This window comes from Cupressus sempervirens, chromosome 1 (genome assembly GCF_028749045.1).
Source record: "Cupressus sempervirens isolate cs-2001-9-10 chromosome 1, ASM2874904v1, whole genome shotgun sequence".
Classification (NCBI taxonomy): Eukaryota; Viridiplantae; Streptophyta; class Pinopsida; order Cupressales; family Cupressaceae; genus Cupressus; species Cupressus sempervirens.
This window is the reverse complement of record NC_143118.1, coordinates 886,433,863-886,505,951: the sequence shown is the minus strand read 5'-3', so window position 1 is coordinate 886,505,951 and position 72,089 is coordinate 886,433,863. Positions and strand designations below refer to the sequence as shown.

Here is a 72,089-nt window from a genome sequence, read left to right as displayed (position 1 = left end):
CATCCGCTAAATCCATTTTGGGTCCCTATGTCCCAAAATCTACCATCCTCCATCCTCCTATCAGCCATCATAAAAATCCTATTCCATCCATTTCTATGCAAGATCAACAAAGGCACATATCAACGCGCATCATCCATCATCATCCCCCTACATGCTCTTTCATATCCTCTCCATCTCACAAAGCTTCTCCTAACCATCTTCCCAAAGCTTACCACAGCAATGTGAATGCCAACTTCAAAATGCATAAAGCTAAAAATCCACATCCTAGGCAATCATATGTCTATTCTAAAAGACATACTCCAAAAAGGCAAAATCCAATCAAAGAATGCAAAACAATGCAAAAGCCTATGAAAAGAAAATCCAAAACCATGTGGATCCCCAAAAAAAAATTTGAAACCCAATGCATAATGGCATCCACCATTGCTAATCCCCCATCTAGTGACTCATGTCCCCCATCTCCTAACTCCATCTTGGGTGCCTATATCCCCAAGCACGCTTCCACAAATCCTCCATCACACTCGCATCTACCATCTATCCCCCATATGCTCTTTTCACGCCCGTTCCAACATGTGCCAATGTTGCTCTTGCAAGCATCCCCATCTCATGCTCCTTTCCAGCATTTTCATCCCTCCATCTCCTACCATCAATCCCATCTAATCCGATCTATTGCATAAATCACACATCCGGTGTACCAACAACTAGCAACAAAATTGAACATTCCAACAGCTAGTGAAAAATCCCAAAAAAGCCAAAATAGCTAAAGAAGGCCAAAATCATTCCAGCTAAGTCCAAAGTCAAAAAGTCAAAAAAAGAAAAGAAAAATAAAGCGTCCACTGGTGAAAACTTGGCAATTCAAGCACCTTGGACAAGTACCATGATGAAAACTTGGCAAACAAGCGTCATGTGTAATCCCGCCATCCCCAACTTAGCCTATCACCCTCATGCTTTTGGTCATCTCTTGACATCCAACTCCATCTTCCAATCTATCCACCTATCCTCCATCCTCCAGCTTCCATCTCACACCATCCACTAATCTTATGCAGCTTCAGCCAATCATCTCAGCTATCATCCATCTCCCTAGCCCCTTCAGCTTTTTCCATCCTAGCTTCAATCCTATCACATCCATCATAAGACCTCCTTCTGCATGTTATCTTCTGATTGGGGGCACTATATTCCTTGGAGATCTTTTCTTGTCCATCCTCCCTTGTCATTGGTATCTAGCTCTAGGCTATCCTCATGCAAACCCAATGTCATCTCTTTATATCCATCATAATCCTAGCTATCTACCATCCTATCCAACCATCTCATCCTGCTCCTCTAGCTATCCTTGGTCACAAAATCTCTCATCATCATTGGATGCATCCTACCAAATCCATATCTTTCGCTATCACCCCACCCTTAGCTTTCGCATCTTGCACAACATCGAACCATCTCGCTATCCTATCATCCTGAGCTTTTGCCTGCTTGTAACTATCTTGGTCCGCTTCAGCTTGTAAATATCTTGGTCCATCAACTTGTACATCCTCTTTAGCTTAGTACCATTGTATCTATCCAACGTTCGTGTCAGTTCGTCCTTGATCAGCATCTTGCACCCATCACACATCTTGGTTAGCTATTCCAATGTATCCTTTAGCTAGATTTCCTGTCACCAAAGTGTTATCTTTCTTAGTTCAGCTTGCCAGACGCATCACTCATCCAAATCCACCAGCTTCGGTGCTCTCCGATAGGTCCTTGCAGGATATAGCTTTCCTCATGTCTGATCTTGGTCTGTTAGTACCTTGTCCTACCCATCTCGTTGGCAAACGGCTCTCTTTTGGATTTTCACTTTCTTTTGATTTGGGATCTTCCCTTTTGGGTCTTGAAGTATCTTTTCCAAGCAATCTCCTTGTTCCCTCCTCAAGGTTGCCATGATCTTCCATATCATGGTATGCTGCAAATGGGGCAATTAGAGCGTAAGGTCTTGATCAAGTCTTTTGTTTATTTTTCTTTTCTGCTTGTGGGTTACCCAGTGTCGGTTCCACACTGCTTCCTCTGGGATTCATTTGTGATACTGGGGAAATCCTTGTGTGTTTGTTTTGAGTTAGTCTGTCAGTCCTCTGGATAGTTGGTGAAAAGGCCTTGATGTTCTTGGTAACCTTGGCAATTAACCAATAGTCCTATAGCAAATCTAGTGCTCAACTACATGGTGGTACTTCTCTTTGAAGTATCCCCCCGCTCAAAAAGCTTCAATGGTTTTCCTTCATCTCCATTATCCCCCACCCATATCCAGCATCTGTCTCTCCTACCCTAGCTGATGCATCAATATCTCTTTGAATCACTCATCACTCTTAGCTTTCGGGATCCACAATCCTAGTCTTAGGGATCCACCAATCCAAATCAACCCACCAAGCCTCATCTTTCGAGATCCACAATCCTAGTCCTAGGGATCTCCGAAACCCATCTTCCGCCAATCTAACTCTTTGAAATCCTGTTCCATCAGCTTTATAATCCCCTCATCCATCTCCCTATCCTGGATTCCTTTTTATAGCGCTCTGCTCCTTCATCCTCCACCTTCCCTAAGGTCTTAAGCTTGCTTCCTCTTGTGCATCTGATTCTCCTTTATCATTCTCCCATAGTGAGAGTTTGAGCTAATTCAGCCCCTTCTCTTTGCCAATCTGAGTCTCCTTGCTCATCCCAGATTCTTGTGTTTTTCAAGAAGCCACCGAGCCTCGCTTTCTCTCCCCGCTGCCTTCTTGAGGGGGGCATCTCACAGTCCATTCTCTCCTCTTCTGCTCTAGCCTTGGGCATCTTATTTTCTTATCTTTGATGCCATGCCACTTGCGGCATCACATCAAAGAGGGGCAAAATGTAGACACCTAAAAATCCTTTAGAAAATAAAGTATTTTTATTTTCTGAAAAATTCCCGATGACATCATCATTTATTAATTAATTAATTATTTAATTAATTAATTAATTAATTTTTATGCCATTAAATCCTTTTATCTTAATTAAAAATATTTAATTAAGGAATCCCTCCCAAAAATGTTTAAATCTTATTTAAACATTATTTCCTTATTTATTAATTATTTAATTAATAAATTGACCAAAAATCCTAAAATAAATAAAAAATTTATTTTTTTCCCAAAAGTTGGCCAATTTTCTTATGACCAATAACCTCTTCCAAAATCTTCTAATCCTTCTTTAATTTTGATTAAAGGCTAATCCCATCATTTCCTACCCCTAATCCCAACTCAAAATATTTAATTAAGATTAAATATTAATCCTCATGTTTATTAAAAAAGTTTTAATAAATATCTCCTCAACCCAAACCCTTGAAATAAATAAAACTTTATTTATTTCCTAAAAATCTAATTTATCCTCATCCTAAGAAGTTCTAGACTCTTCTAGAAAGTCTTCATCCTCATCCTAGGAAATTCTAGACTATTCTAGAAAGTCTTTATCCTCATCCAAAATCTAGACTCTTCTAGAAGATGTCTTTAAACCTAATCCTAATCCCCTCCTAACCTTGTCACATTCCCTAAACATGGGTTAAAACTTACTAACCCAAGCCAAAGTTAACAAATATCTCCTCCTTCACCCACCCTCATTAAATGCCATCCACTTGCCTATCCCTAAGCTAATCCTAAACCATCCTAATCCATCCTCTAATCATTTGCACAAGCCTAAGCAAGCTTAGAACCTTCCTAATCAAGTCCAAGTCAAATTTGCTCTCATCACCCTCAAAATATCTCAACCATAAAACTTTATGAAGTCCACTAGGTCATAAATGACTCTTACAAGCCCTTTTATTGCTCTTACAAGTCATTATGAGGGTCTTTATGAAGATTTTATCTCTTGAGCCTCCTTTGTTGACTCATCCTTGCCCTTTCCTCCATCCTCTCACCATGTGACATGTGTCACTCCTTGATTGGTTGTAAGGAAGCACAATCCATGTGCTCTCCTCTCATGCAATCTAAGCCCTCCATGAGATTTTTCCCATCCTTGCATCCTAGCCCTTGATCCCTCAAGCCCTTTGCCTATTTAAGGAATCCTCTCCCAAGCCATTTTAACACAATCCATGAAGTAAAGTTATAATGCTATTTTGAGAGCCAAATCCATACTAAAGCCATCTATCCACACCAAAAATCCACAATCATCCATTGAAGCCCTTTTTGAAGCATAAAGCTTGAGCATACATCCTATCTATTTAGACAAAGCTACTCAACAAGAGAGCTTCTTATTGAGAGAGCCCATTAATGGCTCATATTCTCAATTAAGAGATCATCTTAGTCTATCTTGAAGTTTATGAATTTTGTTTAGTTTGTAGAAGCTTTATTTAAATTTGGTTTCTATTAGCATACTAACATTGCTCATATACAATACCTGGAGCTAAGATATGGCAGGTGTAGATGGTAAATCTGGTGTAGATGAACCTGCTGAAGCTGACTCCAACCTTGATGATGTCACAGGTTTAGCTGGAGAGTGAGGAAGGGATGCAATAACTGCTGCTGCAATTTTTACTGTATCATCCTCCTTATCTTCCTCTTCAGCTTCTTCCTCTTTGTCTTCTTCCTCTTTCTCTTCCATCATTGCATGCAACTCTCCTGGTGTAACTGTGATGGATGGAGTGCTATCTGATTCATCACTGTTGCTACTTTTGTCATCATCCTTTATTTCTATTGGGTCTACACTAGGCTTATGTAGATGATAGATGTTTTTCCACATGTTTGTAGCATCATTTACAACATGCTCTATATCTTTGATCAAAATCAAACAAGTGTGGAATCTGATCATCATTTTACCTTCATAGGTTTTCAATTCAGATTTTACCTCTGCTCCAGTGAGACTAGGCCGAAGATTCTTCAGGGATTGCTCATATATATCTTTTACCGTCTTGGTGGCTAACTCCCATCTTGGCTGTACTCTCTCCAGTAGTTCTTTAGAGATATGAGGAGCGATCTGGTCTGGGGAGTATTTCCATTTTCCCATTTTGTTAAGTACCAGTTCCTCAATTTGCATTTTCTCTGCATCAGTCCTTGTCTCAAATCTCAATGCCTTGAAATTTGTGATGCCAGCTCCTTCTTCCAATGATTTGAGCCTTTGCTCGAATGTAGGTGCAGGTTTGACCAATACAGGTTCCTGAATACCTTTTCTCGTCCTCCGAGCGAATACTGCAGTAGGCTGCTTCTTGGGCTTGGTAATGATTACCTTGCCTTTCTTCTTTGCCGGTTGCTCCTTTTTTGATTCTTTTTCTCCTTCTTCTTCTTCTTCACTTTCTTTATCTTCACCTTTTCCCTCGGTGACCATAAGAGGACTCATTTCAGTTTTCAGTTTGGCCACTTTCCTCTTACCTTTGCTGATGGCCTGTGGAATTTTGATTTCCAGTTCAATTCTGGCCTTTGCTTCATCATAAGTACCAAAAATTTGTTGCCTTGGGTCTACTGGCTCATTTACCAGTGCTTCAATGATATCCCTTGTTTCATCAATATTTACCTCATATGGAAGAGGTTTCACCCATGCAACTCGGGGTCTAACTGCCTGTATGTACACTTTGTCACAGTCAACCATGAAACAGACATCATCCTTATACTCTTCAACAAGTTTTGGAGGTATTCTGAATCTGTTGTTCATCCTTTCCTTGAAATCTTCAAAATAATTATCCATTACTTTGTCAAAATTCATACCCATTTTTACTATGAATTCATTTATTTGATACAAAATTGGAGTATCTTTCCTCCATACAACTGTACCCTTAGATGGAAAGAATTTCTGTACATAGAAAAATAAACAAACTAGCAAAGAACCAAATTTACAAGGGTTTGTCTTTGTAGTCCTTATGCTTTCCATGTTTTTATTGAATTGTTTTAATAGCACATCAGCTAGGTCAAACTCCATATTTTTCTTTACAATTTTATATGCCAAATCTATAGCCTCGCAAGGTACACTATTCAGCCTGCTGGAACTATACAGTTTGTATGCAATAACATAAATACCAAATTTTAGTTCTATATCTGAAACATTGTTGAGCTTTAAATCTCTGCCATCCCATTCAGCTTGGGTTTTCCTCTGTAACTCATCCCGTCCTAGGGTTTTGGTGGTTTTGGCTTTGCTGAGCATCGGGAGACCCGTGATTTTGTGAATCATCTTCTTGGTTATCAAAACTGGTTGTTCCAACCACAACTGACCATTATGCACTCGGCTCAAGATATACCTCACCCATTTCACTTGGAAACTTCTTGGCAAATGTGGGATATGGGTTAAGCCTTTGGTTTCCAAATGTTTGAACTCAGGTTTTAGGGTTCCATCCACGCATAACTCGGCTAGGGTGCTATCCATATCTAGTGTCCCTATTTCTTGCACAATACACTTGAAATGAGTAGGAATATCATTGATTAGAAGTACCTTTGGAGGGATCTGTGATTGAGCTCCATGCGGGTTGAGTGATTCAGCGATGGCAGGAACAAGCTTGAACGTAGGTGCCTTCCATTTCGTTCCCTTCACAAGCATTTCGGATCCTATCTTCGCCTTGCTGTTGCTGGTGCTTGCGGAAGCCATTGCTGCTCGGTGAGTGAAAAGATTTCGTAAGAATACTTCGCTGGAAAATCTCTTCAACTCACTTGAACTCGCTTGAAAGCCCTCTTTTTGTAAATCTTGAATTCGCGGTGAAAAATGAGGTTGAAATCTGCCCTTTTGATGAAAAATTCGACATTAATGTTCAGTACGGAGGTAGCTGCGATCGATAGACTATTATCCACTAGCTCGGCTTAAACTTCGCAACTCGGTGACCAAAAGAAAATAGGTTAAACCGCCCTTAACTCGGTAAGAGAAGAACCAACCATGCTCGGTAAGTGCAACTTGGTGAAAGAGGCCTTATTGCACCCGACTGAGCTCGGTAAGGTCATGTACCGACCATGATCCTGATGTATCTGAAATACTGATTTGATCATATTTTCATTCTAGGACTGCTTAGGATATTGCTTTGTAGATACAGTCCTGGTCTTATCCTGATGAGTCTTAATTGGAAATGGGAGAGTCACTCACTTCTTGAGTGACCATTCCATTACTTGAATTATCTGGCTCGGTAGACTTTGGAATCCATTGCTGCTTCATTTGTTTCCGAATATTGTCTACTTTGATTTTCTTCTCATCCTCGACTTTCTTTATGTTCATGCAGTTTTTAGATATATGACCAAGTTCTGTACATGTATAACATCTTACAGTGGTATCCCTTTTTCTTAGGTGATGCCTTGCACAGTTTATGCCAGTATGACCATATTCTCCACAATAATGACATCTGCACCAAGTGTTATAGTCCCAACCAAATATTGCTTTGACAAGTTGGTCAGCTGGATTAAATGATTTGGATTTGCATTGTGATGCCTTATGACCTTGCTTTTGGCATTTGTGACATTTACCTTCAAATTTCGGTTTCTTTTTGCATTCATTGGCTTTGTGTCCATGCTGATTGCAATTGTAGCACTTTCCATTAAATTTGCCTTTTCCATTGCTCCAACATCCGTTAGATGTATGACCTAACTTACCACAGTGGCTGCAAGTAGGTTTTTAATTCTTTTGAGTACCCTGTTTGGAGGATTCACCTTCTTCCTTGTATCCAAGGCCTGCTTTACCATTTTGTTTATGAAAGTTTTCTTAATTTTGCAGATTCAATTGATCCATGTCCTTTTGAGATTTTACCATTCTCTCATTGACTTGTTTTTCAGATATTAGATCACTTTGTAAGCTTGCATTGATTTGTCTTTCAGTAATTAAGTCATTTCTCAAATTCTCATTCTCAGATCTCAGATTCATAATTTCTTCATTTGCATTAGATAATTGAGTTACAAGATTTTCAAGCTGAGAGGATTGATTATTCCTTACCTCTAAGTCTTCGGCTGCCTTGTTCCTTTGCTCCAAGATTTCGCATAGCCTGATGGACTGGATTCCTTGTTCCCTTTTGAGCTTTCTTACTTCTTCCTGTAGAGATCCATTCTTTTCTAAAAGTTCTTTGATTGCTTTGTCAGCTTCATCTAAACTATTTGATGGTGAGAGATCTTCAATCTTTTTTTCAACATACTGATGGTCATTCATTTGCTTTGCAAGTTCTTTTCTTCTTTTCAAGGATTGTGAAAGATGCTCTTTTGCTTCATTGAGTTGAGTCATGGCCATTTTCAGATCTAGCTTTTCATTCTCAATAGTTTTGTCAAGTTTGAATATCTCCATTGTCTTTGATCTTTGCTCAAGCTGTGAAACTTTTATCTTGAGAACCTTAATGCTCTAATACCAATTGTTGGAAATATTCAAGATATGACAAGTTACTGAGAGGGGAGGGGTGAATCAGTAACTTCTAAAAATTCAACAATAAAACTGCATACTGATATATTCATCATTCATCCAAGTAACCTACTGTAAGCATGAAACAAAATCATTTGCAACACTTGAACACATAGATTTGGTGACCCAGAAACCTTCCAAATAGAAAGTAAAATTGGGGTGGGGATGAAACCCACAAGCTTCGTTACTACAGTATGAAGTTGGTCGGTTAAGGCTTACAATGACCACTTCTGGTGATCTACCCTGTTAGGAGCACAAAGGATTGCTAGATCCACCTTGTTAGAGGATTTCCAAACATACAATAAAGTATGCACTCTGTTAGGAGATTTACAAAAGACTGTTAAGTCTACCTTGTTAAAGGATTTACAAAAACTGATTCACCTGTTAGAATGAAACAGTGGATCTGATTGCAACTGATTGCTGATAAGATCCGCTATGCTCTGATTCACCTTGATGTGATAGATAAAACTTTTCTGCTCCAAAATTTGACCTTGCTGAATACCTTCACAACTCAGCACACATACTTTCACACGCATGTATTTCTTTCACACTTTCGCAGTTTTATTCATTACAATTCTTATTCCCATTGCAATTGCTTTTCATCTAGTTTCCCTGCTTCCTTACATCTGAATGATACAATACATTACATATATATACCATCCAAATAAACAATGCATGCAAGGTTGGCCAAAACAACAAGTGCAAATCTCTATACAAAGTCGGCCCAAGGTAAAAACTCGGGTTCACTGAACTGACTCGGTGTCCTTCTGATACTCGGCATCCACTGCATTACTCGGCATTGTCATGTTGAAGGCATGGTTCATACTAAACACTTCGAGTAGTTTTGAACTCGGTAACCACTGGAGACTCAGTAGAAGAGATGTCACTCGGTGAATACTTCTATCCAAACTGTAGCTCGGTGATCAAAGGAAACACTTGATAGAACCTTGTGACTCGATGATAGTTAGTTTCCTTGATATCCGTCTGAGCTCGGTAAAAAATAATTTCCTTGATAACCTCAGGAGCTCGGTTATCACGAAGTTCTCGGTTACATCTTAGTACATCTTCACTCGGTCAAAACTGATTCCTTTCTTTACCTCGAACACTCGGTAAACACTGGCTGCTTTGTTCACCTTGATCACTCGGTAAACACTGACTTCTTTGTTCACCTTGATTACTCGGTAAACACTGAGAACTAGGTAAAGCTTGGCTTCTGGTGAGAGCTCGGTAAGCATTCAGAATCCAATAAGTGTTGTAACTAATGACAAAAATGTATCATAATGCCAACACATATACATATATATACATATATATATATACATATACATATATATATATACATATACATATACATATATACATATACATATATATATACATATACATATATACATATATATACATATATATATACATATACATATATATATATGTATATATATGTATATGTATATGTATATATATATATATGTATATATGTATATGTATATATACACACACACACATAAGTACGTAATAACTTATAATATTAGCTCTATTTGCCCTTTAAATTTTGGCACTTATCTTTATATTATTCATGATTCATAATCCATATGCTGGCAATTATTTCAGATTTTTCCTTTAAAGAATTAATATATTCATTTTTTGTTATTATCCATTATAATAATTTTATATTTATATATATATACACTATCTATAGTAGTATATTGATTTGATCTTCCTCATCTTAAGTTACTGTATAAAATAAAATGGAATACCAAGACCTACTTGCTTTCTTGGGCTAGCATGGAATTGGGCTTAAGTTTGTGAAAGATGAAAGCTTCCAACCTCTATTTAGATCTACGTATTTTCATCCTTTCCAATCTTATTCCTAGTATCCTCTAGTTTTGTGCAGGTGATGATCTTCAAATCATAAATTTGACTATAGTTTTTGCCAATAGCTTTCCCTATCTTGCTTCTTGTGTGTTTTTAACTATAGTTTTTCCTTCCCAATTCTATTTGTAGGAAGCCCCTTATTTATGGGGATAAAGTTTAGTTTATGGATGGTTGCATCTATTTTAGTTGGCTTGCTAAGGTTTGATTAAATAAATCAAACCTTTAATTAATAATTTTATTTAATTTTTAAATTCCTAAAATTGACTAGGTTATCTAGACTATTGAGGATTCCCTTCTCAAAGGCATCCTATAACACAATGGTCAAGTCTCTACAATTTCACTTAAGGGATCAAGCATTCAATTCTAGAGACCCTTTTTCTATATCATGGTGTTAATATAACATGGTTTAAAATCCACTTTCCATTTTATGCTTCATGAAGAGCTACATGGGTTGGTTGGTTAAGGGTGAGATTGAAAGGTGGAAGGTTCTAGGTTCTAATCTCTAAAATATTTTAATAATTCTCTTCATAATTTTATTTATTTCCTCTTTCATTTTTAGTTATAAGATATTGTAATATAATTATGCAAGAAATTACATCCAACCACAACTATACACACACACACATATTTATTCGAGTATTTATGTGTGCACCCATATACTTAGATAAACATATATTGAGAATTCCAATCACAAAACTAAAATCACAATAAGGATATAAGTGAAATATCATTAAACCATACAAGAATAAAAATCCCCAATGTCCTAATTAGGATAGTTGAATCCCCTAATAGGACTTCTAGGTTCAAAGTTCTTATTTAGATCATGATTCAATCTTCAAATCAATAGATAATTTTGAGGCTTTCAATACCTATTCCTATAAATGCCTACATCACCAACCAACACAAAATGCATATAAAAATATATCAACAATAATATATTTTTTAGATGGGTTAGGATCCAAAAAACCAATATCACATTAAGTAAATCCTATCTATGTGTCTACATATAAGAAAGTATCTCTAATGTAAAGTAACATCGCATCTCCAAACTTTAACATAGAATGTAAATTTAATATATAATAAATCAATTCACTAGGTGGGCACTATAATTAGGTTCACAATGTACCCCCAAGCTATTAAATAAATACCTACCACCTCTACCATGAGACTCTAGAAAATCAAAATAATTAGGCACCTCCCCAAGGATGAACTCACTATAGAGTTTTATTAAGAAATAAATAGGAAACTCATTATTTTTATAGGGAGGAGCATGAAATACCATCTATCATCCATCCCAATAGTTGTTTTTTATGTTATCATTGATGCACCAATGAACAGGGAACCTTCTAGTGGCAATTTAAACTGAGTCAATTTCACTTGGTTTCTTTAAAAAATTGTAAATGTCATCTTTTGCAATATTTTTCTTTCTAAAATCCCCATATAAAAATGTATTTTCATAATTAAAAAAAAATTCTTCTCTTTTATTATTCTAAATAATAAGTTGCCCACTAACTGAACCTACATGGGTAAAAAAAATCTGAAATATTATGCAAGTTTTGCCCTTTCAAGATTTGATTGAACTGAAGTTTTTAACATCCTAACCAACTCTTCTAATTTAATTTTCTGATTTTTAATTTTATCCAATAAAATTTTAGATGTACCAAGAGGAGGTCTTTTAATTAGTGGGGGTGTTTGGGTTTCATTCTCTTCATTCAGAGGGATTTATGGATCATTTTGAGGAGGATTTTATTAATTGCTTGAGGAGGGTTTTGTGGATCATTAAGAAGTTTTTGTGAAGAGATTTCTAGTGGATTATTTACTTCCACATCATTCCTTCCCTATAATTAAAAGCAACTTTTTAAAACTATAATACAATCCAAATTAAACTTTGTAGAAAAAAATTTGATCCAAAAATTATTAAAAAAACTTAAATTTAAACAAAGAAAATGCTTCAATTACTTTCCTCTTCCACCAGATTAGGATCTTTGATGCATTTTGACTTGATTTGGTGCTTAAATACACAATACAAAGTATTTGTGCATTTTGGAGGGCAAGTAGAGCTCTCAAGCATAACAAAAAAAGAAAAGTGAAAATAAGGAGGAAAATGTGAGTTTACTAATTTTATTGTTTTTGACAGGGCATACACCCTATGACAAAGATGGTGAAAAAACAAAAAGTTAGAAACATTTTGGTCCCCCATCTTTGTGCTCTAACCTAGTTCTTGGGTGATGAATACCCTTATGACCTCAAGTCTATAGGGCGAGCTTTTTGGTGTTAGAAAGTAAAGTCCAACAAGCTAAATGGGGGTAAATCAATTATCCAGTTAAAACAAATCTTATTAAACTTACTAAATATGAAATATGTAATCAACAAGTACAATAACTATCACAAGATAACCATACACAATAACACCAAATTTGTTAACTAGGAAAACCCTTGATTACAAGGAAAACACTAGTGGGAATTGTACACACAAAATGATGTACTAATATATAAATTCCTTGCAAGAGGATGGACACTGTTAGCAGTCAATGAAATACATTTAGTACATATCAATCCCTATTAGAGAATTTGAATCTCTATGAGGAAATTCTAACCCTATTAGGAGTTGTGCCAACCCTCTTAGGAGTTGTGGAAGGAAAAAGGACCTAGTGTCCAAACAACTTTATGGGGAAGATCACTAAAGTCACTATGCAATTGGTCTTAGTAGTATTCCTTTTGAAACAATGCCAAATGATCAACTGTTCACTAGTACTCTCTACCAAATACAATCACTTTTCTCTTTCACTCTACCTCTACTACACCAAACTCTTCTCTGGTCTCAATACTGAATCTGCATACTTGCATCACATAAAATCCCTTAGATAGCTTTCTTATAATTCATAATCTACACTTATAATTCACAATTCACACTTTTCACACTTAACCACAAGGAAAACAACTTTCCTTTATACCAAGTTCCCAAATTAGTTTATTGAGTCAACCTTGAGGCTCTTTCAATTTACAATTAAATTAGGACTTCATTAAAAAATATAGTACATGTTACAATACATATTTTCACAATTACATAACACTAATGGGTCACACTCTTAACAAATCTTCACATGTGCAACCTCAAACTTCATGTCATCAACCACACCATCATCGTTATTCATTATTCCTCTTTGTAACTACACTTCATCAAATTTTATCACTATTAGAAGATATAATCCAATTATTAGAAGCCTCTTTTTAGGAACTCTACAAAAAAAAAAATCTTTAATAAATCTTGGATAACCATCAATAGTCTTCAACTTTTTGTGTGCACACTTAACCATGTCATCAAGACACTTTGTAGAACATTTTCTCAATTGTGCTTGATCTCATCTTCAATCCTCAAACCTCATGAACTCAATCTCTATTTGCTACTCTGTTAGCCTACATAGAATAACCAGTATGCTGACATCAATGAAAAACACTGCCATGAATACAACATATAATCATACTAATAATCTCCCAAACACTCTAACAATCCTAGTATACTCCCCCATAGCAATATCATCAGCATTCATGCTAATAATCTCCTCCTTTTTCATTGATGGAAAAATACATGAAAAACATATACGTTTCATGAATACCAAACATATAACTCTATTGTTGCACTCTTTCTTTTCAAATCCTCTTCATCAATCACATATGAATCTCAAGAAAAACTCTATATTAGTGTTGCTCCCCTATTGATATACTTCCCTTTTTAACATCAATACTCTTTCCATCTTCTCCCCTGTATCATGAGATGTTTTTCATGTACATATTATCTCCCATTGACATCAATGAAAAAGGCATCATTATGTCAATTTTGGTTCAAAAATAACTTCAAAAAGCTCAAGTGTCCACAAAAACTATTAAATACCAGCTACCAAGAGTCCTTCATGACTTAGCTCAATCATAGATACTCCCCCATAGAGGAAGAATCCAACATCTAGTGCAGATGAATAATAGTGTTTTGTAACATTGGACTAATACAATCTCTACATCATCTACTCAGAAATAGGCAAGAGTATAACCCCAAGCATACCTCTTAAGTACTCAAATGTATCCTTCAATAAGGGCTTTGTAAAAATTTCTACTATCTACTCCTTTTTACTAATATAATCTAATTTGATCTCCTTCTCTATAACTTTCTCTCTCAAAACATGATAATTAATAGATATGTGCTTTGTCTTAGAATGTATCACATGATTCTTAGACATACTCATTATACTTGTGTTATCACAATGTATGATAACATGCTCTGTAAACTCAACTCAATTGTCCTTCAAAGTCTTCTTCATCCACATGATCTAATTGCAATCATTTTCTACTACTACATACTCTACTTCTATTGTGTTCTGTGAAATACAATCTTGTTTCTTACTTAGCCAAGAAACCAACCTTCCTCCTAAGACAAATGCTCTACCACTTGTACTCTTTACATAACCCATACTTCCTACCCAATCTGCATCACTATATGCACATAAGGTAAAGTCATTTGATCTATCATACCATAACCAAAAATTAGTTTTACCCTTCAAATATTCAGTCTGCATCACTATATGCACATAAGGTAAAGTCATTTGATCTATCATACCATAACCTAAATTGTACTACTTTGAGAAAAGTACTTACTCGATAAGAGAGAATTGATGATCCTCTTCAAAATGATACATGGGATTTTGGTGGGAGGCTACCACATTTTGATAAGAAGCTAACTGATGATGTGAAGTAAGAAATTACATAGTTTTGGGACTCTAGCTCAAGAGTCTCACCCAATGCTAAAGACATGTTGAAGTTGAGACTTGGCATTAGAGACCACATGCCACATCCTAAATATTATTTGGAGGTAAGTCAAACTATGTTGTTCAAAGAATTTAGAGAGTCATCCAAGATTGCATGTATTACAAAAGGCTTTTGAATCTTTGAATCCATTTTATTGTGTGCCAATTAAGATTTGAAATACATGTTATTGCAAATATCATGTGAATTTTTCTATGCACCATGAACTATTACCCTCCATCCATTATACTTTGCATAGTAATGAAATGTTGGAGAATTGTGGTGCTAGTGGGCTTCCAAAATCATCAAGAGCTAGATCAATTTTTATGTCCTATAGTTTATGGTTATTTCTTTTTTAGAAATGCTTGCTTAAATGAGAAGTGTTAAAAATGTGGTGGCAAATCCAAGTTTGACACATGTTTCTATAAGGGGTGTGAACGAGATCTTGGGAGGACAATAGTAAAAAAAAGGTATATGAAATAGTGAAATACACATTAAAGAGTGTAGGTGAGGGAACTAGATGTGAACTGGTTGCAAAAGTAATCAGTGTGGCTAGTTTTATTTTAGATTTCAAGATAAACTTTTCTACAAGTATGCAAGGCATGGGCATAGGTCTCAGTGGTTGGATCAACAATTTAGAATGTGTAAGGAGACTTTTCTCATTTGCACTATTATATTAGTTGTTGACTTTGTAGAAAAATACACATTGCAGCCCCAAAATGAGACACAAGATCAGTATTATAACTCCATTTAGATTACTATTATTGTCCACATAACATATAGACATGCCCCTAATAGTTCACAACAATCTCGCTTGATGCCAAAACTTGTAGTGTGCCTCATTTCATTGGTGCATCACTATGTAACTTTGAAACCATTGATCTTGGCATCAAATCATCAATGTCATTAGCTCTAGATGGGTGGGTGAGCCCTAGTGACACCCTTTTTCTAACCATAAAGAGCCTTCAATAATTGTGACCACCCTATACCAAAGAGTCTCCAAGATGCTCTAAGTGCGTTTGTAGATCAATATTTTGAGTGTCGTAACTTGGAGCTCATGGGGGCTATCGATGAAATATCAAATACGACAAGACAATCCTGTCAAGGTCTACAATAACCTAACCCATTTTGGAGAGGTCACATTCCATTTGGATTTGGCATAGTGATCTCACTCAATGCCAACACTTATAGTGTGACTCAGTTCATTGGTGCACCACTGCGTAACTTTGAAACCACTAATCTTGGCATAAAATTATTAGTTTCATTAGCTCTGAATGGATAGATGAGCCATAGTTACACCCTTGTTCCAACTACAAAGAGCCTACAATATTTGTGGCCACCCCATACCAAAGAGTCTCCAAGATGCTCTTAGTATGTTTGGAGATTGATCTTCTGAGGGTCATAACTTAGAGCTCTTGGGAGATATTTGTGAAATTTTAAATGTTATAGGATGGTCATGTCAAGGTATATAATAACCTATCTCATTTTGGAGAATTATAATTTGGTTTGGATTTGGCACAGTGATCTCACTCGATGCCAAAACTTGTAGTTTGCCTCAGTTCATTGGTACATCACTATGTAACTTTGAAACTATTGATCTTGGCATTGAATTGTCAGTGCCATTAGCTCTAGATAGGTGGGTTAACCCTAGTGAAACCCTTGTTCCTACCATGGAGATCCTGCAACGTTCACGACCACCTTGTATTGAAGAGTATCTAAGATGCTCTAAGTGTGTTTGGAGATCAATCTTCCAAGGATTGTAACTTAGAGCTCATGGGGGATATTGGTGAAACATCAAATGCTAAAAGATGGTCATGTCAAGGTCTAGAATAACCTATCTCATTTTAGAGAGATCACATTCCATTTTAGATTTGGCACAGTGATCTTGCTTGATGCCAAAACTTGTAGTGTGCCTCAGTTCATTGGTGCATTACAACGTAACTTTGAAATTGTTGATCTTGGCATCAAATCACCAGTGCCATTAGCTCCGTATGGGTGGGTGAACCCTAGTGACATCCTTTTTCTACCCATGGAGATCCTACAACATTCATGACCACCCCATATTGAAGAGTCTCTAAGATGCTCTAAGTGCATTTGGAGATCAATCTTTTGCGGGTCATAAATTAGAGCTCATGGGGGCTATCAGTGAAATGTGGAATGCTACATGATGGTCATGTCAAGGTCTATAATAACCTAGTGACAACTAGTGACACCCCTATTTTGACCACATAGCCCCTATAATTTTTTTGACTAGTACATATTGAAATGTCTTGTAAGACCAAAGATGGGCTCCTAAGACGAAATTGGCCATGGATTTGGCTAATTATATACATCTTAATGGATTGCAATGATCATTAAAAACTAAACATTGCATCAAAATTTGATAATAAAGGTTGTTAAAATGTTCTTTACAAATTATTGCATTTGAATCAAATATAACAAACATGATCAAAGAGAATTATATTCTATAAACATGAACAATACACATGATCCACAATAAATTGAACAATACCATACTAAATTAATATGTATATCCTTTTTCACATAAATGAAAAAATATGTATCAAAATACATGTATTCATAGATAAATTAAGCAAATATATATCAAAGTTCATGTATCCATAGACAAATTATGCAAATATATATATCAAAATACATAGATCCATATACAAAATGTGGTTGATCATGCCATCAAAATGTGTATAATATCAATTTTTTTGTATACAATGAAACATATGCCATCTCAAAATGTCTCATGATGTATCCTATGACAACTATATTATCTTATATTTTTGGTGGATTATCAAAATGCAACCTCTTCACTGAACTAGGTGGATCAAATGCCTCCTACATAAACAAAAAAGGAAAACCCAAAGTTAGACTATAAAATTTATATGATTCTATGTATCTAACATTGAATTACTAAAATGCACAATGATCCTTTTTTAATGAAGATTTATAGTTTTAAAATTTCATCATCAATACCTCTCTCATTGACCCCATGTGGCGGTCAGGAGTCCTCTCATATGTTCTTGGCAATGCTTGAACCTCGTTGATTGTGGCCTATATATATTGAAGCATGGTTGTCATATGGATCTGCAACTTAAACTATAACATTATAATTCAAAGCATACTAAATTTATAACATATAATCAAGAATTAAAACTAAAACTTACCTATGTTGACTCTTCCTATGGATATATGGTTGCGTGAGCAAAGATTAAAAAACTCTGACATTTAGCCTCTTGTGCACCAGGTGTCTCGTATGAGATATAAAAGCCTAGTTGTTAATATCATGGAAATTAGTTTTGAATTTGTTTATGAAAATAAGGAAAATAAAAAATAAATGATACTTATTCATACAATGGGGCTCTCGTTGTGAATGGAAATGCCAAAGGGTCTGCGATATCGAATCTTCTTGGACTCATCACTAGTAGCCACGCCCTGTACAACAAAGAATGTAATTAAATTTCATTATCACAAACATTTTAAAAGAATGCATCGATATTTAATCATTTTAAAACCACCTAATTACCTTTCCCTTGCCAATGGGTTGTACCTCACCCCCCCCCCCCCTCCCCCTTGTATGTTGCCCACTATTGACAAGTAATATCTGAAAGAGAAAAGAAAGATTAGAAACTATATAAAAAAATGTATACACATACCAACATTGAAGGATCTCATGGCTTTGCATGCCCCTCCTCTCTCATGTCAGGGTGTATAGTCTCTGTAGGCATGTCCATTGTGTCATCCTCCTTATATAGAAACTGATACTCAAAAAGATTACCAATGGAACCTAGACAAATATTATTGCACATTATGGAAGTATGGGCACACAAACATGTGATGAGCTTTTTGATGATGAACTCATGCCAGCATCAACAACATGGGGAAGCAACATTGACCTGGCCTAGGATATCAATAGGCTACTCAATCTATGGATGGCTCTAATAGTCTAAGAGATATCCTCTACAATGATAATAGGATGTTGCACTACAAAAGTGCCAAATATTTTCCATTGGGCAAAGGGTCTATCCTAAGGATCTCCTCCTCCTACACTCATGTTGGGCCTCATGCTCTAGTAATTCACCTTGAGGCCCAACACAAATTCAACATAAAATTTTCTAATGAAATAGAATGAAACCTCTAAATTGTTGTGTGGAGGTTTGTCAAAAACCATCCACCAAGGATCCCGAAAGTTCACGCACATAGTCTCATTTGTGCACCATTCAATCAATAATTTGGGCTTTGTGCAGTTTACTTTTTTACTAGTTTTTGGGTTTACATAAAAGGTTAACTATATCATCTTTACTTGTGTTTAGGGCTGCAACCTCATCATAGTCCAACCCATCATCAAACATGTCATGCATTTTCCACGCCAATAAAGAGAAACATTTTGTTCATTGGTAAGTGTCTAAATATTATCCATTATGGTGTTTAACATGGATAACATGGGAGAAAATGTAGGTATAGTGCTATATGTGGTTTGCAAACCCTTCAGTTCTGTAAGATTTTCTTGTATCAAATCTTTAATTTGAGGAGGGTTTTGAGGGGGTAGGGGATCATTTGGTGCATACTTTTGAAGGGGTACTAGATCATTTGGCAGAGGGTTTCGAGGAATATTTTTTCATGGCTCAATGTTATCAATATCATTTGGGTCAGCCATACCTATTAAATTGCAAAACCACATTTTAAGTTTTTAATTAGAATAAAACAAATCAACAATTTCTATTAAAAAAAAACTAATTTTAAATATAATTCATTGAAAACCATTAAATAAAACCTAATTTTAAATATAATTCATTGAAAACCATCAAATTAACAAAAAAAAATTACTTACTTCAATCGTATACCCATTTTTGTATCAGGTACCCAAATTGGGGAAGACAAATAATGTCAAACGATTCAAAATGATTGATTTCTCTTAGGGTTTTTTTAAATTTCTATTCATGGGTTTCAAGTATCTAATATCATATTGGATACCCGTTATCATATCGGATACCCGATAAGAGTTGGTCTAACCTTTTTGCCTTGGTATTAGGATGGGTGGAAAAAATCAGAGCGGATTTTGAAATGCATTTAGAAATTTTAAAACTCCACTTTTTTCACATCGCCACTTTTTGGCACAACATGATCCTACATATACCCACACCATGATCCTACCTATACCCTACTAGGAGATATAATCCTATTACCAAAAGTCACTTTTTAGGAACTCTACCAAAAAAAATTCTTCAATAAATCTTGAATAATTATCACCAGTCTTTGACTTTTTGCATGTGCAATTAACCACAACATTAGGACACTACTAGTTATGCTTAACCTCATCTTCAATCCTCAAACTTCACGATCTCAATCTATGTTTGTTGATTTATTAGTCTACATACAACAACCAGTATGTTGACATCAATAACAAACAATGCCATGAATACAACACATAATCATACTAACAATTGCCCAAATATTCTAGCAATGCTAGGATACTCCCCCATAGGAATATCATCAAGATTCATTCTTACACTAGGTCAAAACCTCTAGGTATTGGGCTTGTTCCTATTCTATTTGACCTTCCCTCTTTTATGTTTAGAGGAGGCCAAAATGTGTTATGGACTATTTGGAAAGAGTTAACAAGAGTTAATAACTTCTATATTTAATGTTTAATAATCCTTTGACCAGCAAGCTAAAAAAAATTAATGAGTTGACCACATTATAGATGTTATTTTTTAAAGACTCTAGACATGATACATTAATAGTTAGTAGGTTCTCATCGGACTATGCTAATAGAAGATGTCTAGAGCTACAATTGTATTGTTTTGGATTAGCCAACATTCACCCTATTCATATAGGAGAATGATTGCAAGAGGCTATCCAAGATTTGATATAGTAAGGGTTACACATGTTGTTTTCTTAATATATCTACAACAATAGCCAAAGCTAACTATTGTAGTGGGAGGATTCACTTGTAACCACATATAACATGGGTCTGATTGATGCCAAGTGCTTTCTAGGATTTTGAAGAAGATAGTTGACAATGTCACTTAGTTCATCAGGTGGTATGCATCCAAAACCACTTCTTCCTTTCTAGCAAGGCTTATTGCCTATAATTTCTAGAAAAATGTAGTTGGAATAAATTGGGCTAGATTGGCTCACTAGTTGTGGATATCCTTTGTTGATCTTAGATTGGTTTTGACTAATGAGTGTCTATACACTTAAGTCATCTACTTAGTTCATATCAAACAAGTAAAATATGTTGAGCATAACATATAAGATAGTGCATGTCGAGTAAACAATGTGTGCCAAGTCACTCAGATGCTAAGTAGATAGTATGTGCCAAGTGATTCAAGTGTCGAGCAAGCAGTGTATGTTGAGTCATTCAAATGTTGAGTGATAGCATCAAAGTCATAGTTAGTGTCGAGCACCAAGGACTTTAGATGTCGGGTAATATGGTTTTGACATAGTTTTTTGTATCAAGGCACAAACTACTATGTAAACCATTTTTTAGCCGACTTAAGTATTGCTTTATGATCTTTTTTGATAAGGATGAATCTTAATTATGAATCCCTATGCATGACATGCATCCAATCAAAGAAAGGGAAGGTTTAAGTAGCAATATGGGTGAATCACTACCATTGATTCATACCTAACCCTACATCACCTAGGTCTTCTTAAGGAAGATAAATCTTAAAATTTAAAGTAAAGGAGTTAGAAGGAGAATTGAAGAGAGTTTGCATGTGCAAACAGAGCATTCATGGTGATTAAGGTGTTATGAATTGAGCTACATTGCAGAATTAGTTAGAAGCAAAATAGAGGAAAGGAAATAGATGATAGTAGAGGTACATCTGATTAGAAAGGATCAAGTACACATTAGTGTAGAGGTGATCTGACATCAAGCAACAAAGTTCTGATCGAAGGATCATTGCTAAAACATTTTAACAAGTCAATCAGTTAAATCTCTTAATAGAGTAGTTCTAACAAACTCTTGTAAATCCTTTGACATGTTGCTTACTCCATTATAAGTTAAAGTTCTCTTACCAGGCACACTTTTAGCAAGGTGTTTTAAATCATTTAACAAGGTAAGATCTAACAATATTGTAAGCCTTTTTAACACAACAAACCTTTTACAGCATAGATCATGTTTCATGGTCAAACATTGTAACCTTCATTGGATACACTCTATTACTGCAACAGTGAAGATTTGTAGGTGTCATACCCACTTCATTTTTACCTTCTCCTTGGAGGGTTTCTGGGTAACCAAATATCTTGTTTCATTCTTGTGTTGAATATTTACTTTCATGCTATGAATGTATATGCTTAATTTGGTATTTCAGTTTATATGCATAGACTAGGAGATGGATGTGTGGTGAATAGTTTTAGAGGTTGAAATTTTTTAGTGTTGATTCACACAACCACCCCCCCCCCCCCCCCAACAATAGAATTTACCTTCCTATTGTATTTCCAACAATTGGTATCAGAGCCACAGTCCTCTAAAAGAAAAGCTTTACAGCTTTGAGGAAAGATCTTGAAGGTTGAAGTCTACAAAATGGGAAAGACTATTGAGAACCAAATAATTGAAATACAACTCTCCCTACTTAAGCTAAATGAAGCAAGGTATGAGTTAAAGAGATCACTGAAGAGAAGGAAGGAAATTGCTATTCAAGAGAATGACAGACAATACCAAGAGATTGACACTACTAAATTATTTGCAAATGAAAACTTCAATGAATTTGATGCAATAGTTGTAGATCTAATGGAAAATAATGGGACCCTAACTAAAGAGGTTAGAAATATAAAGAGAGAATAAGAGATCCAATCATATTGCTATGTGAAATGATCGAGAAGAAAAAGAAAGTTGAAGAGGAAAAATTCATGATTGAAGATGACAAAAGGATTTTGACCAATAGACTAGAAGAGAAAACATCAGAGGTGACTAGGATTGCTAACATGCAATTGGAAACCTTGAGTCAAATGATGACTGCAAATCATGAACTAAATGCAAAGGATATTGAGATCACAACACTGAAGTTCTAGAATGAACAATTGATAAATGACCTAAAAAGAGAAAAGGAGTTTGTTGATAGTCTCAAAAAACCTAGTGAAGCCATCAAATACTTTGAACAATTGATGAAATCTTCTAGATGCAACATTGATACTTTTGGATTGGGATACACTAGTATTGAAGAAGGAGAAACATCCAAAAGTGGCGAAGAGAGAAGTAACAAAGGTAAGAACTCCAAACCTACTTGTCATAATTGTGGTAAGATAGGTCATACTACTAATGTTTGCAAGAGCAAGACTGCAAATTAGAATCCTAAGAAGAAATTCATGCATCATTGCCATAAATGTAACAAACAAGGACATCAAGCACATCAATGCAAAACAAAGACCACAAGCTCACAAAGATTTGAAGGATACTACTATAACTATCAAAAGTATGGACATAGAGCATATGAGTGCACATCCAAGCCTAAATTATCATCAAACAAGTAGACAAAGGTAAGGCATAATGGAAACTCTTATAATTGGGACTATAATACAAGTTATAGTTGTCATTATTGTCAAGAATATGGACATGTTTCTGAAAATTGCATAAGTACACAGTTCAAAAGTGACTATTGTAGATGGTTGAGTCAAACCACATGTTTTAGTTGTTTGAAGATTGGTCACATAAGCAAAAATTGTCCAATAGGGTCAAAGGCACTAAACAATGAGTTCAACAAAGGAAAAGAAAAGGAAAATGTTGAGAATATTAGAGATGAAATGAACAAGACATGGAAGAGAAAGGAAGATTGCAACACATCAAGTGTAAAAGGGATCACTTCACCCAATGGGTCAAGTGATCACACCTCGTCCAATTAAGCAATCAAGAGGTAAGTTGGACTGATATCTAAAAGAATATACTTTACATCAATTCCAAGGATTTAGTGTTGAAAAAATTGCATATGCATGAATAAAGTTGCAAATTGTTGTTAAGAATAAAAAGGAAATCTTTTAGCTTTGTTAGTTTTCATGTGGTTGTCGAGCATAAAATGTTTCACTATAGTTGTCAAGAGAAATATTCGTTGATGATGAGTTATCACAATTGTTAGCATTGACTGAGCTCATAGTGGTTGTTGAGTGGAAAGGAAACTTCATGGAAGCTGAGCAAGTTGAAATCTTTATTGAAGTTGAGCTTACAATTGTGTAAGCACTAAGAATTAATTGTAAGGTTTTGAGGTCTATATGGTCTATTTCTACTCATTTGACATTATTTGAATTTGAAAGAGAGCACAAAGACCTAAAGACAAACCAAATAAATTGTTCTAAGCTTTTACAAATGGATTCAACAGTCACTTGACACCATCACTGCATAATTGTAAAGGTATTTATTGAGTGCCAAGTTACGTAGTTTGAATTTTTGCAAAACCTAGTTTTATGAAATGGCATCTAGTTCTTCAACAACCAAGGTTGTAGAGGGAAAGGAATTTTTGAATGTGCAATTGATAAGCAATGAGATTAAGCAACCTAATTTTAGAGCTATTCTAGACATAGCTTATAAATAATATCCATCTGGTGCATTGTCAATGATACCATTGCAAGCCTTAATGATCCAAGATGTTAAATATTGTTATACATGTAAGGTTGGAAGCATAGGAGACATGGAAATTAGGGAGACATATGGGAAATTGTGTGAAAATGGAGTGTTGAAGGAGGAATTCAAAATTATTGAGAAGAAAGGGTTAATTTGTGCCCTAGATTTCCCTAACATCTTCAAGACATAATGGATAAAGATAGTTTTGAGCAAAATACACAATAATTCTATATGGTTAGAGAATGGACTGGTGAAAATCACCAAGAAAATTGTGCATAGAGTTTTAGGGTATCCAACCCTAGATTGGCCAAAGACATTGAGAAGTGAAGCAAAAGAGGTAATTAAAAGGAATATAGGGGTTGTGTGGAATAAACAAGGGATGACAATAGATACAATCAGAGATCCCTTAATTGCTTTTGTAGTGAGGATAATAGCACATAAGTTCTATCAATCTAGTAGGCTTAACAGTTTTCCATGTATTGTAGTGGATGTGGGATACAAAATAGTGAAGACAGACCATACTTGTGATCTTGCTGAGTTGCAATTACAACAATTGATTGAGAATTTGGAAGCTATAAGGAATACCAAAAGTGCACAATGCAAATTTGGATCTTTTTTTGTATGTATATTCTTTTATGTACATAATACATTTCCTACTTTTGGTAAAGTTTCATGGAAGGTAAACATATCTATTGTAGTGCAAATAGGTGAATTCATTGAGAAATTAGGTGATAATTTTGAATCAGTCATGACAAGCTACTTTGAAGACTTCAAGAAGACAATGAAGAAAAGATTCAGGATACCAATTTTACTAATAGAGAAACATTTTGATGATGTTTTCTTCCTAGTTGACACTAACTTTACATATGTCCATGCAATAGTTCCTAGAGTTAGATGGGTAAGACCATTGGGATATGAAACCAACATTGATGAAGCCTCTGCAGTGATAACAACATTACTTGTAGAAGAAGTGGACAAGGAGGCTACAACTTTTAGGAACTATGATATGGCCAAGTCAAAAATCACAATGGACTTGAAGACTGCTTCAGTCATTAGAAAGAAGAATAAGATGGTAAAGAAACTAAAAGAGAAATTTGGTGAAGGGCAGAAGAAGAAGAAGATAATGATGATGAAGTAGATAATGCACCTATCTAAGCACCACTTTTCATCACCCAAGGTTAAAGAGAGGACCAAAAAGAAGAGTAAGTAGAAATTGTAGAAGGTGTCGAGGGAGAAGAAGCTAGTGAACCACCTACAACTACTAAATAGAAAAAAAGAAAAGTTAAAGCACCTGCAATAAACAAACCAAAGAAGGTTGCAAAACCTACTCAACCTACAATACATACAACTAGGGCTAGCACAAGGGCCACTGCACAAAAGGCTAAGGAAGTAACCAAGCCAAAGTAGAAAAGAGCTAGTCAAGCTAGCAAGAGTGAAGAATCCTATAAGAGACCAAGGAGAAAATATGTTGCTCTAGCTAAATTTGATGAAGAGAAGATTGAATCTAATGACAACAACTAGTTTCAAGTGGTAAGTCACAATTCTTCTTCAGATTTAGATAATCTATGTGAGAATATTAGAAATCATGTTGATTTGTCTAGATTCTCTCACATTGCATTTGACAATCTTAGGAAGATTGAAAAGAATCAAGTTGAAGAGGCAATATATGCCATGATGGCAATATTTAAAGAGTCTCTTCTTGAACTTGCCAACTCCATACCCAAGAGTTTGTATGAGAGATTTGAGTAGAAGCAACACTATTGTTTGAATACTAAAAAACAACTAAGAGAAACAACACTTGCCTAGGTAATCTTAGAACTAAGTAAGGGTGCAATAGAAAAAGCCATTAAGAAACATATTGGAAAATTTGCACCAAAATACAAGGCATTCAGTATATTGCAGAATAACATTGAGGATGTTGTACAAAAGACTACTTTGATGTGGAAATCATTATATGTTTGACAACATCCCAAGCAATATTACAAGCACCTATCAAGGTAGGTGAAGAAAAAGAAGGAGAAAAAGAAGATGAAACTAAACAAGATATAGTTGAGGGAGGCACAAACATAAATATAGATACATAGATACCAACTAAGGATGAGCAACCAATAGAACAGAGTGTACCAGATACACTAGTGCTGAGTGCTAGTCCTTTACATGAGGTGAACAAAGAAGGTGACATTGTAAAGATAAAGGATGTTTCTTATACTGTGACTCATAAAATCAATCCCCTCATAGAAGATGACTTGAAAAAGATATTGGTGGAATCCACCACCCAGGCTAAACTTTGTGAGAATCCTGTACTGATGAGTATTGATGAGATTGAGAAGGTAGATAAGGTATTTGCAGGGGAGGTAGTATAGAAACAAATTACTCCTTCACCCCCTCCTCAATTCATAATGATACAACCAACACTACCCCTTGTGGTATATCAAAGGAAGGAGACAACTACTCCTACCATCAGTACAATGGCACAAAGTACTCTAGTCTCAGCCACTATAGAGGAAAGTGTACATGACAAGGGTGAGATAGATGGAGTACTAAAAGATGAGATAGAAAAGAATGAAGAAACTCAAATTCAAACAGGTCAAGTAGATACTCCTACACCTACAACACATAATTAAGGTGTTATTGATAATATAGAAGAGAAGCACACACCTAAAGAGTCAAGTTTGACAACAAAGCCAAAGGAGTAAATAATAATACAAACATTGGTAACATTACCAAAAATTTCCACTCCTCCTAGTCAATCTCTTTAGAGGCCAAGCATAGAAGCCACACCATTACAATCCTTAAGGCCAAGTCCAAGTACATCCAAGGGAGTTGATGTTACATCATTTGTTGATGTAAACCTAGATGAAGTAATTGAGTTTCCCAAATTCGATTATGCAACTATTACTATTGAGTAGATGGGTATACTCCAAGAATCTCTAGCAAAGAAGAAGCATCAAGAATTTCTTAGACATGAGCATAGGTAGAAGCAAGCTTTGATTGATATCAAAGACATTTTTATTGATGCATTTAGTCTATTGACTCCAGAGGAAAATGATCCAATAATTGAACAATTAACTAACTTAGTGGAGAAGCTGAATAACACAGACCTAGATTCTAATGTCAAATTACTTGAATGGTCTGAGACAAAGTTCCAACATAAGGTTGATGAAAAGATATCAAGTGCTATTGCACTGACATAGGTTGAATTAGCAACCAAAATAGAAAGTGTGAAGAAGATACTAGAGAATATTTTCTCTTTGTATACAAAACTGAATAATACTACACTCTTCACAAGGGAAGTTAGGAGTCATATCCTAAACTTGGAGAGAATTGTGCACACATCTAGCATAACTCTACCAAAGTTTCCAGCCCAAAGTGGGAAGCACTTCAACACCTTCCTACATTCCCAAAGTCAATTAGCACAATTACATGCAGATGAAGGTAACATCAAGGCTAAATTGATGTGCATCTAGTCAATGTTGACTCCACACATGGAGATACTGCAAAAGGAACTAGCCTACACTAAACATCTCATGGAGAAAGACTCTCATCTTTCTACACATGAAATCTTAGTACACCTTGTTGTCGAGCTGCTCATCCAAATTAAGTCATTGGAGGTAACTTGTGATAATTGGGATGCAGCTCTAAAGATTATCTTTGAGATCCACAAACCATTTTGGGACAAACACATTATTACCATATGCCCCATTAACATAAGTGTCAAAAAGGGGGAGTAAGGATAAAAGGGGAGTAATAATGAGAAAGAGTACAGGGGAGACAGAGACAAAGCTACATAGTAGACAATCTACTCGGTAGGAAAAATATTTGTATCAAATATAGAGCATAGCACAGAACAATCATAGAACAATCAACTCAGAGGGAGTTATGGAATTTTTAGGTATGATTGATAAGTCGTGTGTTGCCAAATTTTAATATTTTGAATTTTTGTATAAAAGGTGAATAGATACTATTTATCTATGTTATGCTCATGAGGATAAGATCATTAATGCATGACCAAGTGTTTTTGACACTCATGTCAAAGGGGGAGATTGTTGATCTCATATTGGTTTTGACTAATGAGTGTCTATACACTTAAGTCATCTACTTAGTTCATACCAAACAAGTAACATATGCTAAGCATAACATATAAGATAGTGCATGTCGAGTAAAAAATGGGTGTCGAGTCACTCAGATGCCGAGAAGATAGTATGTGCCATGTGATTCAAGTGCTAAGAAAGCAGTGTATGTAAAGTCATTCAGATCTCGAGTGACAACATTAAAGTCATAGTTAGTGCCAAGCACTAGGGACTTCAGATGCTGAGTAATACAATTTTGACATAGTTGTTTGTATTGGCACAAACTACTATGTAAACTATTTTTGAGCCAACTTAAGTATTGTTTTACAATCTTTGTTGGTAATGATGAATCTTAATTGTGAATCCCTATGCATGACATGCATCTAATTAGAGAAAGGGAAAGTTTAAGCAGCAATATGGGTGAATCACTACCGTTGATTCATACCTAACCCTAAATTGCCTAGGTCTTCTTAAGGAAGATAACCCCTAAACTTTACAATAAAGGAGTTAGAAGGAGAATTGAAGAGAGTTTGCATGCGCAAATAGAGCATTCATGATGATTAAGGTGTTATGAAGTGAGTTACATTGCAGAATCAGTTATAAGGAGAATAGAGGAAAGGAAACAAAGGACATCAAAGGTACATCTAATCAGAAAAGATCAAGTACACATCAGTATAGAGGTGATCTAACATCAAGCAACAGAGTGCTAACTGAAGGATCATTGCTAAGATATTTTAACAGGTTAACCAGTTAAATCTCTTAATAGAGTAGTCCTAATAGGCTCTTGTAAATCCTTTGATAGGGTTCTTACATCATTATAAGTTAAAGTTCTCTTACTAGGCACACTTTTAGTAGGGTGTTTTAAATCCTTTAACAGGGTAAGATCTAACAATCTTGTAAGCCTTTAACAGGGTAGACCTTTCACAAGGTAGATCATGTTTCATGGTCAAACATTGTAACCTTCATTGGATACACTTTATTACTATAGTAGTGAAGATTTGTGGGTGTCATCCCCACTCCAGTTTTACCTTCTCCTTAGAGGGTTTATAGGTAGCCAAATATCTTGTGTCATACGTGTGTTAAATATTTACTTTCATGCTATGAATGTATATGCTTAATTTAGCATTTTAGTTTATATGCATAGATTGTGAGATGGATGTGTGGTGAATAGTTTTAGAGGTTGAAAGTTTTTAGTGTTGTTGTATGCACCAAATCTTAATTGTGAATCCCTATGCATGACATGCATCCAATTAGAGAAAGGGAAACTTTAAGCAGTAATATGGGTGAATCACTACCGTTGATTCATACCTAGCCCTAAATCGCTTAGGTCTTCTTAAGGAAGATAACCACTAAACTTTAAAATAAAGGAGTTAGAAGGAGAATTGAAGAGAGTTTGCATGTGCAAATAGAGAATTCATGGTGATTAAGGTGTTATGAATTGAGTTACATTGCAAAATCAGTTAGAAGGAGAATAGAGGAAAGGAAATAGAGGACAACAGAGGTACATCTAATCAAGGATCAAGTACACATCAATATAGAGGTGATCTGACAACAAGCAATAGAGTGCTAACCGAAGGATCATTACTGAGATATTTTAATAGGTGAATCAGTTAAATCTCTTAACAGAGTAGTCCTAATAGGCTCTTGTAAATCCTTTCACAGGGTGCTTACTTCATTATAAGTTAAAGTTCTCTTACTAGGCACACTTTTAGCAGGGTATTTTAAATCCTTTAACAGGGTAAGATCTAACAATCTTGTAATCCTTTAATAGGGCAGACCTTTCACAACATAGATCATGTTTCATGGTCAAACATTGTAACCTTCATTAGATACTCTTTATTACTATAGTAGTGAAGATTTGTGGGTGTCATCCCCACTCCAGTTTTATCTTCTCCTTGGAGGTTTTCTAGGTAACCAAATATCTTGTGTCATACATGTGTTGAATATTTGCTTTCATGCTATGAATGTATATGCTTAATTTGGTATTTCAGTTTATATGAATAGACTGTGAGATGGATGTGTGGTGAATAGTTTTAGAGGTTGAAAGTTTTAGTGTTGATGTATGCACCAAATCTTAATTGTGAATCCCTATGCATGACATGCATCCAATTAGAGAAAGGGAAAGTTTAAGTGGCAATATGGGTGAATCACTACCGTTGATTCATACCTAACCCTAAATCACCTAGGTCTTCTTAAGGAAGATAACCCCTAAAATTTAAAATAAAGGAGTTGGAAGGAGAATTGAAGAGAGTTTGCATGCACAAATAGAGCATTCATGGTGATTAAGGTGTTATGAATTGAGTTACATTGCAGAATTAGTTAGAAGGAGAATAGAGGACAATAGAGGTACATCTGATCAGAAAGGATCAAGTACACATCAATATAGAGGTGATTTGACATCAAACAATAGAGTGCTAATTGAAGGATCATTGTTGAGATATTTTAATAGGTGAATCAGTTAAATCTCTTAATAGAGTAGTCCTAACAGGCTCTTGTAAATCCTTTCACAGGGTGCTTACTTCATTGTGAGTTAAAGTTCTCTTACTACGCACACTTTTAGTAGGGTGTTTTAAATCATTTAACAAGGTAAGATCAAACAACCTTGTAAGCCTTTAACAGGGCAGACCTTTCACAACATAGATCATGTTTCATAGTCAAACATTGTAACCTTCATTGGATACACTTTATTACTGCAAAAGTGAAGATTTATGGGTGTCATACCCACTCTAGTTTTACCTTCTCTTTGAAGGGTTTCTAGGTAACCAAATATCTTGTGTCATACATGTGTTGAATATTTACTTTCATGCTATGAATATATATGCTTAATTTGGTATTTTAGTTTATATGCATAGATTGTGAGATGGATGTGTGGTGAACAGTTTTAGAGGTTGAAAGTTTTTTGTGTTAATTCGCCTACACCCCCCCCCCCCCCCTCTCAGAGTTTATGTAATGCCCCGCTCGGAGATCCTTGGAAACAAGGATTCAAATCAAGCCAAGATTTTTTTTTTTTTACAAGTATGAATGCACAAGACAACATCATATAGGGATCACAAAGATCGCAATGGAAGACTTCAACACAATCCCAGCAACCAACGAATCTCCGAACGCCACTACCAAATTGACACACACAAACAAAGCCAACAATGACAACAACAAGATGAGGGCATATGAAATGACCACTCATCAACAAAACACCAAGCTGGGGTAATATGCAGAATCCCAAAATTTGGCTAAGCCTAAAATCCTGAAGCCCTGAAAATTGGCTAAGTCTGGATTTCTGAAGCCCTAAAATTTCCTAGAATCCATAACTTATCTCCGAGAGGTCTGAAACCTATCTCAAACAATTTTTCGCATATATTAAAATATATCTTAAGTATAAGTTGACGTATATTTAATTCCTTATACTTAAGATATATAAGTTGACGTATACGTATATTTAATTCCTTATACTTAAGATATATAAGTTGACGTATATTTAATTCCTTATACTTAAATGATATATTTTAAACCCCAACAGACTAAACCAGAAACACGAAAACTCGATTTCAAGAGAAACTGACAGAATTCGAAATGCAATAGCATGGGGTCGAAGAACACCCAAAAGGGTATCCAAAACCACTCTCACAAAAATTGGATCACGAAGAAAAGTGCCCGCTGATGGCACGTGCAGGTTTTTCACAAAAATCGTGCGACACTTTTTACTAAGGGAGGGCAACACTTCTCCCTTACTGAGTGTGACACTTCTCAAGAAGGCATGCGATACTGGAAAAGTATCGCGCAACATTTCTCATAAAGCCGTGCGACACTCTTCCAGTGTCGTACGACACTTCTCTAGTAATGCGTGCGACACTTTATAGTATCGTACGACATTCTTTCTATGGGCGTGCGATACTTTATCAGTGTCGCACAATGCTGAACAAATGTTGCCCATAGAAAGTAAAAACACTTCCAGAACTCAAAAACAGGGAAAAACCAACAAAAGAACCTCCACACTGGGGAGTACTGGATCCACAAAGGCTCGAGGAATGAACACTCAAGTGCAAGAACAACACAGAATGAAGAACACCAAACCATCTAAACTACAACAGCAAAGAACACATTGAAAATAAGCATTGCAGAGAACAAAAGCAACATCGCAATGCACAGACACGCTTACTGGTCTAATCACATAATGCAAAGAAAACACCCAACTGAAAGCAACACGGGAAGGATGGATTCTACACGAATCCCAAAGCCAATAAAACCATACATCATAAAATCACTCAATCGGCCTCAATCCGAGAGTATGGATTTTACACGAATCCCAATGATGTAACAAGACTACACATCATGAAATCACTCAACCGGCCTCAATCCGAGAGTATGGATTCTACACGAATCCTAGCATTCACGAAACAAAAGCAAAGGTCCAACAAAAACCATAACAGGTATAAAATCACTCAACCGAACACAATGTCGGGAGTACGGATGCAACACACATCCCAATGCAACATAAAAGTGCAATAGTGGTCTGATTGATATCCAAATGGATCATCCAGGTCCACGAACCACAATGTGCCAAAAGAACTTGAGAAAACACGATGGCACGCAAAACGAGGTGAAAACTCAAAAAATTAGAAAACTTCAAAATTAAAACCCATTTGGCCTTTGGGTTCAAAAACTCCAAAAATTCAAAAATAAATGAAATCGGACACCGTATGCAAAAACGGCCAGCATAACGATGTAAAATCCCAAACCCTCATCCCAAAAAATAGGGAAATGTTTATACCCGCCCAACCGGGTAGAACTAGCATATAGAAATGGAGGGGAACACTAGTTCTCAACCTCCAAACAAATGGCTACCAAAAACAGAAGCAGAAACGGAGCAGAAACAATAAAACAAGAAAGCCCTACCTCACAGCCAAAAGGGCAAAACGAGAATATGAACCATAAAATAAATATCTCGCAAAAGTAGCTGAAAATCGCGGCAATCCAAGGTTTCCCCGAGCTTGATCCAACGAGCTCAACCTCGCGACGATCCCACGCCCGTAGCTCCCACAACGAACAAAACAGTAAATCCTCATGAAGAGGATTTTGGGTTTTACTCTCCAACTTTCCAATTTGAAAGTGAGAAGTGAGGAATTAAATTTCTCTTTGGATACTTATTCACTTTTTGAGTGAATAATCGATTAGGGCATTTAACCAGCCAATCTAGTTAAACCCCAAATCGACCCAAACGAAAACAAGCTATTCCTATAAATAGGAATTCATCTATGGCAAAGCTGCCAGAAATTAAAATAAATCAATTTAAAAGCCCAAAAATCCAAAAATACATAAATCTCCTAACAACTTTCACGACAAAGCGAAACTCTAAATGCACAGACATGCTTACTGGTCTAATCACATAATGCAAATAAGTTCGGATTTAATAATCACCGAAAGGTTTAAATTAAACATTTAATTAAGGATACGTTGACCATACAAAGGCGACATTGGTAAAATATGAATGGCTGAATCACTAACTCCATGTGCCACTGCCAGGGATATAAATCCTGCACACTAAACAACACGATCAAGTGCAATTGCATATAATAACATAGCCGAAGCAATAAATGTATTAAATCACCTAATTTAACCATTTATTTAATTATATTAAAATAATCTATTTACATCACTCACATTTGCAAAAGGCATAGCAACGCAAGAATGAAGTAAATAACCATAGCATTAAATCCATCACATAACAAAATCAGAGGTATGTCCAAATACCAGATACCCAGATAAAATCGTAAAACACACTGTCATCTCAAAATGGCATCATCATGCAATATGATTAACTGAACAACATAGTAGTCTAATATCTATGATACTGGAATCAAAGAGTAACATTTGACCCTCAGGTCATCTCAAATGTAAACATAACATGAGTAACAAATATCTCTCTAATCAGAATGTAACAAGGTAAATGTTCGCAACACATAACCCAATAATCTCACATGAACAATCCATTTAATTACTTGCGCATTTAATAATGATTGATTACTCTGCATTAAAAAGGCATTTAAAACACATAAGCAAACACAGTCATAAACATGACTAACCACTGCTACAGGAACCTAGTCCAATGTAGCATGGTAATGGTACACAGTGCAATCTCTGCACATAGCTCAGGGTAATCATGGAACAACCTCATGATACCACATCGATCCTGGTAATCACTGGCACAAACCTCAGTGAACCAAAAATCACATCATAATCTCAAAGATCAGTCAAAAGCATAATCAAAGCAACTGATAAAGAAACATAAACCCAAAAACCTCAATAGTGTAGACCACTCAGGGTCACAATCATGATCTATCACAACAAAAGATCAGCAAGGGTGCATCCATCAGGACGACTTACAAAAGTCAAATGGGAGAGGCACTACAGTTTACTTTCCTATTGTATTTTGAACAATCCTTGGGATTGGGGATGAACCCACAATGTAGTATGAGAAGCACTAAGTTGTTATCCCAAATTTTTGATGGGGTTGAGGACAAACCCTTCATGTAGTATGGTATGCACCAAATCCTCTTCCCAACTATTCACTAGTGAAAAAGATGAGGAAAAGGAATATGGCCCATGGTGTGGTGTGCAATACATTGACATTTCCTTTCTCTTGGATGGACAATGGATGGGGTATGGTAAACCATTGTATATGTAAGATATACGCTATTATATATATGCGATGCCTATACAACCCCATAACTAATGTGTTTTTTATTCATTTATAATCCAATTACTATTGTCTTTTGATGTATATTGGAGCTACTCACTGTGTATTGCGTGCATGTCAAAGATTTCAATTTTGTGAATTCTTGTGAAGTGTATTCAAGCTAGTCCTTTGTGTAGATGCGATGTATGCTCTAGATAATCATATATGTGTGATTTGTGATATAAGTCGTATACATATGTGTAAGTTGGTACATCTAATTTGATTGGAAATAATAGGTATCAATGAACACTTCATGACAATGTATATCTTTAATTGTGATAGGACTAACTTCATAGATTCCCTTAATTAACATTTAGGGTTTAAAAAAGATATAAAAATATATCATCAAATGTGAACAATGAAGCCTCTGACTTCCCATGAGAGAAAACATAGGCAAGGTCATAATGAATGAATGGCTTAGGTCTAGGTCTAGATGACCCTAATTATGAAAGCTAAATTCTACCATCAAATTGTTAGGACCATGGTGAACAAAAGAGTTTTAAAATCACCAATTATAAATCAAATGGAGGGTGCTTGGTTGATCAAGTTAATGATTATGATCAAGAAAAAAAGAAAGTAGTGGTCAAGGCGTGAATTATAACAAAACCTTAGAGCTAAAGGATATCTATAATATCAAATGATCAACCCCTTCCCATATTTAGCAACCAATGTGGTTATTGACTTAATAAGCCACCTCTAAGTCATAGTAATTAATGAATTTTAATAGGCATTTTATGTCTACTCCTTGTCCATTTTTCCTACCACCACCAACAAGGGTTAGCACATCACATACTAGACAAATGACTCTAAATTTTAGCTTTCACTGCAATCAACCCTTTTACGTTGACGCATATCCACTTTATAAAACCACTTGCCAAGCATGAAATTCTACTTATACATCATGATTTTGTTAGTTACGTTTAATTATAATAACACTAATTGTAATTATATTCTTTATTTATACTAGGACAAATGGTTTGTATGCGAGCAAAAATAATTGAAGAAAAGAATAGTAGAAGAAAGTAATAAATGAGAGCAATGTTATCACGGAGAAAGCAATGAAGATGATTTTTGAGAAAAAAACATTTTTGGTAAGTCTTACTAAGTCTGATTATATTATTATAAATTGATGAAATTTTCTAATTTTAGTTAATTTCTCCAATTCTTACTAAATTTTATAGAGTCAAATTCAATTTTTATTTTTTAAATTTTGAAAAGAAATGTTATTTGATGCGGTTTTGCATAATAGTGAAAATTTAATGATTTTTGGTTTTTCTTAAAGAAAACTTATGTAATTGTAGTGATTTAATTTTGGTTCAGCTTATTTTTAATTTTTTTAAATACCTTGTTTTTGGTCGTGTAAAGCATTAAACTAATGGGATTTTGGGTCTGAAAAATCTTGCTCAAATTTGTAAAGCTAAGAAAGCTTGGTACACTATTTATTATCTCGAGGAAAATTCTAATCAATTTTGTGAGGTGAGAAAATTTAATGCTAGTTTCTAATTTATCAATGACTTTGATTAGTTTTTTTTAAAACTAAAATTTGGCACATTTAGCTATCTTATTAGAAATCATGTCCATTTTTGTAAAGGTGGTGAAAATGGAACATTTATAGCTATGTTCATCCAAAATCTGACTAAAACTTGTAAACTTGGTGTATTTATTACAATACTCTAAATTTGATGCATGTACTTATCTTGTGAAAAATCTTTGTATGAGAGAATACATAGGCTAAATGATATCTATAATAACAAGGGGCAAATTCTACAAAACAAAAAATAAAGTAGTGGTCAAGGGGCAAATTCTACAAAACCTTAGAGCTAAAGGATATCTATAATAACATATGATCAACCCCTTCCCATATTTAGCAACCAATGTGTTTATTGACTTAATAAGCCACCTCTAAGTAGTAGTAATTAATGAAGTTTAATGGGCATTTTATGTCTAGTCCTTGTCCATTTTCCCTACCACCACTAACAAGAGTTAGCACATCACATACTAGACAAATGACTTTGAATTTTAGCTTTCACTACAAGCAACCCTTTTACTTTGACGCATAGCCACTTGATAAAACCACTTGTCGAGCATGACATTCTTTTTATACCTCATGAATTTTCTAGTTAGGTTAAATAATAATGCTAATTGTAATTCTATTCTTTATTTATAATAGGACAAATGGTTTTGTATGTAAGCAAAAATAATTCAAGAAAATAATAGTAGAAGAAAGTAATAATAATTGTTACTAGTAATATGGTAAGAAATTTAATTTTTATGATATTTGATTTTTAACCCCTCTTTTTTGAGGATTATAGAATTGGGGCACTCTTAAATAGTTGAGAGGAAAATTGAACCAATATAATTTTGAATAAATAAGAGCAGTTTTTTCCTAGAGAAAGTAATGAAGATGATTTTTGAGGAAAACATTTTTTGATTGAACTCTGATTATATTATTATAAACTGATGATATTCTTCTAATTTTAGTTAATTTCTCCAATTCTTATTAAAATTTATAGAGTCAAAATTAATTTTGTTTGAATTTTAATTTTGAAAATTTTGGAAAAAAATGTTGTTTGATGTGGTTTTGCATAACTATGAAAATTTAATGATTTTTGGTTTTTCTTAAAGAAATCTTATGTATGTGTAGTAATTTAATTTTAGTACAACTTATTTTCAATTTTTTAAAGTACCTTGTTTTTTGTCGTGTAAAGCAATTTAAACTAATGACATTTTAGGTTTGAAAAATCTTGCTCAAATTTGTAAAGCTGAGAAAGTTTAGTACATTGTTTATTATCTTGAGGAAAATTCTAATTAGTTTTGTGAGGTGAGGAAATTTAATGCTAGTTCTAATTTATCAATGACTTTGATCAGTTTTTTTTGAACTAAAATTTGATACATTTAGCCATCTTATCAGAAATCGTGTCCTTTTTGTAAAGGTTGCGAAAAGGGAACATTTATAACTATGTTCATCCAAAATCTGACTAAAACTTGTAAAGTTGTTGTATTTATTACAATACTCTAAATTTGATACATTAACTTATCTTGTGGAAAATCTTTGTATGAGAGAATACATAGGGAAGGTCATCATGAATGAATGGCTCAGGTCTAGGTCTAGATGAACCTAATTATGAAAGCTAAATTCTACCATCAAGTTGTCAAGACCATGGTGAACAAAAGAGTTTTAAAATCACCATTTCTAAATCAAATGAAGGGTGTTTGGTTGATTAAGTTCATGATTATGATCAAGCAAAAAAGAAAGTAGTGGTCAAGGGGTAAATTCTACAAAGCTTAGAGCTAAAGGATATCTATAATATCATATGAACAGTTTCTCATATTTAGCAACCAATGTGGTTATTGACTTAATAGGCCATCTCTAAGTAATAGTAATTAATGAAGTTTAATGGGCTTTTTTTTGTCTATTCTTTGTCCATTTTCCCTACCACCACAAACAAGGGTTAGCACATCGTATGCAAGACAAATGACTGAATTTTAGCTTTCATTGCAAGCAACCCTTTTACTTTGACACATAGCCACTTGATAAAACCACTTGCCAAGCATGGCGATCTACTTATGATTTTGCTAGTTAAGTTCAGAAATAATAATAAGGATAATTGTAATTTTATTCTTTATTTATAACAAGTGGTTTTGTATGAAAGCAAAAATAATTGATAAAACCAAATAATATCTAAGAAAGTAATAACAATAATTACTATTAATATGGTAAGAAATTTGTTTTTTAATGATATTTGTCTTTTTTAAGGATTATACAATTAAAGCACTCTTGAATGTTTGAGAGGAAAATTAAACCAATATAATTTTGAATAAATAAGAGCAGTTTTTTTCTAATGATTTTGAATAATTTTTGGTTTTTCTTATAGAAATCTTATGCAAGTGTATAGCCATTTAATTTTGGTACAGTTTATTTTTATAAAATATCTTAATTTTTTTGTCCTGTAAAGTTGTAATTTTGGTACAGTTTATTTTTTTAAAATATCTTAGTTTTTTTGTCCTGTAAAGTTGTAAACTTATGACATTTTAGGTCTGAAAAATGTTGCTCAAATTTGTACAGCCGAGAAAGCTTGGTACATTGTTTATTATCTTGAAAAAAAATTTAATCAATTTTGTGAGGTGAGGAAATTTAATGCTAGTTTCTAATTTATCAATGATTTTGATCAAGTTTTCTGAACTAAAATTTGGTACATTTTAGCCATCTTATCAGAAATGGTGTCCATTTAATAAATGTGGTGAAAATGTTCATACAAAATCCTGCCAAAGTAAAGCATAAAGCTGTTGTGTTTTAAGAGTTTTTTTTTCGAGTCTTACCGAATTCTGTATTTTTAGTCTTGCAGTCGAAAGTTTTGGCCAGTTGCGAAAGCTATTTTATTGGAGATTTTCGTCAACTTATGAAATCTTAGCTCGTTTCGAAAATATTGCTCAATGTTGTTCAGTTTTAGCTGCATTAACCACTTTGTAAAATGACTCGTTAAATTTTGAAATTTTGGCGTTCTGCTCATCATTTATCAATCTTCTCATTAAATTTTCATGATTTTGTAGAGATCCTTATTAATTGTTGTAAATTTGATGCATAATTTAGCTATTTTGGTACTAGGGTCATTTTAAAAAAAAGTTGATGAATCAGAACGCTTCTTAAGTATTAAGAGCTCATTTTGTATTACCCGTAGTTTGAAATTTTCTATCGACATTTCTTCTTCAAGCCCGACCCATTCAGCGCTTTTCAGCAGTTCAACTTTGTAAGTTTTAAATTTGTTGATAAAGATTTTTGTATTTTTAGCTAATCCTGTCATTTTAACTAAATTTTGAGCTGTTCAATCGAAAATCTCGTTGAATTAGCGAAATCCGTTTAAATTTGTATGCTGCAGTTTCTGAGCTGATTTTGCTCGAAAAATTTGTGATCTTCCCTTTTATTCCGATCGGTTTTCGGCACAATCAATGGTGAATGCAAAGATTTGGATAGGAAATTTGCTCATATAGTTTTACAAATCTCTTATAGATTTTTGAAATTTTAAAAATATTACAATTTTAAAATCTCATCGTTTAATCCTAGCTGTTTTTTCAAAACATTATAACGAAACACATTCTTTCGTCTTGTATATTTCTTCTATTCTGTTAAGCCCTAGTGTTGAAACCCTCATTTTAAACTCCATGATCTTTTCTCAGCCATGCAAATAATACTCTTTTTTCAACTGTTTTGAACAGAAATGCCTCTATTCTTGCCATCCCCGGCCCCCTTTTTTAAGAACTCTTTAACTGTTTTATGCCTTGCTGTGTTTATGTAGTATCGTGCCACCTTTCTACATTTTCAAGGTTTGCATTCAAAACTTGTGCATACCGCGATCTTTGTAGGTCTGATTTGATGGTAAATGAATGTTGTCTTTCAACGTCCGAGTATATTTTGATCCAATTTAATGTAGCTTGACACACTCCATTGTCTCTGCGTTGAACTTTGTGGCTCGTGTTCTGAAATTTCGCATGGTACTTTGACCACAGCATAAGCTCAAATATGTAGTTGTTTTCTAAAATTTCCCATGGTACTTTGTCCGCAGCATAAGTTCAAATATGTAGTTGTGTTCTGAAATTTCCCATGGTACATTGTCCACAGTATAAGTTTATCTATGCAGCTGCGTTCTGATATAATGCCATGGTACTTTGTCTACGGCTCAAGTTCAAATATGCAAAATTGCACAAAGTTGACGGAATAAAAATTAGCTGTTATGCATTTATATCAAGCTTTAAAATTTCACATTGATATTTTTAGACTTCAAAGTTGTGGCAAAGTCGTTAAGCTTTATTGTGCTCAATGGCAACTCAGCAGCTTACTACACGCAATTTGTTGAAGCTGTGGATACTGATTGGTTCATACGACAGGGAAGGTGCAAAATAGAACCATTATAGCTGAAATAGCTTATGGAGACAAAGTGCATTAATATTAAGACTTGGATAGAGTGTAATGGGAACTATACCAATTCATTTGGTGGAACATTCTACAATTTTCAATGTAAGTGAAGAAGCTTGAGTTTTTATTTGTACATAGGTTGCAGATTTCAGTTAAATATAAATGATCTGTATACATCTTGCAGATAGAATTGATTGTCATGAATAAGAAGTTGGGGAGTTAAACTAAATGGTCAATGGTTAGTTCACCAAAACCATATGGTAGTATGGTAACTACACGAGAGATTCCACATGGTAGTATGGTAACTACAGGAGAGATTTAAAGATTTGACAATGATTAGAGAGGATCTTGCAAGGTTATTCTGTTGTAAATCTTAAGTTTAATACATTATCAGCAAACATTGTTAAAGATGCTCAAGATAGTCCCTTTCCAATATGATGCATGATATTATTGGCTGGTTGTTTTGGCCTTAAAGATTCGCGGCTTTCAAGCAGGGAATGATACAAGTTTTTAGTGAAGAGCCAATCATCAAGGATGTCTTTTGGATGCAAGATTCCCCAAGCTTCAATGTGGCATAATGTGAAGACATCAATAAAGGAACCTAATTTTTTGAAGGGCTTTGAATATTTTCAATGGATTCACCATAGAAGAGAAGTTCTCTTCTCTGTTGGGTGTTTCAGCCTATTGCTTTTTGGTGTTATACTGATTCATGTTGTGATAGAAGGATTAAGACTGTCCTTTGTAGTTCCATGGGCAATTGCTGGATGCCTTTCTATTATGCTCTTTATTTGTCTTTTTCTATACTATGAAGGGAGTCAAATAGTTTGTTGTTGTGTTTCATGGACATTGCTTCATGTGGTCTCTGTTTTATGGTTCATTGATAATTCTTCTGGTAAAAGTCCTTTGAGCAACAATGTTTCAAGGTGGGATCTGCAGTACATTGATTTTTCTCTTCTCATAGCTCTTCCCTTTTTGTTATCACAATCTTTGTATTTGACAGCTGAAGCCTCTTCTTTTGGAATCTTTGGACTTTCATGTGTATACTTCTTTGTCTTAGTAGCAGTTAACTCATTTATGTCTGCCTACTTTTTTTCTCCCCAAGCTTTTAATGTTTTAGGGATCACGTGTTTTTTCGCTTTTATAGCCCTTTTAAGAGGATATTTGAGAAGGGAATCAGACAAACAACTGTATGTGACAACCAAGGCACTGGAAGAGTCTCTTTCAAAATGCAGGTTGAAAGAGAGTAAAGCAATTCAAACATTCCAAAAGAACAAGGCGGAACACCCAGAGAAGATAGATCACATGAAGCAATTCTTAAATTTCATTTTTCATGAAATAAGAGGTAGGTATAAAGATTAGATGAATGTACTATTTTTAATTTTCCCTCTTTCCTTTAACAAAGATTCTAATCTTAGCAAAGAAGCTCACCAGAGATAACTCCTGCAGTACCTTTTAATGCTGTCGTGCTGGGTATTGGCCATATGCTTGCAAGTAACCTTTCTGACGAACATCAGGAGATTCTTCAGATGATGGATGCTTCATCATCTTGCATGATCCGGATTTTGAATGATGTGCTTGACATGGGTTAGTGCTCTTTATCTTATGCTTTAAAAAAATGTTTCCAATAGCTATTTAGTTCAGTCTCTACAATCTTGTCTACATAAAAACAATTTTTTTAAAAGGATGTCTTTATTTGCATCTTTTCTTTTCAATAGTTGTTTAGGTCTAATCATTGCCTCCTCTTTTGGGCTATTCTACCGAGTTCTTTAGAACTCCCTCTTTTACCTGGTTGGGCTTGGTTTCAATCTTGGTTTAAGGTTATGATGGCTTGAGGTTTGCCCTGGGTTCTTGACCCAAGCATGTCCTACTGGAAGGCAACAAAAAAAATATCAATCCTCGATTTCTTGTAATTTCAAAAAAGAAAAGAGCAAAATATTTACCAACCCCAATATGGACTTAAACTGATCATTGTTTACTTATTGCTTTAAAACTATGTAGCCTTAATTATTTTTACTGGTTAGATTTTTCAAAGTTATTCCTAGTTTTCTAAAGAATGAAGACCTGTATAGAAATAATAAGGAATTGTTGGTGTGGAGTCAAAAGCCTAAATTTGAGCTTAATAACAGAGCCTCTACTTGTCATCTTTCCTTTGTATTGTGAGAGGAAATGTGACAAGGACACAACATATGGACCCTATGAGAGCCATCAAATCTAGGCCCTTGGTCTTCTCGTTCCTACATCCTCCTATCCTAAGACTCCATGGAAAATAGCTTATTTTTTTCAAATATAAACAAGTAAATAGATTGCAAATTCTTCAATTGACTATACTTTTCTTTTCAGTGAATTTTGAATTTATGAATATTTTTCTTTTCGTAAATTAAGTATTTTAATATTTTATTAGTGGCAATTTTGGCTTATTTCTTGTTTGTATAATTTGAGCATTATTATATATACATATATGTGCAAGTGTGTACTCAAACCTATACTTGTACCCATCCCCATACTAGGATCAACTACTTAGTGTTTTATTGTGTTTTGATGTGATCTTCAACTCTTGGATGGAGTTAATGTTGTAGTTGTTAAAAAAATGTGAGTGTAGGTAAAATTGAAGCTGGAAAACTTCATCTTGAAAAGCAACCTTTCAAGATGGGAGAGCTCGTAAGTTCTTTAGTATGTGCTTTCAAAGATATATTTGATTCAAAAGGAATCAAGTTTTGCATATGCATAGATGATGCAACAAAGCAGCTTCTTTCTCATCATGAACTGATAGGAGACAAGCATCGTCTACGCCAGGTAATCCTACTATGGTCTTGTAGGATATTTTGGTAAAACCTTGCTATTATGCAGCTTTTGCATGTTAAAGAATTCAATTATTAATGACTATGCACATAACTAATGTTTTTAGTAGATTTCAATCGTAGCAAATCAAATATTTTATTATTATAGGATCTTTCAGCTGACTGCTTTGAGATCTCTCAAAAAGTTGTTTTCTGAAGGTTTATTTATTCTTAATACTCTTGACATCAAACTTAACTATTAGTCTCATCATAGTTCAGAGGCACTGACTTTTCATGATTGTACTACATTTTGCTGATATTTTAAAAGTATCATTAAGGGTAGTTGTGATGTTTCAATCTCAAATGAATGCATTGCTTGTACTTCTTGAGTATTTTTACTCCAATAATATTGTGATTCTGTTTAAGTGATGATTCATTTCCTGGCAATAGATTGTATCCTAACAATATTTGTGTATGATAACTGTGCTTTACGGAAAAAATGGTGTTGTTAATATCAAGGGTCAAGGGTGTATTCATGTCATTTCATGATTTAGTTGTGTATCTAGGCTTTTGCAGTTTGGTATTATAGGAAGAAACAAAATGGTTGTCAATTTTTAATACAGTCAAATCTTAAGCTAATCTAAATCAGTCGGCATTTGATTTCTCAAAATGCTACAGGTTCTTGCTAATTATCTCTCCAATGCTTCAAAATTTACTCCTTGCAATGGAAAAGTTAGACTTCACATAGTCTGCAATGGCACATTTACTGAAGATCCTTCCTGTATGGAACCCCTTCAAACAGAGGGTGTGCAGAGATGCAAGTTTTGCTCTTGTAATGGAAAAGATAAAAGGAGTATCAATAAACAGAAAACCTTTGCAAATATAACTCTGTCTGTTGAGGATACTGGCATAGGTATCAGCAATGAAGATAGAGCAAAGCTTTTTTTACCTTACACTCAGTTTAAAGGAGCAGGTTCAGTCCAGGGTGGTTGTGGAACAGGTCTTGGACTTTGTTTTGCTAAAAAGTATGTATCAGCACTTTTCAAATTTTGTTTTCCTCAACTCTTACCAGTTTTCATGCAATATTGGATTTATTGATTCATTGGAATAAAATAAGCAAAATTGAAGTTTTGTAGCTTGAAATGTTTTATTCCTCTCTTGCAGGATTGCTGAATTATCTGGAGGCACAGTTGCAGTTCAATCCGAGGTTGGTAAAGGGAGTACATTCTCATTGAAGATGCCTTTTGAGCTTTGTGAATCTGTAATTGAAGATGGAGAGGTAGGGAAAAAACGATTTGACATACAGATAGATGGGAAAGGATTGGATGCCACAATATCTGAAAATAAATATGCTGATTATTCGGTGATTGGCAACAAGCCAAAGGTATTGATTGTGGAGGATAATCAAGTCAATCGGAAGATATTGAAGAAACTGGTAGCAAGCTTCAATCTTGATTGTGATGATGTGGAGAATGGGAAAAAAGCAGTTGATCTGTGTCGTAATGGGTGTTCATATGACATGATTTTTATTGACAAAGAGATGCCTGTTATGAATGGTTTAGAGGTAGAAGTATATTTCTGTCTACTCATGCAATTCTTGTTATTTTTAAGTTGGAGAAGATGAATATTTGTGCACTAACAATAAGAATTGAGAATTGATAAAAAGATAAAGGGGATTAAGTCCTCTGGCTACTGCCTACTTGGCATACGGGACCTCTGTCAGAGCAATAAAACTATTTACACTACATCTACACATATTAGTTTCATTGTACTGAGCATTGGTAACAGGCCTAAACCCTTGGAGAGGTCAGGAAAGATACATATATCGCATCCTCCATTAAAATCAGGACAATTTTGTCATCCACCCTTACATCTCGAGAAAAACTTCTTGCTCACTTTATGATCACAAACTTGGGTATCTAAGCAATCCAATCTCAAGACATAAGAGTTATTAAAAAATGGCACATTATTCTTGTGGGTAGTTTGCATCCATTGGCTACACTAGGAATCAACGTTGTTGGTATTTTGAACCCAATTTGCTTCTTTAGGCTATTGGCATTTGTATTGATCAGGTTCCACCATACAGATATTTTTTGGATGTCTCTCCCCACCGTCTTCCCAGCTGGATGGAAAGAAATTTACTATCAATAAACTCACGGTCACTTCCACCTCTCCCTCACTCTCAGCTGCAAGATGCCTTTAAATATGGGGTATTAATCATAGGTTGTTGATGGCACCATTAGCCAGCTCAACCATCTTAAAAATCTATGCCCCAATGGTTTGAGGATTTGTTTTGGCCTGTTCAAGGTTTACTCCCATGAGTATTTAGTTGAGATAAACCACCATGTTTCTCGAAGGTAAACTGCAGTAGGATATATCATCTACAACGAGATTAATTACAGGTACTTCTATTTGTACAGAGATTTGGAAGTTTCATATACACCATTTGTTTTATCTCTGACCAAATATGATTTCGATTTTTGCTCCCAAAGACTGTCAATTTCATTATAGAGCATTGCATATATATAGTATGCTTCCTCTCAACAACAAAGGCCATCTACGGTGTCATGGAAATAGATCACATGATAATGTTCATTTCCAACCTTGGTCTCCAGATTTAGTCTTCATTAAATCCTTATTTCCCTTGAGGGGTGCTCATTGTATGATCATTTGTATTTGTACTTAGATAATGGGGTCAGAGTTTATGTATTTTGAATCTGTTTCATTGGCTATGCTACTATATTTAAAGTTTAGCTTTTAAGTTTTCACCTTAGTTCGTAGGTTTCTTATTACCCTGATACAGTTTAAATGTAACTGAATGTACTTTGAGGTCAACTATCATACATTCCTCACTCTTTGACAATATTAATGTCTTTCTTTCTGTCATTCAACATACTGAACAAAATAAAGCAGTCTTTTTTGCGACCATGGTCAAGCTTTTGAGATTATCAAAGGCATTGATATGGGTGGGATGATTCTTCAGGGACACCAGTCCACCATTATGCGACACATTTTAAGATTTCTTCCTTGACCATGATTCCACAACTAGCATCATAGAGATCTCTTATTCCACTTTCTTAGTAAACTTGAAATTAATCTAGCTTTGTGTGTCAAAGAAATCTTCTGTTTGTGAATTTCCCAAGGCACTCATTTCAAATCTCGATAAGGTCCAATGAACATCTTGTAATACTAAAAATTTTGACAGCTCCCTACATCAACTTCAAACACCCTTTTCCAACAAGTTTATGTATGTGATAGGAATGCTTTATAAGAAATATCTTCTTCTACAAAAATATATTTGTTGGCTCTTTCTTGAGTTCATTTTTACCTTCCACACAGTACTCAAGTAGTTGGCTACACTATCCGTACACACCCGCTTCCAACTTAATGTGGTCAAGGGTTGTGAGCCCACTAAATGACGCGAGGATTGATTTGTCTTTTCTTAAATCATTTTGTTGATTAAGTATTTTATTTTATTTATATATTTTTTGTTTTCTAATTTTTTGTTTTCCATTGTGTTTGAAGCAGGCAACTAAGAAGTTGCGGGCTATGGGCTTAAAAATGCCAATTGTGGGATTAACTGGCCATGCATTGGATAGTGGTAGAAATCAGTTTCTTGCAGCTGGTGTTGATGACTTCTTTATAAAACCCATATCAAGGAATCAGCTGGTTAAGCTTCTAGAGGAACACAACCTGATTGCTCAGTCAAAGAACTAACAGCTTAGAGTAGCATGATTTCATAGCTTAAAGAGATGGAAATTTTGGTAAGAATCCATTTTCAACAGAAGTAGTTTGAAGATCTCTTACAAGTGTTAAGCCATGCATTACTAACTTTGGATATGGAAGTACCTCATGAATTTCTTGTAACAAATAAAGGACAAACTTGTCCCATTGGGGCACATATAACATACAGGATAAGTAAGGGATTGCAAGTCTCAAAGAAAGCTTGAATAGAGCTTTGCGCCCCTGCTGACTGTCACAGAAGTTGCCAGAATTGGAATATGTAAATATTAAAGTTTTGTACCCCTGTCAACTGTCAAAGAATTTACCACACAAAATTGCAACACGTATATGTTCAATTGTGACCCTTCTCTTTCAATAAAGGTTTTCTTTAGAAGGTTTATCTTGAAGTTTGAAGGTTGCTGATCTCCCAAGAATATCAGATTACAAGTTATATGTTATGTAATTAACATACTAAAACAAATGTTACATAGATGTTTGGATTCAATGGCGAAGTGGTTAAGACACCATTTAGAAGCATTAAAATAGCCATGTCCTAAGTTTTGGCTACTTAACTGCTCTTTTAGCTATGCATAAATATGAAATTTTTAATATGAAAACAAATCATGCGCACAATGTACCATTGCGAATTCTGTGACAAAATCTGGTCTAGTTCTTCCCAAGACTGATAATGTCTAGTAGGGCCATTCTGCAAGACACCAGCATTTTATAAATTTATTAACGTTTGCTCTGCAGGCCCCAGCCTCTTCTGCAATCCTCTGCAGACTTCCTCAACCTGGAACTACTTGCTTGACTTTCTCCATCATAAGAAATTCCTCTTCTTTCTCCTTATCCACAATCAATAAAACAAAATACAATTCTTCAAGCAGGGCAGCTGAACCTCTAATGGCTGTTTGTGTCACTGTCAACATGTAATCTTCTGTTCTCCTCTCTGAGAATGAAGAAGAAAGTTTGGGTAGCTGGTGTGAATGCAGAGATTGGATGGCTGTGCCTAAGGAAGATAACAGAGGTAATTCCATGTATGCCATCATGGCCATGATTGTTATAGCAAAAAACATACATAATCAATGATCTCTTCTAAGAGCCTTTACATGTCAGAGTAAACAAGCTTTACAAAGAGGACGGATGATAGCAGAGCAGCAGAAAAGTTATGACCCAGATTTGATTTGGGCTTGGAAACAATCACATCTGAAACGATCACAAGTTGCAGTGGCTGTCACATTTATAATACGGAATCAGATCATAGCAGCTGTCACATTTGTAATGCAAACTTTTAATGAAAGACAGGATCAAAGCCTTATGTACCCAATAATCTAGTATGATAAATTTATGACAGATATATTTTTATGTTCATTCTTTGTATAGGACAGTAATGAAGTGAAATTAACATATCCTTGTTTTTTAAAAAGCCTTGATTTTGGTTTTGTAAAGCTGTAAATTTATGGCGATTTTAAGTATGTGAAGACTATTGCTCAATTTTGTAAAAGCCGAGATAGTTTTGTAGATTGTTGATTATCTTGAAGAAAATTTTAATCAGTTTGGTCAAGTTGAAGAAAATTTAATGCTAGTTTCTTAATTATCCATTATTTTGATCAATTTTTTACAGCTAAAAATTTGGTACACTTTGGCTGTCTTATTGGAAATCTTGTCCGTTTTTGTAAAGAGGGTGAAAACAGGAACATTTAAAGCTATGTTCAGCTAAAATCCTACGAAAACTAGTAAAGTTGCTGTCTTTGTTACATTACTCTAAAGTTGATACATATAGTTATCTTGTGGAAATCTTCAGATATCTGTTGCGTATTTAAAAGTTTTTTTTGAAAGCCTTGTAGTCGAATATCTTGGCCAGTTGTGAGAGTGTGAGAAGTTTCATCAATGACTGAAAGTTGGTGCACTTTAAGCATGTTTGCATGGGTACCCCTGGGATATGTACGGGGAACTAGTATGCATACCCAAGTACCGGGTACTCAGTGGAGAGCATCATAATGAAGGACCTTGATTAATATGTCTGATTATTGTTTCAATTTTCTATTTGTGTATCAGCTTGCTGTTTATCAGGCCTATTTCAATATGTAATAACTTATCAGTTTGAAACTTTGATACTGTATGACATTTCAATTTGTGTATTTAATGATAATCTTCAAAGTTAATGTTATACAATACTTACTAGTTATACAATTTGTGTATTATATCTTTTCAGGTTTTCTATAAAATACTATAATTATATTAAAAAAATTGATGTGCTCAAAGTAACCCCTCTCCTATTTTGAAAAATATGTACCTGTATCCATCTCCAAGGCATCCAAGTACCCCCGTCTCCAAGGCATCCAAGTACCCCTGTCTCCATGCAACCTTGACTTTAAGGTGTTTTGTCGATGATGTGCTCAATTCGAAAGTCCATAGTAGATTCTGCAATTTGGGTGAGTATGTTGTACAATTTATGATATTTTAGCCTGTTTCAAAATCTTGCTCAATGTTGTTCAATTTTAGCTGTGTGCTCAAAAATTGTTTTGAATTTGACCAATATTTAACTATTTTGTTAAGTTCTATTAGTTTTGAAAACATTTGAGCTCTGCTTACCACTATCAATTTTCTTATAAAATTTTCATGGCTCCGTAGACACTATTATTAATTTTTCTAAATTTGATGCCTTATTTAGATATTTGGTAAAACAAGGGTAAAATAAATTTAAAATTTTGATGATTCAGAGTGCTTCTCATATAGTGAGAGCTCAATCTATATCACTGTAGTTTGAATTTTTCTAGCGATATTTCTTCTTCAAGCCTGACTCCTTTAGCACTTTTCAGTGGTTCAGTTTTTAAGTTCTAAAATTACTGTTTCCATGTTGTTTGTTGAGAAATATTCATTTTTAGCTATTCCTGTTATTTTATCTAAATATTGGGACATTCAATCGAAAATCTCCTTGAATTATTAAAAGCCATTTATATTTTGTTAGCAAACAGATTGGTCCTTCAGTGATAACTGTGGAAAATGACTCAAAATGGCAGAAGGAAGGACTAATCAGCACTAACAGTTGGAGAGATTGCTGGTTGGATTAGCACTTTTCCTGTAAATTTTAGAGGTACAGCTCTGTCTTGTTTTGCTGGGTTTTGCTTTAAACCATGGAGCAGGAAAGACAAACTAACATTTGATCATTACCAGGGCATGAATGTGGTCAGAGAGTTAGGAATAAAGAAAGGGAAACTAATAACTTGAAGATCATTCATTGCCACACCCACAAGTGATAAAACAATGGAAAGATTGGCATTCCAATTCAGATGTAATACCTACTTTAAGCTCAAAGACCTCACAGCACACATGCATAACGAATGCACAAGAAATCATCAGAGATGACCATGCTGGCTCAAGGACCAACTGCAACATTAAATGAATATATTAAAACTTAAAGATTCCATATACATCTGTTTCCTTCCTTGGTGAAGGCTAATGCCTAAAGACTATCTTGCCCCTGTACAAAGATTAAGCATAAATAGAAAATATACCACCTTTTCTTTACAAAACTGAAATCAAAATACCCTAGATTCTGATCAAGTCTCGCCCATGCCTCAAAGGACACAGGGGATCAGAAAGTCTGGACCCCTATAACATCTTTTTGTTACATATTTAAAGAATCCTCTTGTCTCGAGCCTTTTTGGTTTCAGCTATTGTAACTACTTCTTGAAACATCACTGTTATCTTTTCTGTTTTTGAAACAAATTAGAAACAATAAAATCATATGACTCTTCACATTTCTGTGATGCATATTAATTCAGAAGAAAATGCTCATCGATGGTAATAAATATTTACTTAGATGATGCAGCATTACAATTGGAGCCTTGTCATTAAATTTCCTCCATGCCAGTGTTGAACTTCTAGAGAATTAGTGGAACTGCTTCAAATGCTATCAGTTATGCTTGTTGGGCTCTTGAGCTGGTTCAGGATGAAATACACCACCATCAAGTTCTAAATTTCTTTAGTCATAGTTCAAAATGAAACATAAAAACTCAATAAAGAAAAATAACAATAGTACCTTCTCTTTGATGAGTTCAAGAAAGCATGGCAGCACTTGGTGCTCCCATTGGAACAATCTTCACCTCTTCGACTCGGGCACTGAGTTCAAAATAGAGTGTGGAGCCCGACATTGAAAATGGAACTAACATTACTTGTGCAAATCTGGACAATAAAGACTTAATGAAGAGGTGTTGGAGGCTGGTACTCATGATGGAACAATTAAAATGCTTTGCTGGAAATGAAAGTAACCTATAATGCATCAAAAATGTTTCCTTTCTGCAGTTTAATTTAGGTCGCTAGAGGCCGACACAGAGAATTGAACAACATCACTAGGGCAAAGTTGAACAAAAATGAGTTCAAGAAGAATACTGAAGGATGATATTCAATTTGGAACTAGCCACAATGCTTTATATTCAACATTTCAACTTGCTTCATTGGAGATCGCCAACTAATGAGGAACTTGAATTGTTGGGCTGCAAACTCTTCAATGCATCACTTCTTTTCTTCTTTTACACTATTCCAAGAAGTACGTTGGGGAGTGAAACCAAAAGTGGAACTTGAATAGACTTATAGATTTTTAAAGAAATAAAGGTAAGAATGAGTTCTACACTCCTTTTTAGGGTCTAATGCAATGCAGTGAACTCAAACAAGGCTTTAACAAAATAAAGATTTATAAAAGAAACACCAATTTGAAAGGGTTCCATAGGGCTTGCCAAGTCTGACATGTTCATGAACTGACCAAAAAGTTTGACTAAAATGAGAAAAGACCAGAACAGATCCATTTAAACTTGAAAAAGACAAGGAATTGGCAAATTTCTATGAGGGGAGGAAACTCAGCAACATATTTGTATGCTGTAGTGTTTACAAACTGTTTTGCTCAATCAATTTGTGGCCTTCCCTTATGTTCATGCATAGATTTCGATATAAATTTTGTTTATACAGTTATACATATCTCTCATGGATTTTTGGCACAAATTAGAAAATATTACCTTTTTAAAATCTCTCATTGAATCCTAGCTGTTTCTTATATTGGATTACATATATGATGTTTTGAAAACGATATATGTTCTTTCATCTGCTCTAATTCTTCTCTTCTATTAAGCCCCAGTGCTGAAACCATCATTTTTAACTTAAAAATCTTGGCCATGTAAATAAGACTTTTTAAACTATTTTGAAGTCTGTATTATCCTATATGGATATTTCCATAATTTTCTCTCGCAGAAATTTTGAGAACAAAAACAAATATTTAATGCAAAATAAGCCAACAACTGAACAAGTAGATGGTGATTAAAGTACACAACTCAAAAATGACTTCATATTGGCTATTGTATTATAATGACCAGCAATACAATAACATGACCAACAAACTCATATAAATTCTTCAAAATACATTATTGCATCAGACATCAATTATACAATAATGAACACCAAACATACAATCTTCAAAACAGTATTACGGTCAGATTGGAAAACTTAGAAAAAACATGTAAGCACAATGGTAAATTTCATTTTTGAATCCACTCCAAGCTGAACCAGGTTGGAATTTGATCAACTGTGAAGAGCCTGAAGGTTACCGTCCTCAAATTCTGGAAACTGAAAGCCAACACGTCCCCTTCCTCAAAGAGAAATCTGAAACAAACTCTAAAACTAAGCGTAACTCAAAATCAATTAGATTCCTTCTTTTCCAAATTCCTTCTCCTGTCCTTTCGTCTTTTTCTACTTAATCACCTTTAACCCACTTTATAATATTAAATTGACCCATTTTATAAATTTCCCTTAAGCTGCCATAAGCCAAATTTGATATTTTATGAAATTGACTTTATAACTCCTAATGTCCCAAAGGGGACATTATAGTCCTCCTCTTTGAGATTTCTTGTCCTCAAGCAATTAATGTCACGATCCCATATCATTTTGCAAGATACTCTACAAATCCTACTAGTAACTATAAAATAAGAATGCAACCCATGTACCAATAAGATCCCTAGATGCCACATCCACCTGATAAATACTTTTGCACGTGCTTGCTGTGTTATTCAGATCACAACTCTGTCAAATCTCAAACAGTGAAGCAGCTCATCATAGTACACATAATGCAAAATAGCCATCCTGTTAACTTCTGGACCCCAAATCAACCTGTCGGCACGATTCTAGGAGAAGAAATAGGTGTCTATCAATCTATCATTGTCTTGAATCAGCCAACCATGTGAGAAGATCACCCCACCAAAACCAAAAACATCTCCAATATGTATGAAGTCCAACACATGAGTCCACCACAAGTTGCTGCTATAATCTGAATCGAGAATAGAAATGATACCCATGTTGTCACTATACCCTTGTATCGGAAGGAAAATCATCTTGTAAGGTATGTGCTTCAAGATGAGATCAATCTGCAACTCATTATCTTCTAAAGGCTGAGCCAAATCTGAAAATATAATAGCAGAACAAGCGAAGAAGCCAATGTTAGCTGGGGTATGCATAAAAATAACATCACCGATCAGTAAGGAAGTGACTGCCATATCATACAAACTTGGTGGCAAAACAACTGGTGGATTATAGGAGCCTTCATCTTTTGGTTCGCTATGAATACTTTCAACCAAATCACTATCTCCATTAATGAAAAGATCATCTTCCAATAAAATCTCCAAATTATTTTCACTTGGTTCATCTCTATCCATGTGACATTGTGAAGGTATACCACTACTGTCATAAAAATTAGAGTTCTCATGGTTATCTTCATGCTAGTCCTTACAGTCTTCTTCAACATAATGAACTGCATATAGATATGTTGAAGTGTATAGATTGTTCTCTCCTTCATTTTCACCAAAGGTATGAATTCGTTCTATTATTAATTTATCTATATGATCTCCTTAGTCTTAGGTTCTTGATCATCATCTTGGTGAGTGACCATCCTTGAAATTAGTTTTCAGCCTGATGTAATGAGTATTTTGTCATACATAGTTGGAGACATAACTGATCTAGCTTGTTCTCTTTATCTTATGCATGTTTGATTGTTGTATCCCTGTATTAGAGCAATTTCAAGGAGTCTGATTTCATTCTTTCCAATGTCCTCATAAGAGTGTGAACACACTATTGATTCCAATCATTATTCGCTTCTCATTTTCAACATTATTAATCTCGCACAAGGTTTCTTTAATGTTTTTATGGGTGCTATTAAAGTGCACTAAGGCTGCAACGACCATATCATTTGATGCCCTCAACTTATCATCCAAATTATATACTCCAAAATCATTAGCTTGGTCCTTCAAATCAGCCTTAATAATGATGTCACCTTGCTCTAGTTTTTGAAACTAGACTCATTTTCAGTTGTGCCATTTTCAGAATTTTCCTCTATCTTTAAATGTATTGTCTTGTTAGTTATTATGCCATTGTTTTCATATAGTTCACCCTCATGGAGAAGCTCATTTTAGATCTTGTAGATATTCTCATGAAAATGCTTGTCAATATTCACTTCCAAATCACCAAATAAGATGCAAGTAAAAATCTTGCCATCATCCATAGTGGGTCCCCTCTCATATTCTTCATTATGTTGAAGTTGGACTAACAAATCCTCATCTTCCTCAATGCTGATCTGCACTTCTTGAGCTGGCTCTTCCCGTTTGTTATCCCCACAAGTGTAACCAAGTGGCCAAAATTGTTTGAAATTGAAGCAATAATGCTTTTTCCTCATTTGGTTCTTGCTCATCTCCTAGGATCCCACAATCTGTAATTCCCTTGCATATAGTTCTTCTTTAGCCTACTGTTTTTGGCACTTCTCAATTTTTGGCTCACATTGCTTCAACACCTTGTTGACCAACTTGCAACCATTATTTGAAGCTTCTTGTTCTTGCCTTAAAATCGCTAACAACATATGCATAAGAGGTTGGAATTGAGTTTCACTCTCGTTCATGCTCATAACCATAATAGTTTCCATAGCTGCAAAAATATCTACAAGGTGCTCTTTCCCAATTGTGCCCAAGAAATGCTTAAACATGGTATGAATCAGGTCATACAGTCGCATGTCAAGTATAAGATTGTGTACAATTTGATTTCTATAAATGGATTCATTATGGAAGCCCGTCTAGGGAATTGAGGACTAGTGCTATCCTCAAGGGTTTGAAAACTATTAACAGTAAGTTGAACTACCACGTTCATTATGTCCTCTTTGTAGGGTTCTTGTGGTGCTAATATTCTTATAACCTCCATCAGACAAGTAACCAAAAGCTTCACCTCTCCCTTTCATTGCTTCAACTGCTTCTGGTGACTTAACCCTACCACTGTAGGAATAAGAGAAGTCTACAATAAATCAGGGGGTGCTTGCTTTACCAAGGTCAAACATTCTTCTAATTAGATCAATGTGTCGAGAACCTTTTCCCTGTCTATAAAATCCAACCCAAGCTCGCTATTTATTTGATGGAGTACTCTGGCAAACTTTAACATGTCGTTTGATGCCATTTTAAATCTGCTACCTCAGATTGGAGGTACCCCTATTTTTGTTCTAAAATTCAGAGCCCGCACAAAATTTTGTTGTTCTGACAATTGTACCTCTATTGAAAAAATCAAAGTTAGGTTCTAATTCTCTGTTATATGGCTGCAATTAAATCGCTGTTGAACGTGAATTCCTGATACTTGGTACAACTGATAATTTGTCAAGCATTTTGCATACAATCTTTTTTTTTTTGAGTTTAATTGAGCCTGATTTGATTCAATGACAATAAATAAGACCAACTCTGAAACACTATCATTAACAGTTCATATGGCATATAAAAGCCCATTTTGTCTGTGTCTCCTCTGTGTGCACCTAACTTCCCCTGCTACCCATTGAATTTGTTAAAATAACTTTTCAAAGTTTCATCTACTCACTGTAGTGTTGTGCCTATTAATGTACACCATTTTAAAGAACCTGTAAATATCTCTGCAAATTGTGGTTGAATAAGTGATGTCCGCCCCACAAGGAAATCTTCAATCTCAAGTTCTCCAACACTCAAGTTTAATTACACCATGACCAATACGATAGTGATGACAGACACAATGTTCATAGGGTGAACACCACAAATTTCTTCAAGTTATTCAATTACGATCTATCAACCATGAATTTGCTAAATGTCTTATAATGTGTTTGGCCTAATATTGCCAAGACAACTTAAACACGTGTGATTTCCACAAGAACAAGAATTGATGACCAATAGAAGTCTACAATCCTTTGTAAGCAAATTAATTTCAACCCAATTTGATAATTTCTTATTCGTGGCTACCACCTGCAGTCACACTTATTTGTTAAAGATTTGTCATTTCATATCAACCAAATCATCAATAACATGAACTCACAATGGTGGTTGGGCCTTTTGATTCCTAGTTTTTGATGACCATCTCTGATGGTATTTTCCAAAGCTATTAGCAAACTTTGTTGGTAACTCTTGACACCGGAATGTGGAATTTCGCTCCTCTCTAACCAAACCTCCACACACTACCTAGACTATCATTCAGAATGAACTCAAGCAATCATCTTCAACTATAGCTCAAACCCTAAATTAGTAAATTATTTTCTATGACATGCATCGAGTCATTCAAACACTCACACAATCTACTAATACGCTCACTGACAGGCATCCTTATATGACCAGCTGTACATACTTGGCAGAGAGTTGTTTGTTCCCACTCCATCGGTTTCACTTCTTGTTTTGTTGTTTTGGGCCAGCTGATTCGTCTCCACTACCTTCCACCTTGAACGCATACCAAAATTTCATACCAACAATCAACATTTTTAATTTTTAACACTTCCGATCACTACCTGCGATACAACATGACAACTCAACTATCAAATTTGCTAATCTTTCACTGACTATTCATTAGAGACTGTAATGTACTATAACTTTTTGACCAAATGGCTCCAATGATAGGAACAATCTCTTTGCAATATCACCTACTCTTGCAACTCTTGTCTTTAGTAACAACAATCTTCCACATTTGTTCTTAATTTAAATGAAGACTTGACATGCAAAGCTATATTCTTTGGTAATGGTTCTTTCCTTGTAAAACGCAGGTGGATAGAAAAGTTGTTAGTGTGACCTACTGTAATCTTTTAACTCGTGGCTTTAGGCTTTAGCGTTGTTACCCTTAAAGGTGTCTGTTGATCCTTTGAAGGTTTTCATTGGACACTCGAGCTCCCTAATTCTACTATGCTCAACCACGATAAATGGATTGAGGAGCATAAAGCTCCATGTGACCTTCCAACTACCCATAATAAGGGATGTGGGTTCAGTGTGCACTCAATGTTGTCTTCGATCATCTCCAACCCGTTAACTCATGATGTTGGCTTCAACGCCTGTCTTTAATTAATTTAAGCCTCTACATGCTACATGTACCATAGTTGAATCAATCTGTTATCCTAAGCAATTGTTCTTTGTGATACGTGACTTAATATGCCTAGTCTTGTGAACTAATAACAACCAAAATGGATTGTGAATGCCATTTAACTGTCTTTTTGGTCTCCATCTTACTTGAATGGCCTCTTTCGTTGGGTGGGAAAAGGGGTTTAATGAGCTGGATAGTTTCCTAGAGGTCAAACAACTTGGCAATTTGTCTATAGATATAGTGGTTAATACCCACCAGTTAAAGGTATTGAAAGATTGAGAGTTAACTTTGATTTGATGATCTATGATTGATTGTATAGACTTGTCGAGCATAGTTGCAAGCATGCCCCATACGAATGAATGAATGAATGAAGAATGAAGGTATTTTAATGATGTCCACAAGACCAGCCAGCCTGTGGGACCTGTTTCATGTTCTTTTCAATGTCAGCCCGCTTGTTATGAATCTTCTTTAAGAAGCTCATTGTTTTATGTAGTCTTGTTTCCTCAATCTGGTGTAATTGTCCATCGTTCAAATTGTCCTCGAACTACTTATGGATATCTTGGTATGTTGCACACTCAAAGATGAAGTGGCATTATGTTTCGACACATCCTTTACTACAGTAGATGCATTTTCTTTCTTCCCAATCCTCCTTGGGCACTGTCCACCTCCCTGTCTCACACTGTAAATGATGGGATCCTGTTCGTAACTGCGCCACTAACAACTTATTTTTACCTTTCATATCTACACGAAGGTAATCTTTAATCTCATGGCACCACATGGGTTTAAACTCTTTCACATAGTGAGCCTTTTTCTTCCCTATTTGTTTTGTCCACATGACTGCTTTAAATTTTTCTAGCATACCTTTTTATCTCTTCATTGGTGTTGGGGCGTTCCAGTATGTTAATGTCCCACTTAATTAGCCATTTTTCATTTTGCTTCATCCACATTTTCTTTCTTCGAGCTAGCCCCTCTTCAACCACAAGTTTGGGCCATCGTTGCTTGTCCATATTTTCCACCTTGTTTAAATAGCTTAAGAAACATATAACTGCAGAGGCTTCCATCGGGAACATCCTTGCTTCAGCCAAGAGGATCTTGTATGGTATAGTTGATTTGACTTTAAGGTTAGTAGTGATGAGGTTTTTTTGTATTTGTTCTATTTTCTTCCATTTGTAGTTGGATAGGCTGCTCCCCCAAACCTCGGACCTGTATAACACAAGAGGGGTGACTAGCAGTCCAAAAAGAATCTTTTTGGTTTTCCAATCCCAAAGCTCCGTCTATCTACACCTATTTTGTAGAAAGAAGGAAGCCCCCTCCAACCCCCTTGTATCGGCTTAGCTCTAGAAGTTTCCCAATTGAGCTTGTTGTTAAAGTCTATGCCCAAGCATTTATACTCTTCCACAATCTCAAGAGTATTTCCTTCAAATTGGAAGTCAACTTGTTGTTTCTTAGAGAGAACACCATAACTTTAGTCTTGCTAGTGTTCACTTGTATCCCAACTTTGTGGAAAAAGCTCTCCAAAGTTTCCAAGTGTTCTCTTAGATCCTTGGTTGTTTTTGCAATTAGAATAAGACCATTTGCATAGAGAAGCAACTTCACCACATATTTGGCAAGTTGGACTCCTCCCCCTGAAGTTTTATTTAACCACTCCTCCAACTTATCAATAAATAAGCCAAATAGGGTAAGCAAGAGAGGGCAGCCCTTCTTAACCCCAATAACACTAACAAAACATTCTAATATGCCATCTTTCATTTTGATTCTAGCTAACATTCTCATAAAGTCTATGAACGGCTGCTCTAAGCTCATTTGGACTTTTAATTTCCTTCATCTGTTTCCAAAGTTTGTCTCTAGGGACAGTGTCAAAAACTTTTTTGAAATCCACAAAACAATAAAAAAGCTCTTTGCTTTGGAGACCCCAAACCTTCTCAATAAGGTGTCTAAGAGTGATGCAATGGTCAATCGTAGAATGTTTAGGTCTAAACCTAGCCTGCCCTTTTGCTATCTTTTCTTCTTTCTTAGCCCAACAACTGATTCTGCACTCTACCATGCCCCCAAATAATTTGCCAAGGAGGGGATTAACCATAATCCTGCGGTAGTTAGACGGATTGTTGATATCTCCACTCTTCTGTAGAGGTATGACGACGTTGGTGGTCCAACTTGTTGGAAAGCCATTTTGATGAACTTTGTTGAAAATATCTAAGATGTGCGGAATAAGAAGTTCCATGCCCCCCTTTAAAATTTCACCTTGCAGCCCATTAATATCCTTTGCTTTATTACTTGCTGGATTCTTTATTCCTTGCTTAATATCCTTTACCAAGAAAAGTTCAATAGAGGTGCAAATTTTGGGAGGTGTATTTCTATCTTGGATTCTCTCATAAAGGAGTTTTGCGTACTCAAACCATTGGCTGTCCATAATATTGTTTCTAATTTGCTACTTATTTTGTTGTAGTTCTTTTCAAAACCTCCTAGGGTTGTGCTTCCCCAAAGAGATTAGCTCTTCTCTTCATGATGTGACGTATCTCTCCTTTTTAACTCTTATCAGCTTCTCATATGATATTTTCTTTTTCTTGTTTGATTCATCCTTTTTGAGTGCTTATTTTTTGCTGCCTTGCACTCTTCATCATACCAAGGGTTGGAAGGGAAAGTGTTGCTGTCCCCCTTTTTAGACAAAGATCGTTTACATGTTTCTAAAGCTTTATGGATTACAGGGATGAGCTAGTTGTTGCAAATATGCTCCTTGTTCGCTTGTGAGATTTGAAGATGATGCTCAAATGCAGTCACAAATAGTTCCTGATTTTCTTGGTACAAGCTGAGTTTCTCTTGAGAATTATTGTTCTTGTGCAAGATGTTATCAGCTTCTTGCAATCTCTGATTTTGAATATCCAATTTCACTAAGAGTGGCATGTGATTGGACTTCAACTCAATAGGACATGCTCCAACATTAAATTCCAGCAGTCTAGAAATAGAAGTTTGAGAACAAAGGATGTAGTCCACCACACTGTGACCATTGTAGGTCTTACATGTGATACCTCCCAAGGTTGGCCACTTTGCAATCCCATTACAAATGATTAACCCATGCAAGCTGCAAACTCCTAGCAGTTTAGCCCCAAAGTGGGACACAATACCCTGCCCATCTTCTAAGATCCTTTCCCACATATGACCCCCATTTTCCTCTAACCAAATAGGATTATCTTGTGCTCCCTCCATGCTGTCCAGCTGAATGGCCTGATTGTTTGTTGTCCTTGCATTAAAATCACCCATTAGAACTATCTCTCCTAAAGAGCCGTAATTCAAGATGTCTTTTTTTAAAGTGGCATAAGGGTTTTCACTGTCAAGACCATTCTTCCTGTAGAACTTAGAATTTTTTGGGGCAAAATAGCAAGCAGCCATCCATATCATAGTACCTGTTTCTACTAGTTTGAGCCATATATATTGCTTGTTTGGGTCTTCTTTTTCTACTTTTGTGGTGCTCTCCCATTCTTTCTTGATTAACACTACAATCCCCCCATGTCCAATCCCCATTTCTGATCCTTTGTTTCATACCAAGATTTTATTGTAGCCTTCAAACTCTGGGATTTTGCAACCCTCATATTCATGCCTCTGTGAAAATAATGAAATCTTTCCCTTCTGCTATGGGCCCCAAACCCGGTCCTTTCCTCCATTGTTAACCTCTACAATTCCAGCTCACCATATGTAGAAGATTCCGAGGGGCCCGACATCCCTATTTAATGAAAGTAGATATGTCGCTGATTTGAGCTTTGCCATTTTTCAGCCCAGCCCAAAGTCCCTTTTCTCTTGCAGCCTTTACCTTCACGCCATCCTCTCCAATATAACCAAAAATATGTTCATGCTTTGAGTGCCATGAAAAAATCCTGAACAACTTGAAAAACCATGCAAACACCACTAGTCGTGTCCGATAGGAAATAATAAATTCTTAAATTTTTAATTTATTCATTCAATTTTTCCCAAACTTTTCCAACTGTTATAACAAATGTCAAAGCTATTTGTAATGTCCCCTCTTTAGCAATTGTTAGCTATGTTGACGCTAGCCTAGTTTTGCATTGGTCCCGGGGACTAGCGAAGAGTTCAGAGAGATCTTGGAGTGATTTGGCTTAGTCATTCCTAGTTTGATATATTATTAAAGTAGCATTTAAATTAAATGTGAAAATATTGAAGTGTTGCTTTAATATTATTTAAATTGGGTTGTGTGGGGATGCCCAAGGGAGACATAAGATGTTATTTATTTTATTTTAATCCCACATTGCTTGTGAAAAGTGAGCCAACCCTACAAAGTGGTAATAAAAGGAGAGCTTGAGGGCATTGTTCGGGCATTGGATTGGATGAGAAGAAGAACTGAAGTACTTGCAGTTTGCAAGTTGTTTTGGGCATCTGGGGACGTCCTCATTTGTATCACTCTAGATGTCAATCCTTGGGATTGGTCTTTGGAGTCTATGCTTTCAACTGTGTACTGTAGCAGCTGTGCCATTGTAGCAACCATGTACTATAGCAGCCGTGTCACTGTAGCAGCCACATACTGTAGTAGCCATATACTGTTTACGACATATCAATGCAATGGCCAAGCCATCAACTATTTGATGTAAACAATGTTTATTTCGGCCTATTGTTGGTGTATTCAGTGAGTTAGTATTGCACTTGTTATTTATTTAGAAATCAATATAAATATAGTGTGCTCGTTATTTCTGTGATGTATGTTTATGCTTTCATTCCTATTTTCATGTTACATGTCAAACACAACACAATACAGACAAACCATTTCAGAGCCATAAGGGTTATAGCACATGATGGAAAATTAGGGACTGCAAGCTAAGTGTTTGATGAAATTACCATATAGCCGTGAATACTTTGTAAGTAGATTTGAGGGTATCCATTACACTATTGGATATCCAACTCAATATTGTTAAAGCTCGGACTATGTGTACAAATATTTCTAAAAGCTAAATACTTGTACCTACGAGTAATACCAAAGACGATAAAAAAAGCAACATCTTCAATAAGACCACCTATTTCTTGTAATGTTGACAATGAAATTTGAATATTTAGAAACCTCAACATCCAATATACTAATTCAAAACTCTAACAAAGATTCAAACTATATCTATTTCTAAACCTCACGGGATAGTAGGTTTGATGTTTTGATACCACTACAATATTCTATATGGATATTTCCCACAATTTTCTTACATAAATTTTTGGAATATAATGCAAAATAAGCCAGTAAATGAACTAGTAGATGCTGATTAAAGTACATAGTAAAAAAAACTTCACACTGGCTATTGTATTATAATCACTAGCAATACAATAGCATGACCAGCAAACTCATATAAATTCTTCATAATATGTTATTGCATCACACATCAGCAACACAATAACGAACACCAAATATCCAATCTTAGAAATAGTATTACAATGAGATCAGAAAACTCCTAAAGAACTTGTAAGTGAATTCCATCTCGAATCCACTCCAAGCTTAACTGGGTTACATCCGATCAACTGTGAAGAGCATGACAGTTTTTGTCCTTAGGATCTAGAAATTGAAAGCCAACGCTTCCCCTCCCCTTCCTTTAAGAGAAATCTGAAACAAACTCCAAAAATAAGCATAACTCAAATGAATTAGCTTCCTTATTTTTTATGCTCAAAATGGTGACCGTTCAACTTTCGTCTCTTGTCCTTTTGTCTTTTTCTACTTTGTAACATTTAACCCACTTTATAATATTAAGTTGACCCATTTTATAAATTTGCCTTAAGCTATCATAAGACATTTAATATTTTATGAAATTGACTTTAGAACTCCTAATATCCCAAAACGGGGACATTACAAATCCGTCTATATTCTTTCCATCTCTTGCCCACTTTTTTAAGAACTGTTTCAACCTTTTTATGGTTTCTTGTGTGTAGTATCAGGCAACAAAATAGAAAAATATTTGATGAACTTTCAATTTGAGCAGATCATTTGACAAAACAACTTAAGTTGCACCAATTTTCTATTAAAAGCTAGGGTTGTCAGTGCACCAAAAGATCAACCAGTCAATGCCCAATACAATCACTAGACTTATAGAACATAGGAGGCGGGTAATCCATGTCATGAATCTTGAAGGGGAACGTTGGCAGTTAGTCCAATAATCTCTCCCTCAGCATTACTTGAGTAGATTCAAACCTAGAACCAAGTTCTGATACCACTTGCTACAAGCTAGGGTTGTCGTTGCACCAAAAGATCAACCTGTCAATGCCCGATACAACTATTAGACTTATAGAACACAAGAGGCGGTTAAGCTATATCACAAATCTCTAAGGATAACATTAGCAGTTTGTCCAACATTTTCGTAATCATTAATGAAAATTTTGCACATGATATCTGTGGAGGTAGATGAATTTTTGTGCATTGGCAAAGAGCAATTGAGAATTAATAAAAAGATAAAGAGGACTAACTCCTCTAGCTAGTGCCTACTTGGCATATGGCACCCCTTTGATAACAAGGGAAGTTTTTACCACGTATATTAGTTTGACTTTAACAAGCCTTTCTAACAGGCATAAACCCTTGGAGAGTTTAGGAAAGATTCATATTTCCTAAATTGCTGATTCAGGTTCGGGTAGGCAATTGCGAGTTCGGGCAAAAAAAAATCCATTTGAGTTCGTGGGGGTTGGGGTTCGTGACCATAGATATCTATGTACAAAAATTAAGAGAAACAATATTTATGGCTAAGTTTGACTGCCAATGTGGTTTTTCAATTTTCCAATATATATTTCAATTTCGTATGATATTTTAAATCAACTTTGTGTTGGATTTGGAATAATTCAGCTTTGTGTTGGATTTGGAATAATTCAGTGTCACAGATTTTATTTTATTAATGCTGGGCTTGAATATATAAGCTGCACCATTTAATTTTAGAAGATATCCAATTGCAGTTTACTAATGATACCGTTATACCATTGTGGGCTGATTGTGTTGCAAGGCAAGGAAAGATAACAGTAACAATTCTACTTAAAAATAATATAACATGCAATCAGCGAAAATGATATAATAATACCATTAATAAATGCAATTTGATATAATTTAAAATTAAATGGTATATACTATATATATATGAGCTATACTATAATAAAATATAGATTTTTTTTGTGTTTTTAACATACTTTTTGGCCTCTTGAGCTGTGGGTTGCTGTGGGTTCTTGAGGGTCCGCACGGATAGGGTCCACAGCACAGACTGTGGGTCTTTGTAGGTCTGCGGACCTTGCCCAGACCTGCCACAGACCCAGCATGAATCAACTCAAACCCGGACCCGGACCAGGACGCGGCTGGCAGGGTCTGAACCCTGCAACCTAGCATATTTTCCATCCTATAATCTATGTAGTCTGTCATCCACAAGGATTGATTTGTATTTTCTTAAATCATTTGTTAAGTAAATTATTTTTTATTCTTTTTTTCTTTTATTTCATGTTTTCCCGTTGTGTTTGAAGCAGGCAACTAAGGAGCTGAGGGCTATGGGCCTAAAAGTCCCAATTGTGGGATTAACTGGCCAAGCATTGGATAGTGGCAGAAACCTATTTCTTGCTGCTTCTATTGACGATTTTTTAAATAAAACCCATATCGAGGCATTAGCCTTCTAGATGAACACAGCCTGATTGCTCTGTCAAAGAACTAACAGTTTAGAGTAGCGGGATTCCTTAGGGCTAAAACTTAAAAGAGATGAAATGTAAGTAAGAATCCCTTTGCAACAGTAAATGTTTGAAGCTCTCCTACAAGTGTTTAGCCATGTATTGCTGACTAGATTTGGGAGAATTGATTGTAACCAACAAGATAAAAGGATAATATTATGCCATTGGAGTACATGTAACAAGCAAGATACGTTAGGCATCACAAGTTTCAAAGAAAGCTTGAATTAGAGCTTTGCACCCCTGCTCACCGTCACAGAAGTGTCCAGCCATAATTTCAGCATGCAATTGTTAATAGTTGTGCCCCTGTCAATTGTCACAGAATCTACCACACAAAATTGCAAAATGTGTATGTTCAATCGTGACCCTTCTCTTTCAAAAAATTCTTTGTTTAGAAGGTTTATTTTAAGAGTTTAGACTATTCCCATACTGATAAAGACTTGAGAGATGCACTTCTGCATTAGATTGTGTGTTATACCTTTTGCATCAGCGTTTCAAATCCTACTGAGTGATCCATTTTTATCTCCTCCAGCCATTCTCATCCTGATGATGGATCACAGAGTGTGATTCAAAATGTTGATGCAAAAAGTACATCACACAATCTAATCCAGAAGTGCATCTCTCAAATATAATAATGGATCGTGAAAATCTGTTCATATTAACTGATAAAGATGATTTTTACATCCTTTCGAAAGTTCAATGCCTGATCATCTGCCAAAAATATCAGAATATAAGTTATATGTTCTGCGGTTAACATGCTAAAACAAATGTTACATATATGTGGGATTCAACGCCAAAGTGGTTAAGACACCATTTAGAAGCATAAAACCAGTCTTGTCCTAAGTTTTGGGCTACTTAACTGCTCTTTTAACTTTGAAGAAATATCAAAATTTAAATATGAAAACAGATTTTACAGAGAGAATATCAATATACCACAGGGAATTCTGTGACCAGGTATGGTTTAGTCCTTCACATGACTGATAATGTCTAGTAAGGCCACTCTGCTAGAAACTAACATTCTATAAATCTCATTAACTTTCTGTTCCACAGGACCCAGCCTCTTCCGCAGATCCTCTGAAGACCTCCTCAACCTTGGAACAGATTGCCTGATTTTCTCCATCATAGGAAATCCCTCCACATTCAACAAAACATGATACAATGTCTTCACCTCCAGATGCACACCATCAAGTTCTTCAAGAAGGGCAGCTGAACCTCTAATGGCCTTTCTTCTATCAATCTCCTCCTTCACCTTATGCTGTAGTTTCAGCATTGAGGAGGCCCATGGGAGCTGATGGGGTAAGTGGAGACTAGGAAGAATTCTCTTGGGCTTCACCAATAGAGTTATTGAAAGCACCCCACATAAAAATATGGTGCTTGTCTTTGCACCATACATGGCACTAATGATCAATGCATTGTTGTTGTTGCTAATGCTCCTGTTGTTATTATTCATATTGTTGCTATTGAGCTTTTCCCCCATTCTTCTTAGCATGGAGCTGCAATTCTCAAGCTTTGACCTTTGCTGTCCTTGCCTATCCACCTCCTCCACCTTCTTCTTGATACTCACCACACACTCTTGGAAAAGACTCTTGGCCCTGCTAATCTTCATGTCATTTACAGGCTCCTTGCTGTCCAATGAATGGAGTGCCAGCTGGACCAACATAATGTACCTTTCCACGTAGGCAAAGCTCTCCTTGATCACATTGCAAGCATCCAGGAGCTTCACATTGTCATCCAGGTACTCATTTATTGCTCTCTCTTCTGTCTCTGTCAGGGACAACTGCAGCCCTGACGTGGCTCCAATAACTGTGGAGTGGATGTCTACCACCATTACCAGGGCCTCATTCAGCCATTCAAGGTTGATCTTGGCAGACTGCTTGAGGACCTCCAGCTTGGCAGCCAGCTGGCATTCAAACTCTCCTACAGGGCTGTTTGTGCTAGCAAGGCAATAATCTGCGGTTCTTCTCTCTGAGAATGAAGAAGAAAGTTTTTGGGCAGCTGATGTGAATGCTAAAGATTGGATGGCCGTGCCTAAGGAAGATAACAGAGATGAACCCATCTGCGTCATCGTGGCCATGATCGTTATAGCCAAACTTCTATACAACCAATGATAGAGGTTTTTGTATCTTCTAAGACCCTAAATTGTAAATGATGAACTTTCTGATGACGTTCGGTTTTATATGTCACACTAAAGCTTTACAAGGAGGACAGATCATACCAGGGCAGCAGCAAAGTCATGATCCAGATTGATTTGGGCTTGGAAAAAGAATCACAGCTGGAATGATCACGTATCATGGTGGCTATCGCATTTGTAATGCAGACTTTTAAACTAAAGATTAGATTTATGAACTTGTGTCGCCAATAATTTATTACAATAAATTTGTGACAGGTATGTTTGCATGTTCATTCTTTCCTTAGAACAAGTGGAATTAACATATCCCTAGCGGAGAGGATATTGGAAGCGGCATGCGATGTCATTCCTATCCTACTAATATAAAGAAAAACGATGCACGTAAAAAACATCGGAAAAAAAAACAATAGATTGAGGAAAATGGAGTTAAAAACAGCAAGAAAGCACTGTCCAGCAGCAGGAATATATACAGAGAATCCAACATATATGATTTTCCAAACATGTGAGCATCACAGGTTTTCAAAGAACAATGGGACTAGGGACAAAGCAAACATTAAACCATCGATGTAATATACACCAAGAGAATGAGTTAATATAATTATATATGTATATAAAAATGATTTAAAATAATTCCATATGATAAATGCTAAAATCTTTAAAGTGGGCTTTATTTATTTATTTATTTTTGTCTATTTTTATTTATCTATCTATATCACATTTCCTTATATCAAGTATATTTTTTTATAGTTTTTATGATACAAATTTTGTTTTCCTATTATTCTAGATTATTCCTCTAAGTGGAGGATTGATCTTTCCTTTTATTTTTCAAAACTTGAAGTCAAATTATAAAAATGTTAAAAGCAAAGCTTTAATAATCTTCAGAGCATCACTAAGATGGGGGCAACCATTAAATAAAATACACACTCCACTTGAAATAATCTAGGTACTTTTTGTTTGAGAAGTAGTTGCAAAATCAAGTCTTTGGAAAGACAACTTGTATATCCCATGCATGTGGGACAACTGCTTTATTCTAACTAACTAGTGGGATTATTTATAAAGCATATACATTCGCCTTAATTCAATATTACATATTGATGACTTGCAAAGCATATGCACCTTAGTCATACTATCATATAGGAGAATAGGGTTCAAAAAATTGTTTCCCCATTCAAAAACTTTTATCCTCAATGCTTAGGCAAGAAGACTCGAAGAGAATGCTTGTACACTTTGTTGTATCTTCGTGTTTAAAAACCTTTCATTAGACTAAGAACATTGCAACTTGAAATTATTGTGAAGTGCTTGATGCATTTTTCCAATATAATAAAATATAAATCCCTCATCTAATTTGAGGAATTTTTTTTTTTGGATTTGAAGTCGTAATCCCAATCGCTTTCTTGAGATGAGATTTGAAAACTATGGGGAATCACTGAAGTAGGTGGGAGTAGCAACTTGTATACAATCTCACTAATGCATTAGAGCATTTTATTAAAACCGTAAAACTTATGACCTGACTTATGAACTTGCCTTTCTTGTAATGAAAATTGCTTGGAGAGTTTTAAAGTGTAAAGAACCCAATCTACAATTTCAAAGGCAAGCCTTTAAGAGTTCGGGGATGTCTTATTATCTTAATAAGAAATGTCACTTATATCAACCTTAGAAAGACCTAAAATATATGAGCACAAGTAATACAAGGGAATACCATAGAGAAATTCATAAGGGGTCATTCTGGAAGCACTATGATAATTACTATTATATGACTAGTTTGGTAGAGCTAACTATTTCATCAATTGAACTTATTGCTCAAACAACAAAATAATACAAGTCGTAAGAGATATTAATAAATCTTAGTTTGACCATCATTTTGAGAGTAAAAACCAAATCCATGTTCAAGGTGGTCCCTAAAGCTTAAACAAGTCATAGCTAGAAATCTCTAGTAAAAGTTGGAGCACAATCACTAATAATAGAACAAGAGATCCCATGGAGTATGGTGATAAAATTGCACATTTTGAGTTGCCTTATACACGTGGGGGGTCAATCTTGCATCAAAACTAAACCCATGCTAGTGCTAGAGGAATAACATCCAAGAACGAAAGACTTGTCAAAAGATAGAATGACTAAAACTAGATTCAAACTGTGGAAATGTTGAGAGTAGTAAACGACACCTCAACTACTTTCATCCAAATAAAAGAGAGGTTCAACAAAGTTCTCAAGTGACCAATAATGTCACTATATTTATTTACAAACTTGTGATAGTATCATATTCAACCTACGATACTTGTAAGCCTTTGAGGGACTTAGGTCATGCCCACTCTTCCATTATAATATTTTTAGGGTCAACCTAAACACCACATTGAGAAATAATGAACCATATATTTAAAAAAATTGAATCTAAAGGCACACTTCGAGACCTTAGGAAAAAGAGAAAGCTTTGTTAAAATAATTAGACTAATTTCCAAGTGGAAAGGAAAATAAAGGATAGGTTTGACTATATATGAGAATGTCATTGATGAAGGGTAGTCCCCTTACTAACCCAAATACACACAACACAATAGATAAATACACATAAAATCACAAGAACCAAACAATTACAAGAACAAGGACATTTTCTTTATATTATCTGCTGTGCAATGACATTACAATATTCAAAAAATAATATGCTACAATCGTATGTGAATTTTCATTACAATAATATATAAGTCAGAGTCACAATATGGACCCTCAAAACTACCCTCATAGCCCATTTTTGTCTTCTTTATATTGGGAAGTTTAACTACCTTGGAAGGCTTTGGGAATTTTTAATCCTTCCTTATTTGAGGCTAACCAATTTTATTATTATTTTCTTTTACATTTGAATATGTCAAGAGTATGCCCATAATGAGTTTCAATAATCATTGGAGTATTTGAAGGGATTTTACTTTTTCTCCTAAAGTAGCACAACTTCTAGATGTCAAATCTTGTGAACTTTATACATAATTGGCTGTTATAACCACTTTTTAGAAGTCTTTTGACTCAATCTACAATTCAGAATGGCATAACACCATATGATCAAAGTTTGACCCCCTTTAAGAGCCCCTAAGGCCTTCAAAACCAAGTCTAAACTTTTTGTACCAGCCCGCCAAAAAAAAATAAAAAATCTTGATCTTGTCATGAAACTTTACCGACATGCTAATATATTCAAAATGAACCTCCAAGGAAGTTGTTGGAACAATATGTGCTCAAATAAAATACTTGTTAAATAGTAAACTTACCAAAAATAGTGACCCTTCCCAAAATATCCCTTATAGAAAACTTAGACAATATTTTATGACGATGCAAGATTGCTCACACCTTGGATGCTACTACATCAAACAACCAAGGTAATTTGAGAAGTGACCTCACATCTTAGGTGTTTAGAGGAAAACCAACTTGGTCAACCTCTTCTTCTGACAGCCACGATGAATCTTCAAGGTGTCATCGTTTCCATTTGACCAAGTACTCTTCATATTTCTTGTTTTTTTTTACTTCTACTAACACAACTATCCATTATGTATTTAATCTACTCTATAGATAAAGTGTTGGATTATTCCATTGTGCTTCTATTATTTCATCTTCCATACCACCTTCATGATACTCTTTCAAATATAAGATGTTAAACACATGCGAAAGATTGAGCTCACTAGACAATTGTACTTCATAAGCATTTCTTGAATAATGGGTTTTCAATATTTTACACATGGTCAAAACAACTTCATCTTCAACTTGTTGCATGTTCCCACTAAATATCTATCCTTCCTCAACTAAACCATGACTTCATGATCACCAATATGAAATTCCTTAGTCTCCCCTTCTAATCCACCTTAGTCGTGTAATAAATATTCATTTTTTAAAAATATGCTTTCTTACCTCTTCATGCAAATTTTGCAAGTTATCTACAAAATCTTTGGCTTCGACACTACTCTTTCCTTCATAGTCCAACTTCCTAAAATTAAAAGTATTTTTAGGACTACTTCCATATATAATCTAGAATGGTGATTACAAGTTCTCTTATTAACAAAATTATTGAAAGAAAAAAATTCTTTTCGTGAAATCAAATCCCACCCTTTTGGCTTATCTCTTACTAAGCATCTCAACATATTTCCTAACTTCCTATTCCCCACTTTTGTATGCCCATTAGTT

At 35.2% G+C, this 72,089-nt stretch overlaps 2 protein-coding genes across 7 annotated transcripts; one reads left to right on the top strand and one right to left on the bottom strand.

The window, feature by feature from the left end:
• The first annotated feature begins 39,355 nt into the window (after window positions 1-39,355).
• Window positions 39,356-67,687, top strand: LOC149580673 (uncharacterized). 6 transcript variants are annotated; one of them, XM_089792677.1, is made up of 8 exons: window positions 39,356-39,475; window positions 41,234-41,363; window positions 41,446-42,603; window positions 42,708-42,845; window positions 43,861-44,054; window positions 44,717-45,063; window positions 45,203-45,602; window positions 47,567-49,187. In XM_089792677.1, exons 3-8 carry the CDS (start codon window positions 41,796-41,798, stop codon window positions 47,753-47,755), a joined length of 2,076 nt encoding a protein of 691 aa, XP_089648803.1. In that variant the 5' UTR covers window positions 39,356-39,475; window positions 41,234-41,363; window positions 41,446-41,795; the 3' UTR covers window positions 47,756-49,187. The 6 variants fall into 6 exon arrangements, 5 of the variants coding, with proteins under 5 accessions (XP_089648803.1, XP_089648810.1, XP_089648826.1 ...); XM_089792684.1 differs by having other exon boundaries at window positions 39,368-39,475; window positions 41,178-41,363; XM_089792670.1 differs by having other exon boundaries at window positions 39,413-39,475; window positions 41,181-41,363.
• LOC149580672 (protein BPS1, chloroplastic-like) lies at window positions 51,128-68,021 on the bottom strand. The gene is made up of 3 exons (XM_089792714.1): window positions 66,740-68,021; window positions 51,807-51,949; window positions 51,128-51,706 (listed from the first exon to the last, which is right to left on the bottom strand). The coding sequence occupies exon 1, from the start codon at window positions 67,878-67,880 to the stop codon at window positions 66,768-66,770; it is 1,113 nt and encodes a 370-aa protein (XP_089648840.1). The 5' UTR covers window positions 67,881-68,021; the 3' UTR covers window positions 51,128-51,706; window positions 51,807-51,949; window positions 66,740-66,767.
• Between the last annotated feature and the right edge of the window lie 4,068 nt (window positions 68,022-72,089).

What these genes read in the sequence shown, in the direction of transcription:
- LOC149580672 (XM_089792714.1), bottom strand. Translation starts at nt 67,880, where the DNA reads ATGGCCACGATGACGCAGATGGGTTCATCTCTGTTATCTTCCTTAGGC.
- LOC149580673 (XM_089792677.1), top strand. Translation starts at nt 41,796, where the DNA reads ATGTCTTTTGGATGCAAGATTCCCCAAGCTTCAATGTGGCATAATGTG. An exon ending in CATTTTTCATGAAATAAGAG is followed by an intron (nt 42,604 to 42,707) that starts GTAGGTATAAAG and finishes TAACTCCTGCAG; the next exon opens with TACCTTTTAATGCTGTCGTG. An exon ending in GGACTTTGTTTTGCTAAAAA is followed by an intron (nt 45,064 to 45,202) that starts GTATGTATCAGC and finishes CCTCTCTTGCAG; the next exon opens with GATTGCTGAATTATCTGGAG.